At 44.4% G+C, this 72,089-nt stretch overlaps 1 protein-coding gene across 1 annotated transcript; it reads left to right on the top strand.

The window, feature by feature from the left end:
• The first annotated feature begins 8,083 nt into the window (after positions 1 to 8,083).
• LOC147895631 (trihelix transcription factor ASR3-like) lies at positions 8,084 to 51,929 on the top strand. Its single transcript, XM_087383934.1, has 2 exons — positions 8,084 to 8,990; positions 51,444 to 51,929. The coding sequence occupies exons 1-2, from the start codon at positions 8,354 to 8,356 to the stop codon at positions 51,704 to 51,706; spliced, it is 900 nt and encodes a 299-aa protein (XP_087240060.1). The 5' UTR covers positions 8,084 to 8,353; the 3' UTR covers positions 51,707 to 51,929.
• Positions 51,930 to 72,089: the final 20,160 nt, after the last annotated feature.

The raw sequence follows: 72,089 nt of genomic DNA on the forward strand, positions 1-72,089 counted from the left end.
CAGAGGATCAGGTAGCTAACATATTCACGAAGACATTGGGCGCAGAGAAGCTGCGCAAGTTCAAAGACGTGCTTGGTGTGCAGGAATTGGGATTGAGCTCAAGGAGGAGTGTTGAGATATCGATCTCCACTCGTGATATGCCAGGGTGACCATTGTGCATTTATGTCACCGACTTGTTAACTGCAGATGCTGTTGGTACACCGCCCATGAATAATAGCTGGATGGCAATTATCTTTATGTACTCTAGTTAGTGGCTCAGTTAGTATGCCACCTAGGTTAGCTGAGTTTGGTTTGAGACCCACATATAGGGTTCACCTATTCCTTTTGTACTTAGAGAGAGTTCTTTTGGCTTTCACAACTAAGAAGAGGAAAACTGTTTTCAACCTCCACCTTTGTGTGTATTCCCCCATTGTGTATGTGAGAAAGCTACAAGTGAGACTTCTTATTTCTCTCCCACTCTCTTCACAATATATATACATATATATGTGTATATACATATACATGTATACATATATATATGTATACATATATATATGTATACACATATACATGTATACATATATACATGTATACATGTATACATATATACATATATCTATATACATATATATCTGTATATATGTATACATATATATATGTATATATGTGTATATACATATATATATGTATATATGTGTATAAACATATATATATGTATATATATATATATACATATATGTATTTATGTACCTCTCTCTCTCTCTCTCTCTCTCTCTCTCTCTCTCTCTCTCTCTCTCTATCTATCTATCTATCTATCTATCTATCTATCTATATATGTGGAGTTGCTTCTCATAAGGAGTTGATTTATCTAGTAATTTATTGATTTGAAAGCTATGAGCTAACCTTTTGCATGACGTTGCTACCTATGATCGGTGGAACACTTACACTAGAAGCTCTACTTTACAATCAATTTCTAGCCTTTCCACTAACAAACTTGACTTCTAAATGGTTCCAACTAAAGTACCTAAAGCATATAAAATGATACTTCAAGTTTGTTTGACTAGCTCACTCACAATTCCCACTCCTCTCTTCACATTGATGTATTTGAGAATGAAGGCAATTCAGAGTGATAGTTGTTGTATGTAGAAAGCCTTTCACTTGCTTTTTCACAAATCCTTTCAAGAATAGAGGATAACATATACCTCTTCTCAAATGTATTCTCGCTCCTATTGATTCACGAATTCTACTTTAGGGCCTTCTTGGAGTAAAATTGGTTTGATAATCATGAATTTTGTTCCTTGCTTTTAATGTTATATCTAGTTCCTTGGATTGATAAAGGCACATGAGAAGTTGGGAAATTGAGGGCATTTTATGTTAGCATTGTCTAGATTATGAATTTTAGTTTCCTTTCATTTGATGGAAATTCTATGGTCTAGCATGGTACTTCTAGGTTCTAGTGACATGGATAATAACCATAGATCTTCATTGAAGCCTATCTTCTCCATGTATCACATGTTGTGCAAACACTCATGCTAGTGGGATGGTGATAGGTGAGTCAACCTACTTGAATAGAGGAGACATGCAAGAACCATGTGGAGATTATCATGATAGCCTTGTTGACACTCAAGGGCATACACACCTTTGAATAAATTTAGTCAAATTTATTATCACTTTATAATATAAGCCTACATTCTACCAAAATAAAAAATAAAAAATCTTTGAGACGTCTAAGTTGAAAAATGCAGCAACTAGAGTTAGTAAAAATTTTGATCAAAATTAAGAATTTTTAATAATATTGAGTTTGACAAACATAATATTGAAAAAAGATTTTGAATCCTTAGGCTGTTCAGGTTCCAAGGTCAGGGTCCACTTAGCTGCTACCATCCAAACAATCGAGGTGTTAGAACATCATAGTTACAATTAGATAGACAGGTAATGCCTGTTTTCTCTGGCTTGTTATTACTTTACCTAGGATCATAGACAACCATGAGGATGCTAAGATAATTAAAAAAATTTTAATCCACAAGTGAAGTTTAAGTCACAAGTGGAGTAAGGAGCGAATGAGTGCATGGGTTGAGAAGGGATTAGAGGAGGTATGGGATGATTAGTGGGCTTGGTGTGTGGGGTGGTTAAAAAGAGAGTGTAAAGGGGAGATTTGACGGCAGGTACATAAAAGAATAATTCATAGTTGGAAAAGTATATATGTGTGTGTAAAGAAATAAGTGTTTATGTGTGTGAGATACATTTACTAATCAATATTATTGTGTGTGTGGCCCATCCCCAACCAAGAGGGAGTAAGCCCACCACCATGTGGAACTTACTCCCGGGAAAAATCTTTTGGCGAGCTTTTTAATGTGAGCTTTTTTACCATTTCCTTTTTTTTTGCGAGCTTTTTTTAGAAATCCATATGTGTTTTTGTTATAAGAAAGATGGGGAGGTTAGAAAGAGGGGAGAGGATATAGGTTATGTTCATTTTCATAGCATCTGGGAGGGGTGGAAGAGTGTATACTGTGGAAGAGGGGGGGCGGATGTGAGTGGCAGTAGGAGGCAAAAAATTATGGAAGATATGTCCATATTCAAAGTAGAAGGGAGGAACTATGGGAGATATGTTCATTTTAAAAGTGTATAATTTGAAACTTTTGACCTCATATTTGGATTCCTCGTTGAATTCCGGTCATTTTGAGTACCAACATGACCATATTCCGATAAAAATTAAAAAAATGGTGTTTTTGTCATTTTGGCCTATTTTGGGCCTATTTTGAGTCTACGCTAGCGCAGATTCAAAATAGGCCCAAAACAGGCCAAAACTGAATTCATGACAAAAACACCATTTTTAAATTTTTTATCGGAATATGGTCATGTTGGTACTCAAAATGATCGGAAGTCGACGAGGAATCCAAATATGAGGTCAAACTTGTCAAATTATACACTTTGAAAATGAACAAATTTCCCACATGCTCCCCCTTCCCCTTTGCATTTAGTAGATGAACATAACTTTCACATTCCTCATCCTCTCTCCCCTCCTTGCACTCGTCTTTGCATACCTTATAAGTTCCCCCTCTACGTTCTCCACTATGATAACGAATATATGTTCCAACTCCCCTCCCCTCCCTTCTCCATGCCACCTTACCCATGTGCCCGTCCCTCCCCCTTTCCTTTATCTCCCCTCCCCCCCCTCTCTCCTCTTAACTGCAACCATAACCCAAACTTTCAACCCACCCCACTCCATGAACCCCCCCCCCCTCTCTCTCTCTTAGGTGAATGAAAAGCTCGCAATATTTATAAAAATCGAAAAAAAGCTCATGACAAAAAGCTCACAAAAAAATCACACCCCTTACTCCCCACCTACTGAAATAAAAATGGACTATATGATAAGTGCCAAAATGAAAAAATGATGCCATTTACTAATTGAGGAATAGGTGTGGTATATCCTCTTGGGCACTTCTGCATTGCTTATCCTCTTGGGCACTTCTACATCGCTTGCAAATGCCATCATCATTGTGTCCGATCTTGCGAGATCTTTGAGCAATCCAAACTCCCTTGTGTAGGATTAGCCAAATCAAGTAGAATTTCTTCTTAAATATATCTTTATCCGTACCTTTTCAAATCTCTTCACCCAAGTTCCCCGAGAGTCTCTCTTATGCCATTTCAGGTTGAGTGTCTTTAGTATTTCTTCGTGACACCCAGATTAGGATCGGAGTTAACTGGTTTTGTCCACCCCATCCGAATTCCCTCAGAGACGGTTTAAGGTGGCCTCCCATCCACAACAGAATTTCTCTTGACTAGAGCCCCTATCTCTCATGAATTAGCCTCAGGTCCTTAGGTCAAATCTATTGAGATGAAATTTAGCTATCAAGTTTTCATCTTCCAACCATTTACCCTACTCTTAGTTCCATAAGTCTCCCCAAGTTTGTATCCCCTTCTTATTGAGCCTGAGAGCTCCTTTCAAGTTCTTGTCACTTATCTACACATTCGGCCAAATTATCAGGAACCAAGCTGAATCTTGATTGTAGAAGGTGCTCGTTTTTCTTGAGTAGCCCTTCCACTTAATATATTGAAGCGTTGAGACTCCCAGGCTTGCCACATTCCCTTCCATAGTTCTAATCCCTTCGCTATACACGTTTCATTGCCCAGTAGTGCCACCTCAAAGGGAATCTGCTTCCAGTGTCTACATCTCTTGAGCCTGACTTTTTTTAAACTGCGTAAAATTAGTGTTGCCTAGATTGGATTAGGATCGGATCAGGATGATCGGATCAGGATCTAGCACTACCTTGGTTATCCACCACTGGTTCATAAATCTTACCGTCTCACTGATCTCTCAATGTTCACTATCCCCAGCCCTCCTGCATCCTTAGGCAGCATGCACACTTTCCATTTGACCTTAGTGTCCCCCCCCATAGGAAGGAGCAGAAGAGATTGTTAATTTTTCCCAAACTCTTCCAACAGGAGATGAAGTATAGATAGAGGGATAGATGTAATGGTTAAGCACAAACTTCCTTCTCGCCAGAGTTGGCTGAAGTCCTTGCCACTTGTTGAGTTTATCCTTAACTTTATCTATTACCCAGTCCCACTGTTCATTTATCAAGCATCTAGAGTGTGGGGGTTAAAGGCCACTGTAACTTAACCCCAGTTATGTACAATACTCAAACACATATATATATGGATGACATAGAAGAGTAGGGTGTCTTGCAGCCACCAAAACTTGTGTGGCTCTCTCTTCTCTCTCTCCCTCTCCCTCTCTCTCATTCTCTTCCATTCCACTTCTGTTGTTGAGATTCCCTCAGCTAGTATCAAAGTGCATGTGTCCTACGCTGAGCCTGGGTGTGAGCCTAGAGCCCAAAGTTTGCTCTGGTGTAGCTCTGTGGGAGGAAGGAGAAGCTCTGTTGGGTGACTTTACCTGCATCCTAGTGTGAAGAGACCTTGCAAAAACCTTTGGAAAGTTCTCTTAGTGGTTTTTTGCAAGCAAGCAGGTGGTTTTGGAGGAAAAATACACTTTTTGATGATTCCCCTGTTCCTTTCAACTATTGAGAGTCCGGAATGACCTGTAGAGGCAACCGTTGCCTGTTTTGGGTGTTCATTGCACTTCAGGAGTTCAAAAACGCCTTCATTCTTGAATTTGGCATCATTTTGTTGGATTTTTGACTCAATGTCTTTACTTCAACGTTTTTTTGCCAGTGTGTTGGAACTCAAGTTTGAAGCAACCATTTGCAGATCTATTAATTCCGGTGGACTTAGGAGGTCCTAAAACTTTTGTGTTGCTCATCATTCACACTCTGGTGGTGTTTACAAACAGGTCTATTTGTAAAAATGCTTTTTCATCCGTGTGTTGGACCTAGTGATTGGGACCACGATTTTCAAAACTATCTATTCCATTGCATTCTGGAGGCCCAAAAACCCCCATCTGCCAGCTCTTGTGTGATTCTATGGAGATTCGGAGAAGTTATGTCTCTTTGAGGTGCCAAATCATCTAGGGGGGGAAAGGTGGAGAAGGAAGGAGGTTTGTGGAATCCACAAGGAGGTGGAGCTGGAGGTCCTCAAAGGCTGGCCTCAATAGAAGGTTGGAATATCACCGAGTCCTTCTCGTCAAAGTCCTATCCCAACAATTCCTTCCTGTTTAGTCCACAGACCCATCGCAGATGCATTCTCCAAGTGAGCATGGAGCAAGAGGAGGAATCCCGAAAACAAAATCTTCAAATTTTGGCAATTTGAGAACTCCACATGAGAGAGTACCCCTCGGTAAGAACTTCATGGTTTAGAGCATTGAAACAGAGAGGATGGGTGAAGGACATTACATATGCAATACTAGGAAGCAATGCCCAGCTGCTTCGTGCATAGTTCGCTTGGTACCTCTCCATCATCTTACGCATTAATGTTTGAAAGCTCAAGGAGATAGCAAGAGAGTGATTCAAGAGAGATTGGATAGACTCAATAGGCTTGGTCTCCCATGTTAATTTGTTTACATGATTTGCTTACACATAGATTTATCACATGATTTTCTTATTGGTTGCTTATCATTGTATCTAAGCTTAGCCCGTGTTTGCCAATGCACCCTTGCTTCGTAAATAATCGTAATGCCATAGCTAGGCAATGGTGTGAGATCTGGCATCGATCATCAATCTGCCATCAATCATCGACAATATCTGCACTTCCGTAACGGTTTGAGCCATTGATTCTTTTAGTAGGTTGCCTATCGTTGTAATAATGACCTCAATAAATAATCACGGTGTGCGCACCATGTAATCATGCGATCCATGTCGCCCATGAAATTTCTATATACTCTCCAAGATTATGTGCTTGCATGTTTGCACGCGATCCTTGCTATTAATGTCAAGATTGGGCAAGAAGTCCATTGTTGTTCGCAACAGACAAAATAAGAGTCAAAGTTTCCTTCCATAGGACTCAAATTTCCTATTTGAGGGAGCAACTGCCAAAATGAGATCCGAGTTGAGGAGGGACCTCGGAGGGACTTGCATGTGAAAAGGTCCTTCGAGTCCTCGAAAGAGGATTCTACAAAGAGACTGGGCAAGGGGGACTTTGCTAAAGAGACGAGTGAAAATTTAGAGGCCGTAGTATGGCCAAAAGAAAGTGACATAGGTCTTAAGCAAAATCGGCTCATATGATCGCATTTGCTAACCTGCACATTGCTCAATTGGCCGCACAATATTGAGCAGTGGATATGACATAATGTTTAGATCCATGGTCATCATGTATAGGACGCTACCATGGTCATCACGTATAGGATGTTGCAGGTGAGTGTTTGCACCTTCTGGCAAAGAAGCAGCAAAATAACAAGCTGAAAGACTCTTTTGCAGAGGTGACCAAAAAAGAAAGGTTTAGCATTAATTATAGTTACTTTGGTTCTTATAGTACCTTTCACAAGGAACTTTTGAGTGACAAGCTACATCCTTATGGAATCAAAATCTAAAAGTTTTAAGGAACCATATTTTGAGGAACGTGAGGCGGTTGTTTAAGGGATACATGATATACCTTTGAAAGTGACGTACCTTTAAAATTTTGAACTTAGGCCTGGTGTGGATGTCACTTTCCACCAACATGATTGATCTCATTGTCTTTGTATTGTTTAGCTTGTTTTTTACAATATTTAATTTCAAGTCATGTGGCAATGGGAAAGCTATGCAAATTCGAAGAGCAACATATTAGATGGCAATCATAAGAAATCCCCTTCTATTGAAAGGTGCAATTATGATGGACTTAGCATGTGGAACATGCATATTAAGGTGTCAAATGTTTGGCTCTTTCATCTTTGGTACTTTGGACAAGTGAAGATTGGGAGAGCTAACCCTAAGCTGCTTTCTCACCTTGATGGTTCCCCGATGGTTCCAGTTTGTACGCAGCAATAAAAGCTGGAGCAAAGACAGTATTAGCAGTCGCTTGTGGTGATTTTTTTGGCATTTGACTATAATTATGATTATTGACATTCAGGTGATATGGTAGTATCTTATCCATTCGTGAAACTTATTCTCGGTGCTTATATTCTTTGTGTTTGTATTCTTAGTGTTAATATTCTCGACACCCAAGGAAGGGCCCGTTCCCTCTCAAATTATAACTCTTTGGGAAAGGAAGCACGCCGCCTCCTCGCCACACTATGTGTGGTTATAATAATTATATATTATATATTATTATACAAATATTTTCATGTGCTCGTCCATTCAAAATTGGTTATTTTCAATCTGAATTCTTACAACATTCCTCTCTTTCGATGCATGTTCTTGATGCGAGGGGAGAGCAAGGAAAGCCAAGGTGGATGCAAGATCAAAAGATATCGATACCTTTATTCATATGATTGTAGTCCATGTGACAATATTGTATAGATTGCAAGGCGAGGCAAGGCGAGTCTGTTATTGTATTGCCTTATTCATGTATTTGTTGGACTTCAACTTCCAAAATATCAACATCATAAAATCAATAATAAATGACCACCCCTGACATTTGCAGGGAGGATCGGGTTCTAAGGGACCCTCTGACATGTCTCATGCTTACTCATTTGCTTTTGCCTTTAAAAATTAGATAAAATGCTAGGATTCAAAAAGGCTGCCGCAATTCTAGTTCCTTTGTTAAATGCTAGGATTCAGAAAGGCTGCCGCAATTCTAGTTCCTTTGTTTGGTTCTTGCATGTAGAAATACAGAGTCTCAATCACAAGAGCCTCCAATTGCGAAGGGCACCCTTAGATGATGATAAGCCTCTCAGCAATAAGAAAAGGGGCTTGCCCCTTCCATCCCCACCATTCCGATCGCTTCTTCTTGCTCGTACTCGCCGCCTCAATCGATCCCTGTATCGGCCCCGTAGTCGAGTTTTCGAAAGGCAAACCATTGTAAACCATGCTGGTCATTCGGTAACGTGGAGGGGACTGAGATGAAGGGTAGTATCCTGGGTCTGGATGTGGATCCCGGCAGACATGAAAGCTATGCATGCCTCATGAATGCCGTTGTGGCTGAAAACCCTATTCACTGCAGAGGATTTGCCGTGTCAGAGCACATGGACGAAAATGGCGAGAGGAGTTCCCGACATCAGCGATGGTCTAAGGAAGAGACTGTAGTTCTTGTAGAGGCGAAGAGGAAGCAGGAAGAGGATACAAGGCAGTTGAGTATGACTGGCCGGGTCTTCACTGCTAATGAAAAATGGGAATTTGTACAGGCTTTCTGCAAGGTGAGAGGTGTGGACAGAGACGCACAACAATGTCGGAAGAGATGGAGCAATTTGTATGGCGAGTACAAGAAAATTAAGGATTGGCGGATGCAAAACCAGACTGAAAACTACTGGGCGTTGAGGCGCGACCGGAGAAGAGACGCTAAGCTTCCCGGGGCGTTTGAGTTTGAAGTTTTCGCAAATATGGACTCTTTCATTCTAAAGAGGACAGGAGGTACCCCATCCGAAACCTGGCCGACCAACGAGGACGACGAAGATGTGGATGCTGATGCCCAAGACGAATTTGCAGGAGATCCTGTTGGAGAGCCTAGGGGAGGAAATGAAACATGCGCTACTGGGACAGGTATTTTATGATGTACCTTAAACCCAGACATGAACAGGGTACATAGCTCTGCTCTACTTAGTTTTGGCCTTTTGAGAATAATGGTAACGAGGCTTCTGTGATTTGCCAAGTGTGTGATTGACACTGGCTTAGAGAACACTGGATTCCGAGTCCTTCCACGTCCTTTGCCAGCAAAAGCGTATTTCTGAAAGATTTGATGTAGATCTTATCCAAGGATCCGTGCACATAAAAGGGTTCATTGAACCCAAATCCTTTTATTTTGATCGACCCTAGTATGTCCCCCCATACATTGATAAATAACTGAAATTTTCACTAGCTATTCCTAATATTATTCTCAGGTGATGAAATTTTTGGCTTACTAGTCGAGCCTGGGGGCCGTCCTTCCCCCTCCCCTGCCTTCTCTCTCTCTCTCTCTCTCTCTCTCTCTCTCTCTCAACATACAGACACAATATTGACGGCAAGGCTTTTAGTGTTTTCTCTCTTCCCCCCCCCTTCCCCTTCTCTCTCTTTCTCTTTTCCTCTCAACACACACAAAATATTGAACGCAAGGCTTTTAGCATACAATTTCAGAGATCATGGGATCAAAATTGTTGAGGCAACAGCTAGGAGCCCTAACGGAACTGAAAAAGACTCATGCACGTGAGTAAAGGTGCAAGAGAGCAGCATAATTGTTATATTAATAATGCTAAAATTCGATGATTACAACTGAAGTGAGGGCTGAGACTGTCCTATAATGGTTGAGTGGAGAGGGGCTGAGTGCTATTTCCCACTCCCTACGCTGAACTAAGGGGCGTTGGGAACGCTTGCTGATCCTCCTGAAGAGAGTTGAAGGACAGATGAAGGCTCGATGGGTAGATTTAAGGGGACATATGTAGACTCTCTGTCTAGATCCCTTCCACCTTGCTGTCCGGAAGCCAGCCTAGGTGGGCTGCCACTCTAGCTCAGTCTGCAGCTTCTCCTAGGTCACCTTGTCCTCCTAAATGTAGGCCTAAGGCTCCCTCTTTGGTGCTCCTATCTGCTGTCCTGAGGGCTGCTCCAAGTGATGAGTGAATGACTGAATGGTCCTCTTTTATAGGCCCAGGGCCTGCATGGAAAAAACCGACCAGCAGGCTGAATCTGGCCGACCCAATCAGGCCGACCAGGCTGCTATAAAACCGCCCTAAAAGGGCTCACTTAACCAGGGCCCCTGGCCCACAAAACTAGGGCTTTGGCGACCAGTCTGCAGACTGACATGCCCCACACATTCATCTATGTCTGTGTGTGGAGTACTAGGTGTCAGCTCCTGCGAGCTCCCTTTTCCCCGTCGTGCCCTGTCTACCCCCCCTCGCTTTCTGCACGGCCCCTCCCTCTCCCTCCGCTAGCTGCTGCTGCGCAGCCAGCCGCCCCCTCTCCGCCACGCTTCTCCTCCTCTCCGCCACGCTCCCCCTCCCCCTCGCCTCATCGCTTCTCTGCTCGTCGCTCCCCCCCCTCTCCTCGCCACGCTCCTTCACCCCGCCCCGCCTCACTCCTCGCCACTCCACTCCACTCACCCACCCCACCCCGCCTTATCCCGCCCGCTCCTCGTGCCTCGCCACCCGCCCGCTCGCTCACCTCACCACCGCTCCGCTCACCTAACCCACCCGCCTCACCCGCTCCGCTCCACGCCCTCACCCTCTCCGCTCACCTCACCCCCGCCCCACTCACCTCACCCGATCTCCACTCCACTCACCTCACCCCACCCTCGCCTCACCTCACCTTCACCTCACCTCACCTCACCTCACCCGTTTAAAAAAAAAAAAAAAAAACTCACCTCACCCTACCCTCGCCTCACCTCGCCTCACCTCACCTCACATCCCCCGCTTCGCTTCCCATTCCTCCCCCCTTCCTTTTCCTTTTCCTTCCCCACCTTGGGAGTTCGTAGTTAGTCAAGCGATATGGCGGCTACGTGCCCGGAACCAGTGGCCCAGACGGACCCCCCCCTCCATCAGCCTATCGCATCACATTGTCCCCTTCACGAGTAGACATCAGGGACTAGTTGCAGTCCACCCTCTACCTCGAGGACAATCACATTGAGGAGGTTGCTCTCATGGGACGTGGCATTTTCTGGCTTAAGCTCTCCTCAGCACAGGCTGCGAGCGACATGGTCAGACGATCCCTTACTTCTGTGGGTGGGAAGATCATTCTCATGGTCCCTTGGTACAGGGGCTTCAGTGTAGCGGACTTCGACGTCCGCTTTCGTATTCCTCGACACCCAGTTACCCTTATCTTCCCCGGTCTCGCAACCGAGCTTCGCCCGATCATCAAGGACCTGGGGGCGCACTTTGGTTGGCCTATGCAGGACACCTACATTGATGCGGCGGCAGCCCAAGGGGTGCCACGTGTCAAAGTGGCAGTCCTTGATTCACAGAGCATCCCCTCGGAGTTCGAGATAGAGACAGACACAGGTGTGGTGACGCAGCGCATTCTGGTCACTGGTCGCCCAAACCAGTGTCTGAGATGCCACGGCTTCGGGCACCAGGCTCGCTCATGTCCTCGCTTCACGGGTACGGAACCTCAGAAGACCCCCAGTCAGGCAGCTCAGGATACTCCGCTCCAGTCAGCGACATCCCCTCCCGAAGGGGAAGGCTGGACGGAAGTCAAACGAAAACGGAAGGGCAACAAAGCAGCCCCCAAAAAACCTTCCCAGCCACAGCAAGAGCCCCCTCAGATGATCCCTACTCATCAGCAGCCCGGTAAGGGGAAGGAGAAAGGAAAGGAGAAGGTCAGCCAGCCTCCCCCTCAGCCCTCATCCCTGTTGGGTGGAGTGAATGACGGAAGCAACATGAGATGGAGGCAAGAAGCAAAGCGTGCTACTGAAGTTGTATTACCAAAGTTTTTAAAGAATACAAAAGATACACCTAATATAATGAAACCCTAACTGGGTGTACCATAGGTCCTAACTGATAATATCTAGGCCTACAAGGCACATACCAAGGAATGAGTAACATCTATGGATAGCCCATAGAGTGGCCTACAAACCCCCCTCGACGGTATGGGCTGAAGTATCTTGGAAATGGTACCTGAAAGACTAGGTCATGGTTGCACAAATTCATCCAATGTGGATATAGCAACCTATGACTATACAGAGAAGGCAGATCACGTAACAAAAGGGACCAAGTGTAAAGCTGGTCGAAAAGCTTCAAACTTAGGCCGCGGAAGAGCCTTAGTGAATAGATCTGCCAAGTTGTCCTCAGTGGGAACATAAGACAACTTGATGTCACCATCTGACCATCTCTCTCTGACATAATGATAATGAACCTCAATGTGCTTTGTGCGAGCATGAAACACTGGATTTCGTGCTATAGCCAAAGCACTCTGACTGTCAGTATGGATGACGGTAGGAGTTGTCTGACCAATCAGAAGATCTGCAAGTAATTTCCGTAGCCAAACACACTCTACTGTAGCTGTGAAAGCTGCACTGTACTCAGCTTCACAACTAGATGTGGCAACTGTAGCCTGCTTCTTGCTAAACCATGAGATGCATGAAGAACCAAGCATAAAACAATTGCCACTGTGGGATCTGCGTGTATCCTGGCAACCAGCCCAATCACTATCCGTGAACCCATGCATGATAAGTGAAGTATCAGCCCTGTAGAGAAGGCCCAAGTATTGCGTGCCTTTGATGTACCTGAAGACACGTTTCACTGCATGCCAATGGTGATGAGTGGGACTGTGCATGTATCTGCTCAACTGAGAAACCACATACTGCAAGTCTGGCCGAGTATGACATAGATAAAGCAAACAACCAACTGCCTGCTGATAGGAGGTAGCATCACATGGACCACCGCCATCTTCAGCAGAGAAATGAAAACCAGTCTCTAATGGGGTGGAGACAGGTTTACAATCTTCCATCTGAAATCTATGCAGAAGCTGCCCAATGTTCTTCGATTGTGACATCACAATTCCCCCCTCAGATCGAGCAAATTGAATGCCCAAATAGTAGTGCAACTGGCCAAGATCAGTCATTGAAAAAGACTGCTGTAATTCCTGCTTGAAATCTGCAATTTTCTCAGGATGTGGCCCAGTGAGAATCATATCATCCACATAGAGGATCAAAATCAGCAAATCTTCCCCCCTCTTGCGGATATATAAAGTAACTTCTGTAGGACTATTCTAAAAGCCAAGGCTGAGCAAATGAGCGTGTATCCTATCATACCAAGCCGTGGGTGCGTGCTTCAATCCATATAAGGCTTTCTTAAGCCAGCATACCTTGCGTTCAGACCCTTCAACCTCAAAGCCCGGAGGTTGAGCAACATAGACTTCCTCTGCCAAAAGACCATTGAGAAATGCTGTCTTTATATCCAACTGATGCACCTCCCAATTATTATGGGCAGCCAGGGCAATAACACATCTAATGGTGGTGATGCGTGAAGTAGGAGCAAAGGTCTCTTCATAATCAATGCCCTCTCTCTGAGCATAGCCTTTGGCCACAAGACGGGCTTTGTACCTGTCAACTGAACCATCAGCTTTTCTTTTTACCTTGTATACCCACTTAGTCCCTACTGCATGTTTGCCTGCAGGCAAGTCACATAACTCCCATGTTTTGTTTGCATGAATGGAGTCCAATTCATCTTGCATGGCTTTCATCCACAATTCATTTGAGAAAGCATCTTTGTGACAAACAGGCTCCTCATCAAATGCGATAGCAATCAATGCATGAGCAACCGAGTTTGCCAAATCTCTTTTGGCTGCAGCTCTCGTACGTGCCTGCAAAGGAGCATCAAGTTTGTTGTCCTTCAGAGTTTCAAAGAGCCAACGAGGAGCTCTTTTAGGCTGTCTAATATCAGCCAATTCTTGCTCTACTACCTCTTTCACAATGTCCTCAGAAGCACATGGCATCTGTGTCAAAACATGTGGCTGTCCGGACTGTGTAGTAGGCTGTAAATGAGCATTAGGTGGAGGAGCATAACCCTGTGGTGCATCATCTGAGTCATCAGATCCAAGCAATGGCACAAGACTATCAAAAATATCTGAGACACCAAGTGTAGACTGCACTTTGCAGTCCCGCAAGGGCATGGAAGATGTCTCATCAAAGATGACATCTCTACTGACAATTACCCTCCTGGTGGAAGGCTCATAAAGTCTATAACCCTTACTCTCTGCACTGTATCCCAAAAATATACATTTTATAGCCTTATCATCCAGCTTTGTCCGCCTCTGTGAAGGCACATGTGCATAGGCCAAACACCCAAAAGTACGCATGTGAGAAATGGTTGGCTTGTGTCCTTTCCAAGCCTCATAGGGTGTGACTGTTTTCAATGCTTTGGTGGGGCTCCTGTTGAGCACATAATTGGCACATGTGACTGCATCCAGCCAAAACATATTGGGCAAATTCTTGCCCTTAAGCATACATCTGGCCATTTCCATAACTGTCCTATTCTTTCTCTCAGCAACTCCATTCTGCTGAGGAGTGTAAGGCACTGTACACTCATGATGAATACCACGGGATTTCATGTAAGCATTAAATTCCTCTAACATATATTCACCACCTCTGTCTGATCTCAAGTGTGCAATCTTCAAGCCTGAATCATTTTCAGCCAAGGCAATGAAATGCTTGAAGCAGGTTGGACTTCAATGCAAAGATCCAAGTATACCTGGTAAAGTCATCAATGAATGTCACAAAATAATAGAAACCTCCTATGGAAGCAGCCCGCATAGGACCACACACATCACTGTGAATCAAGAATAGCTTGCGTGATGCCTCAACTCTACCATCGTTAGGTATGACAAAGCGGTGCATCTTGCCAAGCAAGCAAACTTCACAGACATGCTTATGAGGAATCTGCAGCTGTGGCATATCTTCAACCATTTTCGGTAACTTTACCATAGCATTAAAGTTAATATGCCCAAACCTCTCATGCCACAAATAAATATCAGGCAAAACATCTGCATCAACTGCATGAGCATCATGAGCTGAACTGTCACTGCATTTGTCATATGCATCCAAGCTGTACAAGCCCCCCTGAAGAGTACCAGTCAATACAATAGCATCGGCATGACTTAAGTCATAGACTGCACACCTATGCGCATCAAAGACAATCCGAAATCCACATGTAGCTATGGCTGAAATAGAAATCAGATTTTTCCGTATGCCTGGTACGTACAAGACATTCTCCAGAGTGACAATACTGCCTGTAACTGATGTAACAGCCACCTGCCCAATACCCTTAACCATATATGATGCATTGTTGGCACATGTCACGGAACCCCCCTTTGGGGCATTAGCAAGAGAAGTAAACAAAGTTTTACAGGAGGTGATGTGCTTAGAAGCACCACTGTCAAAGAACCATGTAGAGGCTGAAGCTGCCATACAAGCATGTGAATCTGTATCATGCACTGGAGGATTGTAATGGCATTGAACAATGAAGCCCCAATTCTGATCCCTGGCATAATTAGCTTGCTCATTAGCATGCCCATGTGTATTTGCATCAATGCCAGAGGTAGATGTGACTGAAAGTCCAGCTTCTTTCTTCTTCTTTTCAGAAGCTATCCTCTTCCTACATTCAGCAATTTCATGGCCCGGTTTCCTGCAATAATTGCACCTCTTTTTCTTCTTCTGATTACCCTGAGAGGATGAAGTAGAAGGCTGATTATTTGCTGTATTTTTAGGGACAGATTTTTGAAATCTTCCCTTATTCCGATCATTGGCTACAAAGGCCTGATCTGAGTGCATACTGGCATTCCGATTCACACGGCTCTGTTCCTCCTGCAGTAAAAGTGCAACCAATTGATCAAAGGAATAATAGTTGGCATTGCCCATGGCAACCAACCTCAAGGTAGTGGCAAAACCTTGGTAAGAGTCAGGCAACCCATCCAATGTGCCTGATACAAGTTGTGAGTCAGGGATGTCCTCATCAATATTAGCCAATTGCTCCTTTAAATCTTGGATAGCTGTAAGATATGCATCCATGTTATAACCCTCATTCAGACGAGTATCCTTCAGCTGCTTGCGAAGATAGGCAACACGGGCCTCATTGCGTACCTGATACAAGGAAGCAAGCTTATCCCAAGAGTCCTTAGCAGTAGTGCATGATCTGATATGAGGTATAAGACTCTTCTTAACAGAAAGAGCAATCAATGCCTGTGCCTTAGCATCACGGCCATCCCACTGAATCATCTCCTGAGTAGGAGGTACAAAGGCATCACGGGAAGAACCACTGGATGTGACATCACTAGTGGAAGATGTAGCCTGCCTGTGACAGGCCTAGGCTCATTGCCATTCACAATATTCCACAAATTTTTGGCCACCAAGACATGCCTCATCATAAATGACCACATAGGGTAGTTACCCCATCGAGTTTATCATCAGCACCAAAGACCCCAGAGAAATCATCTTTGCCACCAGCCATTATGCAGTCAAATGCACAAGAATGACAAAAACAAAGAGCAAGAGCCTCAAGCTCTCAACTGCAAGTTTCAGTGACTGAATGCGTAAGCCTCAAAGCTTTTCAAAGCATAACCTCAACTGAGCAAGATCACTGCCAAAGTGTACTGCTGTCCACTATCAAATGGTACCTGAAAAGCCAAGTCTAGAGGCACAAGGGCATTGCCAACTATGCAACAGAAAGAACAGAAGCTTACCAGATGAACCTGTGAAAGAAAGACAACAAATGTTCACCAAAGAATGACCAAATATCAGCCCAGAAGCTGAGAGAAGTCAATGACAAGCACGCAGCCTGTATGTAGCAGTCAAAAGTGACTGGAAATCAGTAAATGGTGACTGAATATCACTCCAAATGCCACCCAAATCAGTTCGCCCAGCAAAAGAGGGGATTTTGGTGCAAGATCTGAGTGTCACGGGCACAATGTCAAGTAGAAATGACCAAAAAACAGCAAAATACAATTGCTGTAGCAGTAAATCTTTGATTTGAAAGTGTATACCAGCTCCAGGAAGCAAACCAATCACTCAGAAAGTGACAATGGTGCTGTCCAAGTTGAAAAACAGCAGGAAAATGCCTGAAATGCAGTCGCCCCAGCCAGGAATGCAACCAGATCTAGTCGCCCAGCTGAAAACCACCAGGAATAGGTGTCGCCCAGCTAAATGGTGCCCAGTAGGAGAGGCGACCAGCAAAAACACAATAGATCTGGTGCAGATCTGAAGTTGCCCTGCTGAAAAACACTCAGAAAGAGTGTCGACCAGCAAATGGGAGTCCGGGAATGCAGTTGTCAAGCTCCAGGAGAGAGAGTCGATGCAGTTTCCAGCCAATTCAGCCTGTAGAAGCAGTCGCCCAGCAGAAGGAAGTAATCTGGAGAAACTTTTCACGACAGAAACCTTCGGGACAGAAGCAGGAAGCCAGAAAGAGAGGCGACTTGCTGAAAATCTGTCCTGAAAGAAGGTAGGCCGCAAAAGTGAGATCCAGACGAAGTTTTTTACGCGGGGGAAGGCTGGAAACCAAGGCAAAGCTGCTCTGATACCACTGTTGGGTGGAGTGAACGACGGAAGCAACAGGAGATGGAGGCAAGAAGCAAAGCGTGCTACTGAAGTTGTATTACCAAAGTTTTCAAAGAATACAAAAGATACACCTAATACAATGAAACCCTAACTGGGTGTACCATAGATCCTAACTGATAATATCTAGGCCTACAAGGCACATACCAAGGAATGAGTAACATCTATGGATAGCCCATAGAGTGGCCTACAATCCCACCCTCCCCCCCCTCCCCCCTCCTCCTCGATTCTCCGACCCCCACCCCCTCCAGGTTCCCCCCCCGCACCAGTGGTTTCCGCACCACTCTCTTCCGCGAGCATGATACAGAAGGAATCCCCCCCTCCTCCACCTGCACCACCTGCAGTCCTGAAGCCAGCACATACCTCACCCTCGTCCATCCCTCTTGGCCTGACGGCGGGGAGAGGCCCTTCCCCACAGGTGGCCAGCACCCCTCCCTCCGGTTCAGACTCCTCATCTTCGTCCCCAAGCCCAAGGGCTGCTCCTAGAGCTCTTCCATTGGAGTTCTACCGAGTAGGTCCTTGGGACTACTTGGATGCAGCGGGTATTGGCTCCTTTCCCGCATGCCTAGACATCAGCATCTTCTTCCTCCGCAAGGGGGCGGAGGGTAAGGTGTCCATTCTGGCTCCGCACGATGGTCCTAGCTATTCCTTAACTATCTTCAGTGAAGGGAGTGAGCAATGGACGAATGAAAATGTTTGGGAGACGATACGCGACCAGACCCAGGAGTAGGTGCAGGACTGGATTGGTAGCAGAGCAGCGGAGCTTCTTCAGCAGCAGTGGCAGGAGGGTGATGTTCGTCTGCGTCGGCGTCACAGCGCCAAACGTTTCTGACTCCTGGTCATTATTAGGCCACTGCTGGAGTGGGCCTACGCGGAAGGGCTTCGCTCCTGGAGGACTTCAGAGGTTGCGGGCTTCTACGGCATTTCCTTGGCAGAGGCGTCGAGCTGGTTAGAGAGAGCTTACCACCACGGGACGAAGGGCCTTTCCCCTCTGCTGAAGGTTTTAGAGGATGGGTCCGATGATCCGACCTCTCCTTTGAAACCTTCACAAAAGTGCCTTCGTCTCCACACAGGACATCCTCCGACCACTTCGACTTCGACCGCAAGCAGACAGCTGTTTGTGGCCCACCTTCCCTCCTCATGAGTTTACGCATTATCTCTTGGAACATTAACGGGTTCCACTCATCAGGCACCTGTGGCCCCAGAAAGATGGTGCTCAGACAGGAGCTCCAGCTAGCTTTGGTGGGAAAGGTAGATGTGCTCCTACTACAGGAACACAAGCTTTCGGCGTCACAGACCAGTATTTGTGGGAAGGTCCTCACAGGACGCTCCCACACCTACTGGGAACCTTCGATTGGCGAGCAGGGGAGAAGCGGGGGTGTCTGCACCTCCATCGACGCTTCTCTAGTTCAGCATGTGTTTGGTTTTGGCACTTTGATTCAGGACGTGCGCTTTGGGTGGGCCTGCATATTGAGGGATCCCGCATCGGTATCCTCAATATCTACGCACCGACTGATCTCAGACGTAGATCCGTTTTTTGGAGATCCTTGACAGACCTGTTGCCAGCGATGGACTCTTGGATTGTAGGAGGGGACTTCAACAACCTTGAGACCTTAGAGGATCAGCAGGGAAGGGGCCCAGAGTTCCTCGGTATAGCTCAGGCAGAGCAGGCAGATTGGGACTCCTTCCTCTTTGCAGTGGGAGGTCGGGACAGCTGGAGGGAGCCGTCCTTTCGCAGATGGCTTGGGAGTCTGGACTTCTCTTGGGGCTACAGGAGGGAGGGAGGCAGACTCCTAGAGCGGCTGGACCGTTTCTATGTTAGTGATTGGGCGCTTGGCAGAGGAGGAGAGTCAGGAGTGGTTCCAGGGACGACACTTTCAGACCATGCCCCAGTCATCCTAGTCTTGGACTCGGCCTCTCAGTCCTCACCTCCACGTTCATGCCGGATTCCAGATTCCATCTACACTAGAGCAGCGGTTCACAGCAGGATAGTGGACCTTTGGGAGCAGGTGTGGGACCCCGCCAGGGATATGGCAGCACAGGTAGCTCAGGCGCTTGCTGAGTCTAGCCGCATTTGCCAGCAGGAGGCGATTCAGGTCAGACAGCGGTGTTGGGCACGGGAGAGGGGTCTCAGACGTGATCTCGCCTTGATTCAGAGGATGCAACAGTCTTCTCCAGGCTTTGAGGAGCTCATACAGCAGGAGGTTCGGGCTCGAGCCATGCTAGAGGAGATTACCTAGCGTCACTCAGAGTTTTCATTTCATGCTTCCAAGTCCTTCTGGGCTAGGAAAGGCGACAGGATGTGCAGAGAGTTCTTCAGGACTCATGGACAGAGGTCAGCAGGGGAGCAGCTCCGTTCTCTTAGGACGCAGGATGGTAGTGTTAGGACAGATCCAGATGAGGTCCGGGACTTGGCGACAGACTTCTACAGATCATTATTCCAGCAGGAGCCCCCAGACCCTCGTGGCCGCATTTGTAGGGAGGAGGTGTGGAGATCTACACCGAGACTCGTGCAGCCCAGCATGAGCGACACCCTTCTCGCACCTTTCACTATTGCGGAGATGCAGGATGCGGTGAGTGCTATTGATGGGCAGAAATGCCCAGGTGAGGATGGCCTCTCTAGAGCTTTCTTCACCACCTTTTGGGAGCAGATCCACCGACCCTTGCTCGCAACCTTCCAACACATCTTCTCCAGTGGGCAGATGCCAGAGAGCCTTGCGACAGGTCTGATTTGCCTCATCCCCAAAGGGGGGGACCGCCAGGAGATCAGACAGTGGCGCCAAATCACCCTCCTCCTGACCGCCTACAAAATCCCCGCCAAGATGATCAGCAATCGCATCCGCCTCCTGCTACACGACTTGATTCATGACACCCAGACTGGTTTTGTCCAAGATCGCAGCATCTTGGACAACATCTTCACTTTCTCAGAGGCGACGGAATGGGCCCAGCACAGTGGTCAGCACCTTGCCATACTCCTCCTCGACTTTGAGAAGGCGTACGACAGGGTAGACTGGTCCTTCTTGGAAGGTACACTCGCTCGGTTCGGTTTCTCGGACGAGTGGATCAGAGGTATTGCTAGCCTTTATAGATTGGCCTTCAGTCGGGTTATCATTAGCTGCAGGATGGGGGAGAGATTCACACTCGAGCGCTTGGTGCGTCAGGGCTGTCCATTAGCGCCTTACCTCTTTCTATTTTTTGCGAAGGCCATGACACACTTCCTTCAATCTTGTACCACTGGTCTTCGCGGGATGCGTCTCCCTATTCGAGAGGATGCCGAGCTGTTGGACTCCAAGTATGCAGACGACACAGCCCTATATGTGCAGGATGATGTCGAGTCACTAGAGCGAGTGAGACTATCCCTAGAGATTTTTTGCCTTGCGGCTGGGGCGAAAATCAACTGGCATAAGTCAGTTGGTTTTCTTACAGATCCGGGAGCCAGCTCACAGTGGGGTATTTTCCTGGGGTTTCGCTGGATCCCCAGAGGACAGACGACATGTTACCTGGGATTCTAGGTAGGCCTGGACATCACACCGGCTCAGTAGTTCTTGCCGGTCCTTGCCTCCATACGACGGAAGCTTGCTTTCTGGAGCACGGCTCGGCTTTCCTTGGTAGGCAGGGCCCTTGTGGTCAACCAGGTCCTTGCCACAACTTGGTATGTGGCCTCTTGTTGGTGTTTTTCGAGGTCTTGTGTAGCTCAGCTGAGGAGACTGGTGCGGAACTTCCTATGGTCTGGTTCAGACGGTTCCGGCACCACCAGAGCTAGGGTCGCCTGGCAGACGGTCATTCTCCCCCAGGCAAAGGGCGGCCTTGGCATCATAGATCCAGAGCTGCAGAGTCAGGGACTTCTTGGCAAACTAGTCATCCGCGGTCTGACCCCAGGAGGATAGACGTGGAAGCTCTTGCTACAGCATGGTCTCAGTGGGTGTACTCCCCAGAGAGGGGGTGTTTGGCAGCCTTCTATTTGATGGATCTTCACTTCAGCTCCTTTGACTCAGCCCCGTTCCCCCTTCCTCCGTAGCCTCATTTCGCTCTGGAGGAAGTTGCGACACAGCCTTTTCCAGGTTCCCCCTAGTTGCCGAGAGGAGACAGACAGACAGCCCTTGATCTGGAGCAGCCAGGTGACAGATGATACAGGTCGTCAGCTTGGAGAGAGACCCCATATCCCTTGGGCGCTCTCGCGCGCTAATTTCGGGTTTGGAGGGACGTCTACAGTCGGATGAGCCCAGGCGAGCTGGCAGCAGTAGTAGGTACGGCACATGGGATCGAGGCTCGACGAGCGGAGATTGATGCTGCCATCCCTGCAGGTTGGAGGATTCCCGTAGGCACCGGACAGCTCTTCCCGAGAGATGAGAGGTGGCTAGGACAGTCCACTCCACGAGGCATTCCTTTGGTGGTGGCAGGCCTCTTCTCGGATTCTTCGGTACATTTTTTCTCCATCACTGATGACAGTCGCCTCAGAGCAGAGAGGCCATGATCGACCCCCAGCTTCCCTGGCAGCGCCTTCGCATTGTAGGGCTGCAAGGGAAGACTTGGCATATAGACCCCCTGATTATGCAGGACCAGGATTGGAGACTCTGGATATGGGAGGGCCGTTCCTTGTCAGAGGTGGAGTGGGACCCAGGGGAGTGGCTTTGGCCACCGTCGGAGACCTCAGAGAACCCTACCCCCTTCTTTTCTTACAGTGCACGCACGGGTCGGCGTGCTCTTGGGGCTCTCCAGCGTGGGCTACCCACACAGGCACATAGGTGGTATGCCCAGGGGATATCCTTGGTCTTTCTTCGCACTTTCTGGAAGACTCTTTGGGCTAGTTGGCGTCCGAGGAAGATCTCCTACTTCCTTTGGATGGTGGCACACAAGGGGCTTCCAGTTGGTAGCTGGCTGAGACAGATGGGGCAGGAGGGGCATTGCCAGATGTGTCTTCAGGAGGAGTCGTCCCTGAAGCATTGCCTTTGGAGTTGCTCGCACGCGCAGACGGTTTGGAAGGGACTCATGGGGATCTTAGCTAGGGCTACACCTGAGCTAGGACCGATCACTTGGGGAGCCGTTTGTTGGTGCAGCATTGAGCCGGGACATCACTTGGCCTATGAGTTCTCTAGACAGGATCCCGTCTTTTTCATCACGCAGGCCACTTGGGCATACATGGATAGCTTCCCTTGGCATTTGATAGAGACAGATGCAGGAGCGATGCCTCGGCACCCAGTTTGGGAGATCATAGGGAGCATCACAGGCTGGCATATCTGGACTTCCAGATGCGCGCAGACTGTAGGAGCTCATACTTCTTCTACTACCTAGACCCTCGCAGATATCTGGAGCACGATCATTCACACGCTCAAGGGTCAGTGGGATCAGATTCAGGGAGAGTCCCGGGCAGGGAAGGAAAAGAGACGACGTTTCCTTCGCGACTGGGACCACCGGGAGTTATTCTTCCAGCACTCCACTCAGAGTCTTCAGTGGCATTACGCCCCTCCACCGTGGCTGTTTGTCCACTCTCCGATGATTATGCCCTAGGAGGCTTGTATTTAGCATTTTGACTTCTCGGGCTGAATCCGTTTTGTGATTACAGCCCGCTGGCCTTCAGGCCTTCTTGTACTCTCGCTTTCAAGTAATATAACTAGCACTAGGGCTTTGGCCCTCACTTCAAGGGCTGATGCCCTCTTATATATGCAGGGTCCATCCCCCTTACCGGATGGGCATTATACCTTGCACTCGTGTCAATTTAACCCTTTTTGAGTCCTGTGCCAAGTATCTTCATCGTATATGCTTTGGATGGTCAAACTCGCCACAAATCGCATTTTTCACTAAGTGTCATACACAACTGCCAAAAGACACGCTCTGGGTGTGTTATTTAAACGTGCACACACCTGATGGGCATGATACTTTGCATGTGTGTCAATAGCCTATTTTTATATGTGTGCAAAGTATCATGCCCATCAGATATGCTTTGGATGGTTGAAGTCGCTAGAAACCCCATTTTTCACCAAGTGTTATCTACAACCGCCATAAAATGTTTATGAGTTGCAGGGTTATTTTGGTGGAGGATCAGATTTTCAGGCTATGGTCAGCCCTTAAGCACAATTTGTTGGTATGCCTGCAAGTCAGATGGTGGGCTTTCAGTCTGTATTCGCAGGCAATATGGTTATGCCAAATATGCAAAAATCAGGAGCTGGTCTGAATAATACAGCTTTGCCTCATTTCTTTGAAAAAAAAAATACAGCGTTGCCTCATGGTGTTGGTGCTGGAGATAGTGTGAGTGCTGTTGTTTCTTTTGCTCAGGCTCTTGTATATGTTAACTTGGCACGGAAGGGGAAAGTGAAAGACTATGAAGAAGCTGGAGCTGCGGTCAAATTTGAGATATTTAGTGGTACTCAGGATAAGCTCAAGGCTTTGACATTTCTCCACTAGTTTGATGCAGCGTATACTGGGGGAAATTTTTCTGAGTTATCTAACATACGTTGGGCTGCAAGTTTTCTGAAGGGTAATGCTCTCTAGTGGTGGACCACTCTGCTTATGCAGAACACTACACCTACTACTTGGATAGCAAGTGTTCTCAGTGCGTGGCTTACTACAACTTTTGAGGTTGATGTTATGACTGCTTGGCATGAGTTGAATTCAAACAACTGCCGAGACCTTGAGGAGTACAATAGCAAGGTGTGGGCGGCTTTATTGCCTGTAAGCTTCCATCGGCATGTTCCTTTCTGTGTGGCTTACCAAAGGAGCTTAGAGACTACTCTACGAAAACAAAGGTTTCTAACATGTCTCAATTGATTGAGAACGCTAGCACAGCATATGCATTGAAATAGGGAAATACTTCTGGATTCAAGGGTTGTTAGAAGCACAAAGTCAAGAAGGACATAATGAAGAAGAAGTTTGGATCTTGTCCCGAAGAAGGCCAATAGCCAGAAAGCTGCGTTTGTTGCAGGGCAGCGGCAAAAGAATAAGAAGGTGGTATCTTTGGTGGTATCTTTGGAAGAGCTGAAGTCTTTATATGAGGAGGAGAAGTACTTTAATGCATATCCAGGGATTGCCCAAAGTGGAAAGAGGAGAAGGTTGATGAAGGTAAGACTGATCAGAAGGGGAAAAAGTCGAAGACCATGGCTGGTTTGATGCTAGATGTAGTCAGTGAACAGCCCTAGGCTGAAGAAACAGAGTTATGCAGGGCTTGGGGTAAGATTTGGGATCAAACAGCCCTCATCTTCTCTGATCTTGGCCAATTTTTTCTCTCTCCAGATATGGTAAACAGATTGGGGATCCGTGCAGATGAGATGGGGCCGAGTTGTGAAGCCGGCATGGCAAATCCAGGGTTTAGCACTTCTGTCACTCCCATTACAAGGAAGCTTTGCTTGCATATTCAATCTTTGGTGGACAGCGAAGACTTCTATATAATGTCTCTCTCCGGTTGTGATGTTTTGTTGGGAATTCCATGGATGCACCACTTGGATGTAGTGATAGAAGCCAAAAAGAGAAAAATTACAGTTTGTCATAAAGGAAGACCCATGTAATTGATGCAAAATTGAAAGGGGAATCTGTCCTAGTTGTAACAGCTTCAGCCATTAATTTCATAATGAAAAGTCATATTTCAGAATACATGGTTTTTGCTAGGGAGGTTTCTCCAGTGAATGAAGAGCATACTGTTTATCATATGGACAGAGAAAGAGCTGTCTTTTTAAATCAGTTTTCAGATTGTTTTTCAAATGAATTGCCTAGTGAGCTTTCGCCAGAAAGGCGAGAGGATCATGGAATTGATATTGTGCCTGGTAGTAATCCGCCTAATAAACCACCCTACAGGGTCAGTGCAGCGCAGTAAGAGGAGATCATTGTTAGAAACATGGTGAAGGGAGAGAGAGAGAGAGAAGGTTAGGGTGTGAGGAATTGATGTGTAGGCCATCTTCTCCCGGTCGTATTGATGCCCTCTGGGCCTTGGTATGTGCCATGTAGCATTAGTTATTGGCACTTAGGTCACCTAGTACTTATAGTATCTTATGACACCTAGTACTAGTAGTAGGTATTAGTAAGCAATCCCCAATTTACGGGGCAATCAAATAGCTCACAAGCCAGCCAAAAGGCCAGCCATCTCAGCCAAACAAATGGCCAGAAAGTCCAGCTGGTCTGGCCGACCAGAACTGGCCGACCAGTTGGCCGACCAGCTGGCAGGCCCACCGACCAGCTGGCCGACCAGCTGGCAGGCCCACCGACCAGCTGGCCGACCAGCTAGGTCTGGCCTATAAAAGGCTTCTGCCCTCACACTTCCTGTGACAGGACAGGACCTGCAGCTGCTCCTCCATCTTTTGCTGCAGGCCCGCCTGCTCCATCTACCTCTCCTCTTCTACCTCTCCTTCCTGCCTCCTGGCTGCCTCCTCTGCTGCCTCCTCTTCTGCCTCTCCTTCTGCTCCAGATCTGTCCCCTTCTGCTCCTCTGCTCCAGATCAGCTCCTTCTGCTCCAGATCTGTCCCATCCTACTCCAGATCTGTCCCCTTCTGCTCCTCTGCTCCAGATCAGCTCCTTCTGCTCCAGATCTGTCCCATCCTACTCCAGATCTGTCCCCTTCTGCTCCTCTACTCCAGATCAGCTCTTTCTGCTCCAGATCTGTCCCATCCTACTCCAGATCTGTCCCCTTTTGCTCCTCTGCTCCAGATCAGCTTCTTCTGCCTCAGATCAGCTCCTTTTCTTCATCATGTTGCTATTCCAGATAGCCTGAAGGTTCCTTCCTCAGAGCATGCTGGTTTTCAGCCATTTCCTAGGGCAGCTCCAACCCTTCATCATCCTCGTCATCATTGAGCTACACGGAGGACTGCGTTACGCTCCCTCTGCTGCTATCTTTTCTACTGTCTCTCTACATGGAATCATCTTTTTGATTCACCTCAGCCACGGTCCTTCAGACACGACGGCTTGAGGTTCTTGTATTCAGTTTTTCATATTACCGACAGGCACTATGTTTTCTGAGTTCCGTTCTTCAGTTGTATCTGAGTATTGTCTATTTTCTGATCGCTCCACTTCAAACCCTATCGTTTCTCTATAGTAGGTCCTAGGGTTCTCTTTTATAGTACTTTGTACTTTCATTTCATTCTAGTTGATGTGACGGCTTCCACTTCTTGCTCCACTCTTGTGCATCCTTTTGCTTCCGTGAGCCTACATAGCCTACATGATGCTCAAATGAAGACATGACAAAGGCTCTCATTCATTCATCAAGTATCATAAGACAAGTGAAGTACAAGCCTTATGTAGGCTACTCACATACACTCTAGCACCTAGTGCATATGGGATAAGTCCCATGATGACACGTGGCACTCACACAAGACTCACACATAAACTAGTACTAGATCACCTAGTACTACACACTAACACATCACATCACATCACCACACTCTTTGACTATGATTTCTAACATGGTGAAGGGGGAGAGAGAGAGAGAGAGAGAGAGAGAGAGAAGGTTAGGGTGTGAGGAAATGATGCTCAAATGAAGACATGACAAAGGCTATCATCCATTCATCAAGTATCACAAGACAAGTGAAGTACAAGCCTTATGTAGGCTACTCACACACACTCTAGTACCTAGTGCATATGGGATAAGTCCCATGATGACACGTGGCACTCACATAAGACTCACACATAAACTAGTACTAGATCACCTAGTACTACACACTAACACATCACATCACATCACCACACTCTTTGACTATGATATCTCCAACACCCTCTTTCAGGGCAAAGAGGTGTGAGACCTAACACGCAAGAGTAGACCGATCCCCCCTCCACCGCAATACTGCAAAGAGCAAGTCCAGCTATCCAACACCTCCCGTGTGATAGTGACTTCTCAGTCAGCTTGCGACCGACAAGGGCAAACCATCACTTGTCATCCCCCTTTACTCTGAACTGGGTGGTTGATACCATCAACCAAAGTAAAACACAATACAATCGTTTTTGGGGGACAACCCAGGGCAAAGTATCTCTTATTGACTCCAAATACATTCAATTTAGAGGGACAACTTAAGGTTGAGAACCTTTAACTCAAACATAAAAATATTTTCATTCATTTTATGCATAGCAAGGGTAGAGAACCCATGATCCCGAAGTAGCTACTGCACAAGAGTGTGCACATCCTGATGGGAAGAGGTATGTCGGTGAAGAACCAGGCGAAGATGCCCTCAAATGATGTGTCGATGAAGGCCATAGGAGCAGCTACCAAGGGACATCATGTCATGACTCTGAATGTGCCGGTCGGAGAGTCACCGAATGCAAAGAAGAACCGCAGAGGCTCCAAAATGTAAACCCTGATCAAAATGCAGCAAGAGGGTGTCTAGAAATGCAAACCCTAATGAAAAAGCACCAAGAATACCCTCGAAATGCAGCAAGACAGCTCCGAATGCTGTAGCAGATCACGAGGTGAGGGAGATCTTCACAAGTCGGTGCTGTAGGTGCCTTGAACAGATGCCAAATGCCAAAGTCGGCTGAAATATCCTCCAAACAGCAAGAAAATTTCTGAAATATTGAGGCGGTTCTGCAGCAGCAACCCTAAAACGACTTGAAAGTGCAATAGAAGCTCCAAAACAGGTCGAAAAAGCCTTCAAAAACCTCAAAATTCTGCAACCAATGTCCACAGGTGGTCGACTTCTGCTGCAGCAGCCTGGAAACCCTGATTTTTGGCAACAGAATGCTCTGAAATGAACTCTAGGGGCCACACGTGTGAAAAAGCGCCTTGAAAACTGAGCCGACCAGCAGATAAAAGGCTATGGAGGTGCAAAGGCAGTCGAATATGCAGCAGCAGCAAGGCGGCAGGCAGCAGGGGCTAAAAGCAGATGCAAATGGCAGGAGGAAGGAGGCGAAATGAGGCAGAAACCCTAGGAGGCAGCAAAGGAGAGGCTGGAGTAGAGGAAACTCTAGGCGGTGAACTGTGGAGAGGCTACGCAGAGGCTGGAGCAGAACTTAGGCGGCAGCAAGGAGAAGCTTGAGAGCTTGAGTAGAATTAGGGTTAGGGTAGAACAGAATAGGGCAGGGCTGACCTGCTCTGATACCATGTTAGAAACATGGTGAAGGGAGAGAGAGAGAGAAGGTTAGGGTGTGAGGAAATGACGCTCAAATGAAGACATGACAAAGGCTCTCATTCATTCATCAAGTATCACAAGACAAGTGAAGTACAAGCCTTATGTAGGCTACTCACACACACTCTAGCACACACTCTAGCACCTAGTGCATATGGGATAAGTCCCATGATGACATGTGGCACTCACACAAGACACACACATAAACTAGACTAGATCACCTAGTACTACACACTAACACATCACATCGCCACACTCTTTGACTATGATATCTCCAACAATCATGAGTCAGGTTAATGAACTCTTGGAGTTCGTTACCTTATTGCTCTCTAGTCCTGTTAGTGCAGAAGGATGGTTCCTGGTGTATGTGTATTGACTACTTGCTTTGAACAAGATTACTATTAAGAATCGCTTCCCGATACCCAGGGTAGATGATATTTTGGATAGGTTGACGAGGGGACCTGTATTCTCCCGCATTGATTTACATAGTGGTTACCACCAGGTTCGCATCTACCCAGAAGATGTACATAAGATAGCGTTTAGGACTTCTTTTGGACTGTATGAGTTCTTGGTCATGCCTTTTGGACTCACTAATGCTCTTGCGATATTCAATCGCATGATGGACAGGATCTTTGGGAATCAGAGAGCCTTTGTTGGTACGTTCTTTGATGACATGATTATGTTTTCGAAAGATGAAGAGGAGCATCGGGAGCATCTAGCAATTGTGTTTGCAGAGCTGAAGAAATAGAGGTTGTTTATTAATCCCAAAAAGAGTGAGTCTTTCGTGGCTGAAATTTATTTCTTTGTCCATATTGTTTCCAAGGAAGGGGTTTGGATGGATCTGGCTAAAGTGAAATCAATAAAGAATTGGCCACTACCGAAGAACTTACATGAAGTCCGCAGTTTCTTGGGCTTGTGCATAGTTGCACGTTGAGACGGAAATGGGGGAAACAGAAATGGAAAAAACGCCGGAAACGGAGTTTCCTGGCCGAGCCGAAAACGATGAAACGAGAAACGGAATATGGTACAACTTATATATAAAAATAAATTTATGAGGAGAAGGGGGATGGAGAGTACAAGGATGGAGAGGAGGAGGAGGAGGGGGGGGGGGAGAGCAAAGGGACTCGGGAGGATGAGGGAGAGTATGGGGAAAAGGAGGGACAGCAAGAGAATGAGGAGCAGGAGGATGGAGAGGCTAGGGTAGGAGCGTGGAGAGGCTAGAGCAGGAGATTGGAGAGGATAGGAGAGTGTAGGAGAGTGGGGAGGCTAGAGTAGTAGAGTGGAGAGGCTAGAGTAGGAGAGTGGAGAGGATAGAGGAGAATGGAGAGACTCGAGGGTGTTTTAGAAAAGCCCAACAAAAAGTATGATTTAAAAAAAAAATCAAATTAAAAAAAAAACAGGTAACCAAAAATGCCGTTTAGCCATTTCAGACGGTTGGCGTTTTCGTTTTTGTTTCAGCCGCAAGAAACGGAGTTTCATGCAACTATGGGCTTCTGTTCATACTACCACTGCTTTATCTGTCATTTTGCAGATATTGCAGCTCCTATGCATGCATGTCAAAGAAAGAAAGGGCGTTCCTGTGAACAAAGGAAGTAAATGACTCTTTTGAGGAGTTGAAACATAAGCTTATAATAGATCCGGTGCTGATTTTGCCTGATTTGCGGAAATCTTTTCATGTGCATGCAGATGCCTGTGGTTAGAATGGTATTGGAGCTGTTCTAACACAAGATGGGCACCCTGTACCCTATGAGAGTCACATATTACAGCTAGCTGAGAAGCATTTGCAGATTTATGAGAAGGAGATGTTGGCTGTACTTCATGCATTGTCCACTTGGAAACTTTATCTTCTGGGAGCTGATTTTATGGTCTAGACGGCATGTTGAAGGCAAGAAGAATGTGGTTGCAGATGCATTGTCTCGAAAGCTGCGAGTTTCAGCTGTAACTATTGCCTATCATAATAAGCTTGATGTAATGAAAGATTAGTATGCAAATGATGAGCAGTTCATTGAAATTTATGATCAACTTGTGAATGGACAGAGACATGAGCATTATGTGCTAAGGATGGTTATATGATGATGCATGGCAGGTTGTGTTTCACTAAGCAATTGAGGTAGAAGGTCATGAGTGAATGTTATGATCCACCGTATGCAGGACATCGTGGTATTGATGCTACAGTTAAGACAGTATTTCTTTTATTGGCCTACGTTGCGTCGTGATGTTAAAGAATATGTTCGTACATGCATGACCTGTCAGAAGGTGAAGTATGATCGTCAGAAGTCTCCAGGATTGTTACATCCTTTATTCATCCCAGATAGACCGTGGGAAAGCATAGCCATGGACTTCATTTTCGATTTGTCTAGGACCCCTACAGGTAATGATGGAATATGGCGATCATTGATTGATTTAGCAAGTAGGCACATTTCATTCCTGTACGAAAGAAGATTGGCATAGATCATATGGCGACATTATTTTCATAATATTTTTAAGTATCATGGCATGCCTAAGTCTATCGTGAGTGATACTTCATTTTCGATTTGTCTAGGATCCCTACAGGTAATGATGGAATATGGCGATCATTGATTGATTTAGCAAGTAGGCACATTTCATTCCTGTACGAAAGAAGATTGGCATAGATCATATGGCGACATTATTTTCATAATATTTTTTAGTATCATGGCATGCCTAGGTCTATCGTGAGTGATAGAGATCCTCGCATGACCAGCTTGTTTTGGCAAAGACTTTTTGAGAATATGGGCACTAGTCTTCAGTTTTCTTTTGCTTTTTATCCGTAGATAGATGGGCAATTAGAGGAGGCTAATTCGACAACGCGGGATCTGCTTAAATGCTATGCTTCGAAGCACCAGTCACAGTGGGAGAAATTTCTCTACCGTTGGTTGAGTTGTCTACCTTTTCAGACTTGGTTGCTCTGTTGGTAACATTGTCGGCTATCCTTTCAAATTTGGTATTTTATCTTTGCTATTTTCTTTTTCTTTTGCTGTTGTTTTTGTTTTAGGCAATCTTGGACGTTTGCCTTTTTTCAAGAGGGGGGTATGTCACGAGGACATGAATTTTATGGGAATTTTGATTTGCGACTGCTGTAATTTATGTGTGACTGCCTTGGGCCTTTGGGACGTGGAAGTTTGGCCACCTGTGCGGGACTCGGGGAATTAACTCGGTGAATTAAAATTCCTAGCAGGCCTTGGAAATTGTGAATGTGCAGGGCAATTACTAGGCAATTAATTCCTAGGACCATTGTGTGCAACAGAGTGGTGCAATTAAAAATTGCTATTTTTGGCACGGGACTCTAAAATCAGCACAGGACACCTGTTTGGCATGTAGGAGGCCAAAAAGCAAGCCGAAAAGTCAAAATTTTCTTTCAGGGCTATTTTATGGACCACTGAAGAACAAGGAGAGGCAAGTCACAGGGTGGGAAAGTGTCCCAGTGCTATTCTATCACATCGCCTTGCTGATTTTTTACTACTAGGGCAGTTTGTGGGCTGTTGGTGGTGGGCTGCCAGAAGCTCAAAAACGAAATTCGTTGTGGTGCCAAGAGCCTCCAGATCAGTTCGTTTTTGTTGCTTTCTGGAATGCAGGCAGGTTGCAGGAAGCAAGACGATTTGATTTTTGGCTGATTTCTGTCAGCTGCTGCTGATTTTGGGCCTTTTCCAGTGGAGCGACTTGTTCTGTGTTGCTTTCGGGATGTTCCAGGGTTGAAATCATCAGTTCCTTGTTGGATTCAGGGTTTTTCAGACCAGACGACTTGTTTTTCTGAGGATTCCTGGCCGAGGAAGGCTGTTTTTTGCCTGCTTTGCCATACCCGGATTGGTTGTGGGCTGGTTATTGCGTTTGGTATTGTTTCCAGGCAGGGAAAGGCTGATTTATGCTGTTAGGGCTACAGATTGGGACAAACTGTTTTGGAAGGGTTTCCTTGGTTGGTTGTGCTAGAGTTTGGCCGTCTTGGTCTTTTCTATAGCTGCTTAGCTGTGCTTGGCTGGTTGGGCACTTGGTTGTGCAGGTGCAGAGGACAAAGAGAGTTTATGCCTTTGGGATTTTTTGCACGCTTGGTTGGAAGGAAGGATGCATGATTGCCTAGTGATTGGATGCATATTCGCCATATAAAGCTGAGCAGGAACTGCAGGGTGTGCATGATATTGTAAGTCTGTGGGCAGTGGTTTGCCTGTGTGCAGCTTTTTGGAGACCTTGTAATCAGCCTCTTGGATTGATATGAATATTAAAGAAATACCGCAGTGAGCGCCAGTGTTTGGGGCCAATCGGTGTCTTTGTTTCTGAGTAGGAGCTCTCTAGCTCCCTGTGATTTAATTTGCGGTGATTACTAGTTTGATTTTTTACTATGTATGCTGTGGTTAAGGTGGAACCACCCTTTGATTAGTGAAGGCTGGTTTCAATCCCCTTCAAGCCCTCCCTCTATTTGAGGGCAGTCCAATGTGGATATCCAAGTAGTACACATCTGGCCACTTGCTGCTCATACGCAAGCTGAACATTTGTGATATCCCGGTTCTAGCAGCCCATGGCATCCATATCCAACCTCCCTTTCATTTGTGTTTTGCAATTTGGCTTCAGTCGAATTATTGTCACAATGGGCTATTTCTCTTTGCCTTCGACCTCCGTAGTTTCTTGGTCACAAGGTGTTCTTCATGGTGAACTACTACATGAGGCAGTTGGATCCATATAATTTCTGGTTTTTCTGGTATAGGTCTCAAATTGCTTCTTGACATCTTTTGTGTCTTTTCGAGCTAGTACTAAGCTTGTGCATACTTGGCAAGAGTGCTTTGTGCAATTGTATTACTTGCTTCCAAAGTATATCCAAGATGCAAGGCGAATGCGCCTTGCAATAAAGGAAGTTGCAGCGGATCTGTATAGTAATTAATGTTGTCACCTCTTGTCCATACTGTTGCAAGGCTCTACACGTGGGAGGAGTATAGCTACAGAAAAATTGACTCATCTGGAAGTTGGAAACAGAGAAAAATCTGCACCAATTGCAAATCTTCCAACAGCCCCCGACCATATTGAAGTAATCGTCCATGGAATATCTCTGATTTTTATCGGTTGTCTCCCTAGTTGATTATGCTTCCATTTCTGTGTGTGGGTGTGAATGTTATAATGAGGGTTGGGGTAGGTAAGTGGCTGGGTGTGGGTGGGTATGTGTGTGTGTGGGTGTGGGCGGGTTCGGGTGTGGATGTGTGTGGGTAGGGGTGGGAGCTTTGAGAGTACCTAGATTAGGTTGGTATGAGGTGGAGGCTAGAAGATGGGAATGATATTGGATACTACAAATTCCTAATTGTATCAGAGAAAACTTTCACTCCTACCTCCCTCTTACCTGAATGAAATGGCCAGTGAGCAAAAGAGCAAAAATAGACTCTAATGATAGCCAAGTATTAAGATGTGTATTGAGTCATCCGGATGAATACTCCAGGCAATGGTCTCTCTTATGAAGAAAGTGAAGAGTCACTCTTGGAAAGATGTTTGCATCAAAGGGTTGTGCATGTGTGCTGTCACCAAGTTGTAAATACTCCAAGTAAAATATAGAGTTGCCCTTTTATTTGACCATAGTTAAAGAGCTCCTTATTTATTTGAATAATGATCAAAGAGTTCTTTTAATTGGTCAAAGCATTGAGTTCAGTCAAAGACACTTGATTGCGGTCAAGAAGGCTTGACTTTGGTTAGGGAGACTTGTTCTAGGCCAAGAGGGTTGACTTTAGTCAACCAAGATATCCCAACCTCGGTTGGAGAGATTTGGCAATAATTAAAGCGCCTTGACCATTTGCTAAATCCCCTTAATTATAGTCAAAGAGGGTTGACCCTGGTGAACCGGAGAATTATTGTATGTGCTTGCGCATTGGTGTTTTTGGTGGGGACACCCACAGAGACTAGGATCAGTCTAGAGTTCATTTTTGCATGCAAAAGCTAAGAGTTAAGAGGTGCCATGGTGGTGTGCTTCATTAAATTGTTGCAGGTACCAAGAGGGGTAAAATGCGCTATTCTTATGGAGCTAAGGGAGAACCTCACCAAAGGGCTTTGACCATGGGGGTTGGAAGGCCCGAAAGAGAGAGAGAGACATCCGACCCATGGCATGGATCTAGAAAATAGCTAGTTCAAAGACACATGGCGTCTTGCCAAGTATGGAGAGCTGCTGTCCCCTCTATGTAAAATAAATTCACGTAACAATAAGAACATAGAGCTAAGTCTGTGAATTTGTACTCAGCAAGCATTCTGTTAATGAAGTACGTTTCGGGGGGCGGGGGAGGGAGTCCAGTCTGTTGGTTTTGGTCCTAATGCGCCTGCGAGTAGAGAGAGAGAGAGAGAGAGAGAGAGAGAGAGGGAGCATTCATGTAATTTGAGAGAGAGAACATGCGTGTAATTTTCATGAAGCGAGCATTGAGCGTGGATTGATTCGTTGGTTACTCCTTGAGCCAGTGTTAACAACATGCAAAGAATTTCAGAGAGTGGATTGCTTTGTGGATTGTATTGAATTTCAGAGTGGCATTAGCTCTTTGCCTATTCAAGTAGCGACGATCTTAGTTGAAGGATCGAGTTTAATGAGTTAGCAGCACTGTGCTATGTAACCCAGGACATGGATGTGTAACATGTTACGTGACGGTAATCTGGGCGTCCCAATGTGAATCGTTGGGAGAGCACAGCTTGTGGAGAGGGGAATGACGTGTGGCGCAAGTGCAAACAGTGAGCCTTCAGGCTCAAGGTCTTGCGACTGAAGCCCACGTTGGTAGAGCGAAGGTGCAAAGCCTGGTGAATTCAAGCTATGCCGAGATTGCATTGGGAGCATAGGCTACTTATGTGATGGCACCATGCTTAACGGCAATCTTGTGTTTGGTCACCGTACACCACGGTATATGCTCCCTTTTGATGACGCTATGGCTCTTGAGTGACTAGCAAATGCATGTTCGTCTTCACGATAGGCTTCATTGTGTTGCTTGGTTTCCAGCACCACAGAACGCGGTTCTCAGCATATCTTTGAAGAGTTTATATGCCACTAAAACGTCATTGAAATTGGCCTCGTTTGACCATGCCATCAGTAGTAGTTGTCACGGGGACGTGAATGCAACAGGACTGCTCCTAACTAACAGTAAACACTACTAAGTTTAGTAGAATTTGCAGGAAAGTTAAGTAGTGTAGTACCTTAAGAAAGGGGTAGGAGAGGAAGATCATGGGCTGGATCTTCAACAGAGACTTGTGAGGGGCTGCACAAGGACAAGAGGAAGTTGATCCTTTTTAGAATTCAGCTGAGTATTGAACTCTTGCTGTATATTCTATTTCAGTAATGAAGTACAAGTCATGAATGAATATGCCAAGTACAACTAGAGCCCTTATATAGGTATGGCCCAGGAAGTACAAAGCAGTATTGCTTATGGGATTACCTCCCAGGGTGCCACGTGGCAACTTATGGTATCCCCTAAAGAAAAGGGAAAAAACACTTACAAGCCAATAAAGGCCTTTCCACTAACTTTAGCCTAAGTAAAAAGTAACCCTCTGTTACAGTGAAGTTATGAACTGTGACTAACTTTGGCTTAGCCCAGGGGAAGAGACACTTCCGAGAAGTCCCTAGGTGCACACACTAGGCCTACTTCCTAGGGGCAAGGCAAGGTGTAGAGGGGTCTTACAGTTAGCCCCAAGGAAACCAATGTTTCATTGGTTAGAAGGGGTTAGGATTTTAATGTGAGGGGCAAACCAATGGTTTGCAAGGGTTAGAGCTTTAATGAGGGGGCCACAAGGCATTCCCTCATGCATACCTACCCTCTTCCTCTCGCAGGGTGCCACGTGGCAACTTATGGTATCCCCTAAAGAAAAGGGAAAAAACACTTACAAGCCAATAAAGGCCTTTCCACTAACTTTAGCCTAGGTTTAGCCTAAGTAAAAAGTAACCCTCTGTTACAGTGAAGTTATGAACTGTGACTAACTTTGGCTTAGCCCAGGGGAAGAGACACTTCCGAGAAGTCCCTAGGTGCACACACTAGGCCTACTTCCTAGGGGCAAGGCAAGGTGTAGAGGGGTCTTACAGTTAGCCCCAAGGAAATATATGTTTCATTGGTTAGAAGGGGTTAGGATTTTAATGTGAGGGGCAAACCAATGGTTTGCAAGGGTTAGAGCTTTAACGAGGGGGCCACGTGGCATTCCCTCATGCATACCTACCCTCTTCCTCTCCTTTCAAGGCTAAGGTACATTTTCTATTTTGGTTATTCATTCTTCATGCATCCCGAGGTGAAGGGACACGCCGTACAAATTCCAAGGAAGACTTGACTCGAATTTCTTGGCCTGCACACATCTCGAGGCAGTCTGTACGGCTGTACAGACTGCAGGAACTGCATTGAAGGAGTATGTACCTGCTGTGCGGTCCTTTCAACGCTGTTGTACGAGGTCTTTATTGCTGGCTGTACGAACAGATGCACGCTTTTCTGCCAGTCAGCTCGTATAGGATTGTATCACTGTCTGAACAGATGGAAAAGTATTGTTGTGGGTTGCCAAAGGAGCTTCGTGACTATTGCATCAAGACAAAGGTCTCCAACATCTCTCAGCTGATTGAGAATGCTACTACAACCTATGCTCTCATGCAAGGGATGACTCCAGGGTTCAAAGGGAAGCAGCATGATGACTCTTTCATGAAAAGGAAATTTGCCAAGATGACCAAAGTCAAGTTTGATGTGGACCCGCGACCTGATAGTAATCCCAATACGAGAGAGAGATTGTCTCTTGAGGAACGCAAGCCCTATATGAAGCTAGAAAGTGTTTCCTTTGCAAAGAGGAGGGCCATCAGGCCAAAGATTGTCCCAACCGTAAACGGAAACAACCTATGGGAGCACAAGAAGCGAAAAAGGACAGCCACACGTGCTAGGAGATTTGTTTTCCTTTGGTAAAAAGCAGTAATATTGGTATGAATAATTGTAACAGCCAGAAATTGGAGAGTCTTCTCTTTCTAGGCTTCTTTGTTATTTGCAAGATGTTTATTCCCTGCTAGTTTTGCATGGTAATTTGCAGGATGGTTATTCCCTGTGCTAGTTTTGTTGATTTTCGTATCAGCCAGAAGATGGAGAGTTTCCTCTTCTAGGCTGAATGGTAAATTGCAGAATAGGTATTCCTTCTTATTGTTGGATTGCTCTTGTTGCCTGGCATGGCTAGAGCAGCACATCCATGTATCACATGCTTGTTTTGGATGCTCTTGTTACCTGGCATGGCTCGAGCAGTAAATCCATTTAGTACATGCCTGTTGGTATTTGATTTGAACCATGATTGGCTGAACTGATTCAGCTTGCCGTGATGCAAGTCTGAAAGGATATCGAGTACCGAGATCTATGTTCCTAGGATCCATTATTGCCATGTGTGTGTGGTTCAAGTTATTGGAGGCGAGTGAACTAGCAGATTTCACTTAGAGTGGTGTACTCCACTCAGTTGTCATGCTTTGAGTTGACTTCGGTTGTAGCTCCTTTAGGCTCAGCTAAGCATACGTTTGGATCATTGTCTGATGCTCAAGAGGGGTGTAGTTCCTCCACCCCCTTGTCAACAACAGACAGGCTCACGGTATTTAAAAGTCGCATGGTGACACTGTATGTCTCACTTGAGGTATTGTTTGCTGACAATACATCTGCTATGGGACTTCTATGATGAGTGTACTAGTCACTCCACACGGATGATGCATTGATATATGGATGGACTCGCGCGCTCTCCAGACCATATCATCATTGCTAGTGGTTTATGTTTATAGCAGCAAACTTGATAGTTTGCTGTTTCAAGAGGAGGGTATGTCACGGGGACGTGAAGTTATGAACCGTGACTAACTTTGGCTTAGCGGGCTAGCCCAGGGGAAGAGACATTTCCCAGAAGTCCCTAGGTGCACACACTAGGCCTACTTGCTAGGGGCAAGGCAAGGTTTAGAGGGGTCTTAAAGTTAGGCCCAAGGAAACCAATGTTTCATTGGTTAGAAGGGGTTAGGTGAGGGGCAAACCAATGTTCCATTGGTTTGCAAGGGTTAGAGCTTTAATGAGGGGGCCACATGGCATTCCCTCATGCATACCTACCCTCTTCCTCTCCTTCCAAGGCTAAGGTACGTTTTCTATTTTGGTTATTCATTCTTCACGCATCTCGAGGTGAACGGGCACGCTGTATGAATTCCAAGGAAGACTTGACTCCTTGCATTTCTTGGCCTGCACACATCTCGAGGCAGTCCGTACGGCTGTACGGACTGCAGGAACTGCATTGAAGGAGTATGTACCTGCTGTACGGTCCTTTCAACGCTGTTGTATGAGGTCTTCATTGCTGGCTGTACGGACAGATGCACACTTTTCTAGGCTGATTGTATGGTCTTTTCACATGCTGTTGTACGGGATCCAAGGTGGACTGTACGGATGATTTTCCTGCTAGTACGAGTGATTTTGCTGGCTGTACGGACGTTTATTTGCTGGCTTTCCGGACGTCATCAATGCTGCTGCTGCTGCACGGATTCCAAAGGCTGCTGTACGGATTCCAAAGGCTGCTGTACGGACGCTTATTCACTGTTGTGCGGCCCCTTTCCATTGCTGTGCGGCCTGCTCAGCTTCCCTTTCTTGCCCGTGATTCTCTTGCTCTATTCTATCTCAGATTCCAGCCCATTATCCCTCTCTTCTTTCCCCTCTCCTAGCTGCTAGTTCCTCCTGCTAGCCTCAACACTGGATGTGTTGCTTTTGGAGGTGTTTTGGAGCTGGATTGAAGATAGTTGAAGCTGGTTTGAGTTCTCTTGTTGCTATCCCTTTCATGTGATTGCATTTGGTGGTTTTTGGAAGCTTGTTGTTGCTCCATTTGTTGTTTGGAGCTTCCTCTAGACCTTATAGGCTTAAGCAGACACTCAGTTACAGAGGGTGTGCCTGGGAGAGTGCCAGAGGGGTAGTGTATTGCATTTGGAATCCTTGAGGCTGCTTGAGCATTTCAGGAAGTGTCTGGAGGCCTTGCCACTAACAGTTGGTTACAGTCTTTGTGAAACGCTTGGATACCTTTACAATTGGTCATGGACAAATGGTGAATGCCTTAGCTTTGCCTTGGCACTTGGGTACTAGTGTGTGCACTAGGATGGAATGCAGGTTATGTTGGGGTAAAGGCACATTGCCACCCCTTTATTAAAGATATGACACCTATGACTGTCTTAAGACAGTCATAGGGTGAAAAACCTAATCCTAATAAAACTTAAGAGTTTGTGGTGTGGCTCATCACTTCACACCCGCATCTTGAGTGTCTCTCCTCTCTCTCACCCTCTCCCTCTTGTACTTCTCCCTCTTTCCTTCACCTTCAACTGGTATCAGAGCCTCACTTCCTCCCTTCCCCTGCCTACCTCTCCCTCTACCCCCTCGGGACTTGTGCCCTTTTGGCATTGTGCAAGCAGCTAGGGCTGCAGCACGGGACAGCAACGTGGGGTGGCGAGGGTGTATCGCGGGCAATAGCGCGGGCTGCAGCGGATTTGCGAGCAGGGCAAGGCGGCGCCGAACAGCAACAGCAGCTGCTAGCTGCTACAGCTGCGAGCAGGGCAAGGCGGCGCGCACGTACGCGCAAGCAGCGCGGGCAGACAGGCAGCGCATGCGTGGGCGCTGCGCGCAGGCAGCAGCTGGTGATCACGCCATTTCCGTACAGTCGTGTAGTACGGACGTACGGTCGTCCGTACAACTGTACAGACAGCAGTCGACCGTACCGTACGGATCTCCGTACGGACTGAGGCAAGGGCTGCGTTAGGAATTTCTGCGTCAGGGAGCTTCATCAGAGATTTGCATTTTGAAAATTTCTTTTTTTTCTCTTCTTGGATCTGTACCCTGCACAGGTACAACATGTACTTTGGTACCTTGCACTAGTACAAAGGTACAGAAAGTACAGCAGGTACATTTTTTTTTGGGAAGAGGAAAGGAGAGAGAGCACTCTGCTCTTCATTCAGGATCATTTTCAGTTCTCAAAACTGTGTTTTGAAAGTACAGCAAGTACCTTCGTGTCCCTCGTGCTTGAGGTGACTAGTACCACAGTGTGTGGTTGATTGCACAGTTATCTTGTTTCGGGAAGGTAATGCCTTGATTTTGCAGAGGGCTTTTATGCTTTTGTTGAGTGCAAATCTCAGCTTTTGGGTGACATTTTCAAAGGGCTTTTGCCTGGAAGCTTATGCAGTGTATGCCTTGAGGCAGTGTGGAGCCAGGGAGCCCACATTAGTCTTGTTTCCGCAGTGTACTCAGTGACATTTCTTGCAGGTCACATTTTGTGTACGACACTTTTTGAAAATCTCAGTTGAGCCACGCTTGGCCAGGGCGCATCGAGTTTACTCGGTCCCTAACTGTCCATCGTTGACAGTGCTCAAAAGATTTTCTCTTCAGTGTCTGTACGTTGGGATCTGTGTTGTTATTGTGTACACAGGGCTGTTTATGCATTGCATTGTCAGGTGAAAGTGCCAGGAGAGCGCTACATTTTGTATGCTACCTCAGTGTTGAGGTGTTCTTCACTTGGTACAGGTGTCAAATCAAGGGGCTTTTGCCCAGATTTTGCTTGAGAGCACTTGGGTTACTGTTTGAGACCTTCAGATGCCTTTTATCCCCTTGGCAGAAGGGTGATTGCTTGGGATTTGTCCCATTTTCTGTTGCAGGTTTGTGACAGGCTGAAGTGTCTGGAGCCTCTTTTACAGTGAACAACACAGTGTATGACAAGTGGTTTATGCATATAAAAGCAGTGCAATACCTCATCTGAGGTGGGAGAAGTGATCAGGACAGCAGCGCTTTATGCTTCATCAGATGATGATGCATTGTTAAAGCACTTGTGGAACAGCTGCAGCATTCTGAAATTACTGTTTTATGCCTATTTGAGCACGGTACAGTGTGTCAGAAGGTACAGTAACTGGAGGGAAATTTACTGTTTTGCTGCAGATTCTTTTGACAGTAAAAAACAGCACTATTGTGAGTGCTTCTGGCTCTTGATAGAGCAGGTTTTTTTTTTCTGAGAAATCAGAACTTTATTCAGTCATTTTTTGACTTACAGGGATTCAGGTACTTTCCTTATCTGATATGGCATCAGGGGGAAGTGATTCTTCAATTCTGAACATAAAGAAATTGGAAGGAGCACACAATTATGCATTATGGGCAGAACAGTGTTTGAATGTACTTCTGCTTAAGAAGATTTCTAAGCCCATAAGGGTGAAGGGTGTCAAGCCATCTGGGATGTCAGATGATGAGTGGGAGGAGCTAGATCTGTCCGCGAGGGCTGCTATCATGCTTACTCTCAGTGATTCTCTTGTGTACAATGTTCAGGCTGAAGAGACCTCTTATGGTGTATGGCAGAGGCTAGCAGAGTTGTATGCCCAAAAGAGTTCAGCCAGTAAGGTGTATTGGTTGAAGAAGCTGGTTGATCTTCGCATGAAGGAAGGTACAGCTATGACCTCACACTTGAGTGAGTTCAATGCCATCTTTACACAGCTGATTGCACAGGGGTTGAACCTTGATGAGGAGTTTAAGGCTACTTTCTTGTTGTGTACCCTTCTTGAGAGTTGGGACACTTTCAAGACCACCTTGTCTAATTCGAATGTCACTCTTATATATGCTGATGTAGAGAGCTCTCTCCTCATGGAGGAGATGAGCAGGAAAAATAATGCGGGCAGCAAGTCTTCAAATGCTTTGCAGGTACAGGAAAGAGGCAGGACTCAGCAGAAGGGGAGATCTGCTAGTAAGTCCAAATCCCGCAGTCAGTCCCGTGGTAAAAAGGATATTGAATGCTTTTATTGTGGCAAGAAGGGACATGTGAAGTCTAAGTGCTTCAAGTTTATACGAATCAGAAAGCCATGAAGGCTGAAGCAAAGGATGCAGGCAGTGGAAGCAAAGGCAAAGGCAAGGCCAAGGTAGATGACTTGGATGCAGTGAATGTTGCAGCAGAGGACAGTGACTGTGACAGACATGAGGTATTATGTTCTTCTGCTGTAATTGCACATACTTTGGTTATTGATGGCCATGACATGCAACGTGGCTCTTGGATTCAGGTGCTTCCTTTCATGTTACTCCTCATAGGGAGTGGTTTACTTTCTACACAGGTACTCATGGAGTTGTTCATCTTGGGAACAACTATGCATGTCAGATTGCAGGGATTGGCAGTATACAGATAGTATTCCCTGATGGACGCATATTTATGCTTGATGGTGTCCGCCATGTGCCGCAAATCAAGAAAAATCTGATTAGCACTGGCTTGTTGGATGACAGTGGTTACCACACCACATTTGGGGATTCCAAATGGGTGATTACTGATGGCCAGGTTGTAGTGGCTGAGGGTTATAAGAGTGATACCTTGTACCCTCTTTATGTTTCCAGTGTAGGTAATCATGTTGTTGCCATAACCGAGCTGCCAAAGATTTCATTGTGGCATAGCCGGTTGGGACACATGTCCGTTAAAGGAATGCAAGAACTATCACGTTTGGGTTATCTGCCGTCTCTTTCTTTTTCAGATTTGCCTACTTGTGATCATTGCATATTTGGCAAGCATTCTGTGACTCCTCATAAGAGGAGAACTCCCCAGAATAGAGCACCGCTTGATCTAGTGCACACTGATTTGTGTGAGATGCCACAGTTATCACTAGGGGGTGCAAAGTATTTTATTACTTTTATTGACGATGCCACACGTAAAGTGTGGGTCTATTTCTTGAAGCATAAAAGCGATGCCTTAGATGCTTTCAAGAAGTTTGTTGCTCAGGTTGAGAATCGGACAGGTCGCAGGCTGAAATGCCTCAGATCCGATAATGGGGGTGAGTATGTGTCACATGCTTTTGTGCAGTTTTGCGAAGCTAAGGGCATCAAACAGGAACTCACAGCCCCTCATAATGCATCTCAAAATGGTGTAAGTGAGCGGATGAATCGAACTATTCAGGAGAAGGTTCGATGTATGTTGTCTTATGCTGCATTACCCTATGGCTTTTTGGCAGAAGCTGTGCAAACAGCAGTTCACATTATTAACAGGTCGCCAAACAAGGCTTTGGAGTTGAAAGTGCCAGAGGAGGTGTGGTTTGGCAAGCCACCCTCATATAAGCACTTACGTGTGTTTGGCTGCGAGTGCTTTGCTCATGTACGCAAAGAACTGCGCACCAAACTGGAGCCAAAGTCTCTCAGATGCATCTTCATGGGTTATGGTGACGAAGGTGAAATGGGGTACAGGTTATGGGATCCTGTCAAACGGAAGATTATACGCAGCAATGACGTCATCTTTAAAGAGGATAGTGTACACAAGGAACCCGTGCAACCTGTGGAATACAGGAGGGTTATTTATGATGATGTTGGACAGCAAAGAATGCCCATTTATATGCAGCAGCAGGCTGCTGCAGATAACCCTGTTCAAGAGGGTATACAGGCTGGAAATCAGCCATATAATTTTGCCAATGATGCACCACTGGATATGCCAGCAAATGGAGCTGTAGAACAGCCAGATATGGTGGTACAGCCACCCGTCATGCATGACGAACAGGCTGGACAGCAGCCTAATCCGGAACATTTTGTTAGGAGGAGCACCCGTGTACAACGGCCTCCTGACAGGTTTGTTCCAGGAGCCAACAATGTGGCTGATTTTATTATGCTGACAGATTGTGGTGAGCCTTCCAGCTTCAAGGAAGCTATGGGAAGAACAGAGAAAAGGAAGTGGGAGAAAGCCATGCAGTCAGAAATGGGCTCCCTACTTCAAAATGATACATGGGACTTGGTGCAGCTACCTGCAGGCAGAAAGGTTTTGCCATGCAAGTGGGTTTACAAAGTCAAAGTGGATTCAAATGCTTTACCGAGGTATAAGGCCAGATTGGTTGCCAAGGGATTTAAGCAGGAGAAGGGCATTGACTTTGATGAGATCTTTTCCCCTGTAGTCAAGATGACTACTTTGAGAGCAGTGTTAGCTCTTGTTGCTCATGAGGACATGGATTTATGTCAGATGGATGTGAAGACTGCTTTTCTTCACGGAGATCTCCATGATGAGATCTATATGAGTCAGCCAGAGGGATATGCTGTTAAAAGGAAAGAGCAGCTTGTGTGTAAGCTCAAGAGGAGCTTGTATGGACTCAAGCAGGCGCCAAGAGAATGGTACAAGAAGTTTATGCCTTCATGCAGTCCCAAGGGTATCATAGGTGTGAGACCGATCATTGCTTGTACACCAAACGGGCAAAGGATGGCAGTTTGATGCTACTCATTCTATATGTGGATGACATGCTGATTGCCAGCAAATCTCAGCAGGAGATTAGTGCTTTAAAGAAACAACTGCATAAGTCTTTTGACATGAAAGACTTGGGTGATGCCAACCATATTCTTGGCATGCGGATTACTCGTGACAGGTCCAAGGGACTTTTGTTTCTGTCACAGAAAGAGTACATTGACAAAGTACTGCAGCGGTTTAAAATGGAGGGGGGGAAGTCTATTAGTACCCCGTTGCCTCCACATTTAAAACTCAGCAGTAAGGACAGCCCCAGATCAGATGATGATAAGGCTGAAATGGCCAAGGTTCCGTATGCATGTGCAGTTGGTTCTTTGATGTATGCCATGGTTGCCACTCGTCCGGATATTGCTTTTGCGGTGGGAGTCATCAGCAGGTATATGGCAAATCCAGGCAAGCGGCACTGGGAAGCAGTGAAAGGTGTCTTGAGGTATCTCAAGGGTACCAAAGACTTGTGCATATGCTATGGTAGGCAGGATGCATTGGTGCATGGTTTTACAGATTCAGACTATGCAGGGAATGCAGATAACCGGAAGTCTACTACCGATTATATTTTCACATTTGCAGGAGGTGATATATCATGGGTGTCTCGGTTGCAGAAATGCGTTGCACTGTCAACTACTGAAGCTGAATATGTTGCAGCCACTGAGGCTTGCAAGGAAGCAATATGGCTTACTCGGCTGGTGGGAGACTTGGGCATTACAGGAGATATGCCAGTTTTGCATTGTGATAGTCAGAGTGCTATCATGTTGACAAAGAATCCGGTCTTTCATCAGAAGACCAAGCACATAGATGTGAAATATCATTTCATCAGGGAGGTACTGGAAGACAAGCGACTTGAGCTTGTGAAAGTGCATACTGATGACAATCCTGCAGATTTGCTCACTAAGAGCTTGCCTACAGAGCGGTTTTCACATTGCCGCCACATCATGGGATTAGGATGAGACCACTCTTATTTTATGGTCTTGTATACAGTAACTGTATATTGCTGTAATTTTTATTCTTTTCCCCTTTTAGGCATATTGGCCTTTAGGTGGGAGGTTGTTGGGGTAAAGGCACATTGCCACCCCTTTATTAAAGATATGACACCTATGACTGTCTTAAGACAGTCATAGGGTGAAAAACCTAATCCTAATAAAACTTAAGAGTTTGTGGTGTGGCTCATCACTTCACACCCGCATCTTGAGTGTCTCTCCTCTCTCTCACCCTCTCCCTCTTGTACTTCTCCCTCTTTCCTTCACCTTCAGGTTATAGCCAAGGTTTGGCTTGGACAGTGGAATAGCCCGTGGGGCAGAGCACAAGGGTGAGCCCTTGTTGTATGTACCAATTTCATTCCTAAAGAAATAAATAAATACCGGAAGGGGCGCCAAGTGTTTAGGGCCAGTGTGGTGTCTTGTACTTGGTGCAGGGGCACTCTAGCCTCCATCCAGTTATTTCTCAAGTTGTTTCTAAGTGGTATTGTTTAAAGTTAAGTGGTTGGAAATGATGCAATGTGGCTGTGAATAATGAATATGCAATGCAAGTTATGGTCTACCGCCCTTTAGGAAATTGAAGGCCGGTTATAGTGGTTGCCAATTGCTAATTGGCATAGGCATAAGACCGGAACGGTGGGGCCCTATCCCTTGTGTTAATAGGGCCCAATAGGCTGGGTTGACCAGATGCAAACAAGCCTCAAAAGAGGTGTTCATGTTACCGAAGTGTGCCATCACGTAATGGACCATTGAAAGCCTTAGAGACAAAGTTGGGGGCTGAGTGTTGAGAGCACTAGGGCCTATCCCCAAAAGCTGTGGGCAAAAAAGAAAGAAAGAAAGAAATAAAGAAGACCTAAGTGGTTTGCTAAAACATTTTTGGCCTTGAGTAGACAGCAAGACACAAGGGGGAAAACTGAGAAAGCAAGCTCTAGATGCAATATACCTCTTGCTGAGGGATTTTCAAGCTGAACAGAAAAGACTGATCACTGTCTTGATTACTTAATCCTGTCATCTCCTTTGTGTGAGGGTTGACAAATCTCAAGCGAAGATTGCAGTGATGGCCTCACAGGAACTTGCTAACTTACCCCATTAGGGGATTTCAGGGCTTGTTGAGGGAGCATGATCTAGAGATGCAAATGCATACAGAGCATTGTTAGCACAGCTAGCAGAAGCAAGGAAGGACCTTCCTTTTAGCATGGTTGAGAACCTTGGTGGCGAGAAAGATGCATCATCTAAGGAAAGAGATAAGCAGAAAAAGATATCTAAATTTCAACCCCTTCTCTTTCCTTATATGATGCATCCAGGAAGAGTAAGAAGCCTTGCCATGAGGCAAAAAAAAGAGGAAAAGGGATGATCATGAAGAGAAGTCTCATTCCAGGAAGAAGAGAAGTAGGCATCATCACAAATCCCCAAGTTCCTCTTTCTCTTCTTCCAGCTCCCCCTCTCCATCTTCATCTGCTTCTTTTGGGTCACCTATGCTTAAGGCTAAAAAGAAAGGGGTGATTAAGCACAAGCGAGCTGCAAGCAAAGGTCTCTAAGCCTAAAGAATTCAAAGAAGGCTGTGAAATTTGCCACCTTTAATGGCCAATATGGTCACACAGAAAAAAAAGGCTATGCAGTTTTTTAGGCAGTTTGATGCTGCATTTGGTACATAAAAATTTTTGGAGTCTTCCAAATTGCACATGGTCAACTTGCATTTGACAGGGACAGCCAGTGCATGGTGGAGTGCCCAAACTACAGATGGCTCAATGCCAAAGATGGAAGGGCTTCAAGAAAGCCTTGTAAAACAGTTTGTGCCTAAGCAATTTAGAGACCACGTCTTCCTTGGTTGGGATAGCTGGCATATACAGTAGAGGTCTACAATTAGGAGTTTTGGGATGCCTATTTACAGGTTGCAAAAGATCTCTAAGAAAACCCAACTCAGGAAGTAGAGGGCTGGTTTGAATCCCAAGATACAGGCTGTGGTTAATACCCAACACATAAAAGGCATATAGGATATAATGCAGTCAGCCTCTGTAGCTAGTCTCATGCATATGTAGAATCCTGCCACCATGCCATTTTTACAGGTAGAGACTACTGAAAGAACGAAACATGATTTTCCCAGGTTTGAAAAGAAAGAGTTCGCTAAGGCTGAGAAAAAGGGATTTCAACCTCAGAAGCCGAGGGCACCAAATGCTAAGAGCATACAAGGGCAAGTCCTAGTTTACCCGTGAGCAGATTGTTTTTTTTTTTGCAAAGAGGGGAAGTGTTTTCGATGTGCAAACAAGGGGCATGTGGGTGCCTAGTGCCTTGAGAGGCCTTCGTTCTCAAGGGAGTAGAAGAAGCTACAAGTACTGTCGAGGCCAGTGGCGGGAGGAGTCCTGGATGTTTTGGGGCGAGTTAGTGATCTTGAAGCGAGAGAGTTATGCCTTGCTTAGGGAAACATTAGCAGACACCAGCAAGCACTCGTATTGTTTGACCCTGGGGCAACTATATTTGAGGACGTAGTTCTCAGATTGGGTATCAGGATTGATTAGTTGGGCAGGGCCCTGGATGCTAATCAAATGTTTCATGGGGATCCTGTGTGTGTTACTCCCTTGATTGGAAGCTTCGTTTGCATGTACAAAGTTATGTAGATTAGGAAGACTCCTTCATTTTCCCTCTCAAGCATCATGATGTAGTTCTTGCGATGCCTTCGTTTCAATGAAGTTATCTCTTCCCGAAAGAGTTTTGGATTTTGTATGTAGAGAAAAAATGCAACGGATTGTTGCTAGGAACTGAGGGGAGACCGTCCCATTGTTTCTGTTAGTAAAGCAATGAAATCTGCAGTTTCAGCATACATAGTTTTCATTAAAGAAAAAGATTGGGAAGTGCATGCTGAAATGAATGATGCTGATAAAGAAAAATTTCAGTTCTTGTAGGTTTTAAAGATTGCTTTTCAGATGCCTTGCCAAAGGAACTACCCTCTAAGAGACCAGAGGATCATCAGATAGAGCTTATTCCTGGCAATGAGTCACTCAATAGACCGCCTTACAAGGCTAGTGCCACGCAGAGAGGAGATTATGGCTTGGGTTCAGGACTTGCTATCCAAAGGGTTAATCCAGTCCAGCTCCCCTCCTTTTGTTTCCTTGTACTTTAAGTGCAGAAGAAGGATGGTTCCTTTCGTATGTACGTTGATTATCGCACACTAAACAAAATGACCATTAAGAAAAGACTATCTATTTCACGCATAGATGATGTGTTGGATTCACTTAGTGGAGCTTCTGTATTTAGTGGGATAGATATGAAAAGTGGCTATCTTCGAGTCCGCATACAACCACAAGATGTGCGCAAGACAGCATCCTGCACTACCTTGGGACTGTATGAGTATTTGGTAATGCCATTTTGGTTGACAAATGCCCCTGCTACCTTTAATAGAATGATGGATCGTATCTTCCGTCCTTATAGGCATTTCACTAGTACCTTCTTCGATGACATCATAGTCTTTTCAAAGTCCGAAGAAGAGCACAGGAACACCTTGTTATTGTCTTTCAAGTACTGCGTAATCATCAGCTCTATGCCAATAGCAAGAAGAGTGATTACTTTCTTCAAGAGATCCATTATTTGGGGCATATCATTTCCAGATGGATTGTGCTAAGATGCAAGCAATTCAAGAAAGGCTTGAGCTGAAAATTGTTCATCAAGTATGCAGCTTTTTGGGTCTTTGCTTGTACTACAGACGGTTTATCACTCATTTTGCTGACATAGCTGCTCCACGTCATGACTGGACAAAAAAGAATGCAGCCTTCAGATGACATGAGCCACAGAGGACTCCAAAGCAAGCTGACTACATAAATAATTTTTTGTAGTCCCCGATTTGTATAACTTTTTTGCTGTGGATTGTGATGCCTGCGTATGCAGCTTTTTGGGTCTTTGCTTGTACTACAGACAGTTTATCACGCATTTTGCTGACATAGCTGCTCCACGTCATGACTGGACAAAAAAGAATGCAGCCTTTAGATGACATGAGCCACAAAGGACTCCAAAGCAAGCTGACTACATGAATAATTTTTTGTAGTCCCCGATTTGTATAACTTTTTTGATGTGGATTGTGATGCCTGTGGAGAATGTGGGGGCTGCACTTTTTTAGAATGGCCATGTAGTGGCTTATGAAAGCCGGAGATTACAAGATGCTGAGAGGCACATGGGAATCTATGAAAAAGAGTTGTTAGTTGTGATACATGCCATTAATACATGGAAGCATTATCTCTTGGGTGGAGATTTTACTATTAAGACTGACCACCAAAGTCTACACAGACTCAGCTATCAAGGTATCATTTTCAGACTGTCCATACATTGGGAGCTCAGAATAGAGTGGCACATGCCTTGTAAGCAGATTGTGTATCATACGTTACGCAAGGGACCTTAGGGCAAGGTATTTTATAGGCACCTTGTCAAGTTCAAAAATTATTCGGCATTGAATGCCAAGTGGATGGATGAAGACATGCTGTCTGATTATCCACAAGTTTTGGATATTTACAAAGAAGATTTTCAATTGATTAGAAGCGGAGGGGATATCACTAAGTTGTAAATACTCCCAAGTAAAATATAGAGTTGAACTTTTATTTGACCATAGTTAAAGAGTTTGTTATTTAATTTAATTATGTTACATAGACTTCTTTTAATTGGTCAAAGCATTGACTTCGGTCAAAGACACTAGACTTCGGTCAGGGAGACTTGGTTTAGGTGAAAAGGGTTGACTTTGGTCAACCAAGATATCCCAACCTCTGTTAGAGAGATTTGGTTATAATTAAGGTACCTCAACCATTGGCCAAAGCCCCTTCATTATAGTAAAAGAGGGTTGACCTTGGTGAACCAGAGAAATTAATGTATGTGTGCTTGCGCATTGGTTTGTTTGGTGGGACCCCTTCAGAGACTAGGATTAGTCTAGAGTTCATTTTTTGCATGCAAAAGCTAACAGTTAATGGGTGCCATGGTGGTGTGCTTCTTTAAATTGTTGCAGGTACCAAGAGGGGTAAAAATACCCTATTCTTATGGAGCTAAGGGAGAACCTCACCAAAGGGTTTGACCATGGGGGTTGGAACGCCGCAGAGAGAGAGACCCAACCCAAGGCATGGATCTAGAAAGTAGTTAGTTTAGAGACACGTGGCAGCTTGCCAAATATGGAGAGCTTCTCTCTCCCTATGTAAAATGGATTCATGTAACAATAAGAACACAGAACTGAGTCTGTGAATTTGTACTCAGCAAGCATTCTGTTAATAAAATAACTTCAGGGGGGGGGGATTCCTAGCCTGTTGGCTCTGGGCCCTAATGTGCCTGTGAGTGAAGAGAGAGAGGACATTTGTGTAATTTTCATGAAGTGAGCGTTGAGCATGGATTGCTTCGTTGATTACTTCTTGAGCCAGTGTTAACGTAACAGTCATAGCGTGGATTGTATTCAAGAAGGTTGTGACTGTGTATGAGGGAGCACAAGGTAAAGCTATAATAGAAGTGTCCTATTTTGAAAGTTGGTGCCTCATGGAAAGTGTTCTATAGAAAGGGCATCCGAGTTTCTATCCATCTGAACTATCCATAAGGTAGAAAGGATCGAAGTCACAGATCATGACAAATCTATATTTGGAAGAGCATCCATGTCATTAGTGGTGCTGCGGACTTGGCTACTATTATTATTATTGGTTTGGAAGGTCTTTTGTTGTTCCGATCTACAATTGTTCTCTTTGTGAACTCGGATCATATATTTGCTCTCATGTATGTACACGAGTATCTTGTGGATTTTCATTTGTAAAGATGGTGTTCTATTTTTGTGCAGGTGTATTTGCTGAGGACCAGGCAGATGAAATGTATGGACGCAGGAAAAAGCGGCGTGCTGAAGACATGACTGTACTTTCTGCTGTGGAGACAACTGGCAGAGCCCTAGAAACCGTGCTGCTAAAAAGTGCTCAGGCACAGATTGATGCTTACAATAGAAATTGTGAATTGGACAGAATTCAAAAAAAATGTGTGAGTGATAATTTGGTTGGCGTCCTTGATAAGCTCGCTGAAGCTATTTCCAAAGTAGCCGACAGATTGTAGCAGTTGAGAGTCAAACTCGTACTCTACATGCAGCATGTCAGTAAATCTCCTGCAAAATCCCATGAGACATGTTGCTTGCTGAATTAGCAGACTGCTAATGAGTTAATTGTAAAGAAGATTTGTGTTAAGGAAGCACCTCCAAGGTATCCTCATTCTTGAGCCTTTTTCAAAGCAAGTAAAGCTTTTTTTTTGGCACTTAATAGATAAGACTAAACCATTTTTTCCCCCAGTTTCTGAAAGATTTTATTATTCCGTCTTTTTGTGGATTTACAATTCATCAGGATCTGTTGCCATGTATTTTACTAAGCTGCAATGACGGTAGGTTTAATTTGTTTCTAGAGATGAAAATCTTCGTTGCTTTTCATGTATTAGGATATCATCTTTGATGCTTTCGGTTCATTCCAAGTAGATCCCCACGTTAAGGTTGAAGGATAATGATACATTGGACTCAATGTGATCTGGAGTGCTACCCTTTGTATACCTCAGGACAAATGAACTAAGTGGGATATTTGTAGTTTTATAAACCATTAAAATCTATTGTGGATTGTTGTTTTAATTGCAATCTCATTGGCTTCTTGATGTCAGTGACAAAGATTGGGATGTTATAGGAGATGGCCTCTGCCCTGCATGAGGCAGCTTTGAAATGAGGGAGCTTTAAGGTTGGCGAGTAGACCTCTAAGAGTTAAGGCTGGAAAGATTCTTGAACAAAGGTTATGGGAGTAGGTTGAGATGTTTGGCTGTACGTCTATATCGATGCTTTTAATCAGATTGGCCCTTTCTGTGAGGTCTGATTCAATGCTTTTGTACTTTGTGCAAGTATTTTCCTTAGCATCTTTCGCAAGTGATAGTGCTCAGTTTGGAAGGGCTATATTCTAATAATAATAATGTAAAAAGTCACCTGCACTGTGCATGCTCGTTTATAGGGTTTGACTTGTGTAATGCTGGATGATCGGATGCAAGGTTAATAAAGAAATCTCTGACAGAGCCCTCTTTTGTTCTACCATTAGTGCTGTCTGGGAAAGGGAGGTTTGTCACATAGGGAGGAGGCGAGACTGGCACGTGGGCAGCTCTCCTCAACGATCTCCTATTTGTAACAGAGGCTAGTAGCTTAGTTTGCTATAGCTAGTGTCCTTTAGATAGGGGTTGATGAGTAGGTAAAGAGTGACGACTGGTTAAAATTTGGTGTAGTTACTTAGATCTTGCAATCTAAGCTTTGTTGGCTATGCCATGTGGCATATTGAGATTAATTCCATAAATAATATCACCCATTGTAATGGCATAATCCCATATAAATAGTAGCCTTAAAACTATTCGTACACACTTGTAAATGGATTTGGATTTCATATAGTTTAGTCTTTGCTCAAGCTGAACTTGACAAGTTTCCTACTCTGTCCATGTGGAGCCTATCACCTGCCATTCTTGTGAGTCCAGCCCATGACTCACTCTTTTCCATGTCAAAGGTACATCTTGTGAATTGTTTTGCATGAGTTGGTTTCCATTGGGTATTTCTACTCTAGTTCTAGGATTGCCTACTATACTAAGATTTTTATTACATCATTGCATTGGAGGTGATCCTATATCGGAAATGCCAGTAATTGTCATAAAATCAGCATGTGGAGCTGCTTTTGGTACATGTGGCTTGACCAGGAATATCTACGAAAGCTATGATAAGTAGGTGTATCCCATCAAATTTTGACTAAGTCTAATAAAGTGCATCACGTAAGCATCTCCAAGGGTTCATTTCAATTTGACGTGATTTCTATGCCAAAACTCCTTTCTTGTTGGGCGCTACTTCTATTTCAATGTGATACTAGCAAATTTTCAAAAATTTTCGGGATCACCTATCGTTCTGTTCTCACGCTCTATTGAATCATGTTCATGTTTTTACTTTATGGATTAGAAAACAACAGAAAGAGGAAATTCTATGAATTTTCAAAATTAGGATTTTGGGGGTAATTTCTTAGAATCATTTCCCACTTTAGTGGCGAGCCCGCTTAATGATAACATACACAATGCCTAACAAGAAATCAAGAAACCAATCCAGAAACCATAGGATACTTAAACATATCCTATAATTGAGGGGGGCTTAAATGAGGAGATTGTTAAGGCGAGGGCCATCATTCATTTAGTTTTGGGATCATTGGCAGAGGAGCAAGCTTGAGGTTCTAATTAGAGGGGAGTGCCTAAGGATAATACTTCGGTTATTATTAAGGCTATCATTCAAGAATAAATCATGTCAATAGGAATCAATTAAGAAATTTTCAGATCCTATGCTCTAAGTTTAAGGATTTCACATATGAAATCAAGCTTAATAGTCAGAGAATGGATCTAAAGTTACAAAATCTCTCACCATTTATATATAAAGGGTTTGATTATCTTAAGAGAAGTCAAATACATGAATAAAGGGTTTGAGATAATGCTTGAAAAACCAACCATGCAATTCAGCAATCCGAGAGGTGCTAATTATGGGAAAAGAGAAAAAAAAAAAACTAGTTGCCAAAAAAGCTAGCATGTTTCCAAAGAACACAACTCATTGGCTAGGGAATCTCTTGAATGGGAGCTAACAACTAGGGTGGAGGTCTATACATCTAGCAATTATTTGGCTCTAACAACTAGAGTGGAGGGTTTAGGGTAGGTGTATCCCATCAAATTTTGACTAAGTCTGATAAAGTGCATCACGTAAACATCTCCAAGGGGCTCTCAAGTTTGATGTGATTTCTATGCCAAAACTCCTTTCTTGTTGGGTGCTACTTCTAATTCAATGTGATACTAGCCAATTTTCAAAATTTTGGGGATTACCTATCGTGATCTGTTCTCACGCTCTATTGAATCATGTTCATGGTTTTAGTTTATGGATTAGAAAACAACAGAAAGAGGAAGTTCTATGAATTTTCAAAATTAGGATTTTGGGGGTAATTTCTTAAAATCCATTTCCCACTTTAGTGGCGAGCCTAGCTTAGTGATTACATACACAATGCCTAACAAGAAATCAAGAAACCAGTCCAGAAACCACAAGATACTTAAACATATCCTATAATTGAGGGGGGCTTAAATGAGGAGACTGTCAAGGCGAGGGCCATCATTCTTTTAGCTTTGGGATCATTGGTAGAGGAGCAAGCTGGAGGTTCTAATAAGAGGGGAGTGCCTGAGGATAATACTTCGGTTATTTTTAAGGCTATCATTCAAGTTAAGAATAAATCATGTGAATGACAACTGTAGAATTTTTGCTATTTTGACAAAGGTTTAGAAGGGGATCAGTCCATATCTGGGCAGTGATGCATTGAAGGTATGACATGCTCAATGCCTACCTTTAGGGCCTACTTCATTATGAAGGAGACCTCTATACTAAGTTGACTAGCACACTACTCTAATGGGGCCAGTGTGGAACTTGCTTGAGCTAAACCTCTAGCCCCCAGTAGGACGTAGCTATTGCAAGATCAAATCCTTGTATCTCTATCAAAAAACCCAATTGGAAGATAGCTGTGGCGCAATGGGAGTCCATAGTAGCTGCCTCCCTTGAGGTCCTAGCCATGAGAGACATCTAGTCCCTCATCATGAGTTAAAAAAGCACAGGGGTCTTCTTCTCATCTCCATAAAAGCAAATTTAAAAACCCAAAAAGGATGAGAGGGGGAACTAACTACTGCAATGGACCCCCCCATTTTAAGGGTCGTAAGATTAGAATCGTCATCTCCAAGGTGAGGGGGTGATCATCTAGGGTGTTGAGGTAATTCAATGGTCCAAGCATATAGAACTTGGACGGTAGAGGCTAACTATCCTAGATGAGGCCTCAAACCTAGAAATTGAGAAAAAGGGGCATTGCCTCAGCCTGTTTCGTGGGAGCTATGTCTTGTGTGGCCGGGAGAGGGTTGGGTTGGAACTAAGAGGAAGAGTTGTAGCCATGCTCTCGCCTAACTATCCTAGACGAGGCCTCAAACCTACAAAAGATTTGTGTCCCGCCCATGAAGGACGCCCACTCCATGGCACAATTGCTGCAAAATTGGCCCATTCCATCTCTTCCAATGCCAATCTTGTCCACTCTAGTCTCTGAGAAAAAGGGGCATTGTGTCAACCTATTCCGTGGGAACTGTGTCTTGTGTGGCCGGGAGAGGGTTGGGTTGGGACTAAAAGGAAGAGTTGTAGCCATGCTCTTGCCCCCACTGACTTGGGCAGCGAAGGGGGACTAGGACTTTGGTGGGGACAAAAGGAGGACAAAACAAGAGGGGGGTATTGCGACAAGGTGGAGGGGGGTAGAGAGGGCAGTTGGTGAGGTTGATAACTTGATTGTTAAGAGGAGGGTTGAGTGGAGGAGATGGTACGAAGGAAGGCAGGGGGGGAGATGAGGTGGGGTAGACAAAGGGGGTGGGGGATAGGTGCGACGAGCTCCCCTAGGACCTACCTCTGTGTGGGAGCCTGTGTACTCTAGGCCACTAACTCTAGGAGGTATTTTGGGAGATCTAAGAAGATCTCACCCTTAGGAGTCTGAGGCCAGTCTAAGGGGGATCCATTTGTCTTCTCCCAATGAGATCAGGAAACTACTACTCGATTTGCCATTGCTTGCTACTTAAGTCTAGATCGCATATGGTTCTTTTGTAGGCCTCTTACCAAGATTCTTTCTCTCCACCTAGTTTCAAGACACTTAAAATAGGCCCTTGCCCCCTGGGATAGGCCCATGCCAAGTGTCCAATCTACCTGTAATGACGGAATGGACCTAGCAAGCTAGAAAACTCAACCCTTTGTCATATCTCTCCCCTATTAAGAGTCTCCCTTGGCGACCCAATGTCCATCCGTCTTTGCCGTTTGGAGTCTTGTTGCTCTCCAAAAGAGTCTTAGGGAAATTGAAGATCAACTTGAGTCAAGGGACTTCATCATCTGCCACAACCAAGCTCTAGAGGTTGGTGGGGATTCTAACACTCTGTCAAAACAACCCCCAATGAAGGGAAGGATAGGTCAGTACTTTAGAAGCAAAGCATCACCGAGAAACATGACACATTATGCATTGACTTTGAGTCATCAACTATGAGCACATGGTACCAAGGGATGAAGTAAACAAGGTGTAGGACAAGGAAAATGGTACTCTTCTCCATTAAGGATAGGGTGCTCTTAAGTGGATAAAAGGACTCCTCTCCCATACGTGGTGACCTCTTGAATGCAGTCACTCTTTAGCATTAAAATTTCCTAGATCCAATCTTGCACTTGGCTCCTCGTGGTTGTGAGTCTAATAATCCTACGCACCAAGCCTCTATCCTAAAGTGTCTTCTTCACCTGTTGTTTGTCCTCTAGAGAAAGTAGAAGCTTAATGAGTAAGGGAGTTGAGGGAACCACCCATGAGAGCCATTCTTGCCAGAGCAAGGGTCACCACAAAGATTCTTTTCCCACAGCCTAGAAACAAAAACGTTGTGTTGCAAAAAGGAGAGGGTGTGGAAAAGAGGAAAGGAAAGGCTAAGAGATGATCTAGACCCTCACAAAGGAACCATCTAGAGGGATTGGGTAGAAGAGTCTTCTCGACACTAAAAAAAGGGATGGCTAGCTTATTGGAAAAGGGACTAATAATGCAAAAAAGGCACATATCAAAGTACTGAGGCAAAAGACTCCAACTACCAAAATGGGCTTAAAAATCATTTTTGAAGCTCTCCCCTGGAAATGCGATGCCTATCCTTATAGTTCGGAGTCTCACTGTTGCTTGGTTGTTCATTGGGATAATGAGGGTACCTGGTTATCTACTACATGGGTCAAGTACCGGTTTATTAGGGGTCAACACATCACCTTAGCTCTTCTTCATTCATGTCCCCATGAATGCCCAAAACTTTAAGAGCTAGCATACATGAGCTTCTCCTCAAAGTTGGAAGATCCAGGAGGCCCATAATAACATCATCAATGTCATTTGTTTTTACAAGAAGAAGAAGCTTGCTAGGTTCCAATAGGTGGTAGACGAGGCAGAGGAGGTGAGGGTGGAGCTATAGTGTCTGATGCAGAAGATAGGCCCAAAGTGGTTCTTTAAGATCAAGTTCTAGTGGCGGAGGTCAAGGGTTTATGGTGTTAATGCTGATGGGAACCCTGTCATAGTGAAGGTGCCACTCCTCCTTCCATTGCTCAATCATCTGAGCTGTCTCTAGGATTGTGAGGCCCAAGTGTGTGAAATTGCACTTATAGCACCTCTATTCACCGATGACTCAAACCACTTAGTATTGGTGATTGTCATACTTGTAAAAAATGTTGCCACAGGCCAGTGTTCTTGATAGCGACAATCTCTAATAGATTCTTTGCAAGCCGGATTAAAGCACCAAATACTTTAGCAATGGGACTACGGGCGAGATAGGATTTTGATGCTGTCCAAAATGCATCATCTCTCAAACTTGTATCCTTTGCACTAGTTACATGCCTTTTTCTTTACTTGTAAATTAAATTCATGCACGATTGGATAGTATAGTGATACTTCAGCCTAGTAGATCTTCCAAGGGAATGACACAGGTTGGTGGTTGATACAAAGCTGGAGTAAGGCGAGCGCCATTTAAGGTTCTGAAAAGGCCACATCAGTTCCTCACGACTAGGGATAGTAGATCATAAAATATCTTTAGGGGTGAATAGGGCTATTAGCAAAACTTCCCTTGGTGGAGTCAATGGTTTGACAATAGGGAGGGGGGGTTAGACACACCTACAGATGAGGAAACTTTTAGGGACTCTTGGCATTTTGGACTGATCACCTACTCAGATGGACTACTCTCATCAAGCAACGGTAGGGCATGGCGGGTAATAGAGATGTTGGACATAGGTCTTACCTATTGAGCATATGCCTTGTGCAGCACCTATTGTTGGAGACGTGCTTCTTTGTCAATGAAGCAAAGGTGACCTTCAAGCATCATGCTCTACTTGCAGTTGGCTGTGTGCAGCCTATTATGCCTGGTCCGTGGTGGCAACCTCCTATTGGACCATCCGAGCAACTAGGGGGGCATGCAATCTTGAACAAACTGGTATAAGGTATGCATGGCATTGCTCCCCTCTGCCAAAAGGTGTCCCGCCAAATTTTAGAATACTAAACCATAGATACATCAGCCTCATAAAAAAACAAGACCTCATTAGCACCTTGGTGTTCTAGAATACCTAGAGGCAAGAATAGGGTTGGTCCAATAGTATGCACCTGGCAGCAATAGCAAGCCGAGCATTTGGTGGGAGTGAAAGTCCTGGAGTGGAGTTGAGTTGTTGTTGAGGTCTCCACACCTTTCAATGGGGTGGAGGTCACTAGCCAACTATCCATAGTACCTGTTTGGCTTCTCGAGTTTGGTCGAATAGAAAATGAAGGGTCAAGCCCAATGACAGTGATGTGTATAATGGGGTCTATAAAAATTGAAGTGCTCATCATCCCATTAGCCACATATGTTGATATAGTTGTTGCATCTAGTAGATCATTGTTTCCGCAAAAGCAAAAAAATAAAGGGACTGTTGGAAGGCTTGTGACGGGTGTCAGTGGAGCGAAAGTGCTAGCAATGTAGTAGCAAGAGAGGAAGCCATGGTGAGATAGCAATAGTGGTGGCAAGGGAAACAAGTGGAAGTAGTAGCAAGATGAGGATACTTGGGTGGACAAAGCTTGGGATTGGGGCTTTGGAAGTAAATGATGCAAAGAGGTCAGGGATGACTGAAGTGATAGCAACCAAGATGGAGGTAAAAGCCAAAACAGAAGTAGAGATAGAAGTCAAAACATGGGCGTTGGCAAGGATTTGAAGAGGCGACAAGGTGGCCAAGGTAGAGTTCCTAGCGATTCACTTGTCGGGTTATTGGGGCCAAGAAGACCTAGCCAGAAGCCATGTGATATCGGATCATACATAGATGGGGTCCAAACTTCCAATGATCTTTCCCTTGAAATCTTGCATGCTTTGCTTGGACCCAATAAACTATGATAGAAATATGAAAAAAGGATAAACCTAGGGATCAGGGGACTTATTGATCATGTATCCCTATGAAAAAGAATAGATGCCCTCTTGGAAATAGCTATCGTAGTGCTCATGGTCGGGAAAAGGTGCCACTATTGGCCCAGATGAAAGCATGAACATTGCTTGATAGAGCTTCTATGTGAGAAAAAACATAGTGTCCATCAAAGATGACACTGATGTTTTCTAGAAGGTGAGAGTTCATGAGTCCATCTACAACTATTGGGTCCCAAATCAGTGCAAAATGAAAAATGTTGTTGTGCTATAGCAATGATTGAAGAGGTTTCAAAAGGTAAGTGTTCATGCAACCATTGGGTCCCAAACTAGGGCCCATGGGAGCACTGCAAAATGTGAAATGTGGTTGCGCATGCACATCGTGGTCATAAACCTCGATCAAGGTATTCTATGCCTCATGCACTGAAATCACATGCATGTATAACTTACCATGCATGTTGATGATGTGGCTCACCATCATCATGATGTGTATACATGTGGCTGATGTGGCACCATGCATGGTGATGATGTGTCAATATGGTGTGGAATAGGGCAAGGACCTTGTACAAGAAAGGCCTTAGAACTTGCACCACATCACATTACACCACAACACCACCCACCACACACACACAGAGCAAACAGTTGCTCGAACCAGAGGATCCAGAGAACATGGGTACCAAATGACATGGATTTGGTGCACCATGTGCCATGCTTTCCAATTACCATCAGTCTCTCGGCCCTCAAAGGAGCAACACTCCATTTTTTCTTCTACGGAGGGTCAACAGTTAGGTTGGCCTTTTAATAAACGAGTCAATTCTAGAGAAGTTCCCAGTTGGAAGGCAAACTATATAGATAATATATTGGGGGATTGCCACCCACAAGAACTTGTAGAAAGCCACAGAAGCTCATCGGGTAACACACAACCACCAAGAGTGTTTGTCCAAACCCAAAGTTACAAACTATCATCAAAGGATTATGGTTTCTTATGGTGAGGAAGGACTACACTAGTGTATTGATATTTATAGTTTTCATAGTAAGATCTTGGGATAAGTAAGATCTATCCCATGTTTCTTCTCTTAGACTAAGCTTACCTACTTGTCTGTTTGACCCCGTGAAAGTTCCAAGGGTGCCTAGATCAACCAGATGTAAGGCATCTTTAAATGAGTCCTAATTCTGTAGTTTTGACCCTCTAAGAATTGTATGTTTACCCAACCACTTTTCCTTCTACTTTCAACCATGTTAAAGTCCCCTAGCACAATAACATTACCATCTAGCAATTCTAAAGACTACTAAGTCCTCTTTGTGTCCTGACTACAAATTGTGGCATATATAAAGCCACAGTGAGTTGAATGCCTTTGACTAATCACTACAGTGCAAGCCATTTGTTTTTAATATTTGAGAGTTCCTTGATAATACCTACTTGTAGTGTTATAGAATCCCAGGTGTAGTCCTCCTCTCACCTACCAAAAATGTATGTGGAGAGAGTTTTCTCTCAACCAACTAGCTAGAATCTCTCCACTGAAGGGCTCTAGAATTATACACCCATTAAGTGTGAGGAATGAGATATGCTTACTTACCATGCTTCTTTGGTCCCATTTGGCCTAGGGTTAGGGCTCTCCCCTCCACCTACCCTCGCCCTCTCTACACCTCTCCCTAGCTACCTCACTACATTTTGTGCTGCACCCTTTGCTATTTTTTCCTCTCTACACACCCTACCTTTGCCCTTTCTACCTCCCCTCATCATGCATTCTCCCTTATCGCCCTTTTTGTCATGCCTCCCTCCCCGCCTTCCTTCCTCATTGCTCTATTACACCTGCCCACCCTTTTCCTTGTCATTTCTCTTGCCCCCTTTCCCCCCCTTGGGCCTGGTTTGTATATAGCATGAGGGACCTTTTACCTCTAATTTAAGGCCCTAGCTTCTCTTAGAGCTACTATTTGTACCTTTCTCCAACTTGCTCTCTATTTTGCAAGCCTGTAGCAAAGGTTTAAGAGCCAAGCCATCAACCCTACTCCCTCAAACCTTCTTTTTACCTATCTTCTATTGTTTCTTGGCAACCGAGTAGCCTTATTGGGTGGTTGCATCCCACAATCTCTCCTCTTCTTTCCCTTTCCACCTCTTCATCTTCTTCCTTTTCCATCCCTCCCCTCATCTCTTCCTTTTGGCTAGTATACTTTCCCACTTTTTTTTTGGGGATTTAAACCTTGGTGGTGACCACTTGATTTGGCCAAAGGGGCTCTTGTGGTAGCTCCCTTGGCTCCCCAAGTCATTTGGATTTGCCTTCCCCTAGAGGACAAGTAGTTGGTTAGATAGTAGTTCAATCCTTGTAAGACAAAGATTTGATAGAATGCATCACAGGCCTCATACACACAAGGAGCCAATTTCATGATTTGGATCAAGCTTGGCATTGGAGGGTGGCTGCATCCAAGAGAGCCTAAGCCCTAAACCCTAGACTCTAAACCCTAAACCATCACCAAAAGATGTCATTCTCTTTACCTTTGATGTGGAATCTCTATATCCTAGTATTCCCACAAATGAAGGTCTCACAGCCTTGTGTTAGGTCACCATCAATGAAGTGAGTCTGGAATTCACCTCTCATGAATTCGGCCCGCCAAAAAATGCTGTGCACTTACCTCGCCATTGCTCCCGAGGGGCCTGTTGTGAGGTAGATGCTTGGGGTGGATCTTCTTCCATTGGCTCCGGTTTAATTCCAGAGTTCATGTAGAGAATGGGACCAAAGGAATTAACGAAGGCACGAAAGTGCACCTTGGTGCCAACCGCTAGAGAGTACAAGATCGTGCATTCACAAGTGCACTTGCCATTAGGAGAAGCATGGCTCCAAGAGCTAGATGCTTGCATGGTCCACTCGCCATTAGGAGAAGCATGGCTCCAAGAGCTAGATGCTTGGGAATAATATGTCTATCATGCCAAGATTTCCTTTGGTGTTGAATCACCTATTATGTCTAGGTTTCTTGGAGGCCAAAGCTCATCTAGCTCAGCAAGTTGGTGTTACCCATTTCTGTACAACATCTTGCTCCCCACTCAGATGATGTTCCATAGTAATCCTTAAATGTGGAACCAAAAACTCCAATGGTAGTATCGTCTTCCAAACCCAAATCCATGAGGAAAGGAGTAAGATTAGTTGTTACCTTATGGGTTGTACGATAGGCCCATAATGCTATGTGTAGCTTGGTGCCCCAATCACGCCTATGAGTAGTTGTTTTTGTAATTATTAGTTTGATAATCTTGTTCAATGATTTGGCTTGGCCATTGCACCTAGGGTGCATCTAAACGTAGTAATGCGTGGTGATGCCAACATGAGCATGAAAAATGACATCCCACTTTCATTGTCGTAGTAAAGGTGTTTGCATATCCTGTTTCTTAAGTCCAAGAAATGATTATGCCAATTCCTTGGTCCATTAGAACTTGTATCCCACTTTCATTATCGTAGTATAGGTGTTTCCATATCATGTTCCTTGGTCATTTCAGGATGCATTAATTTTACAAGAAAAAACTTATGAGTAGGTTTATCGGAGAGTATTTTTCAAGAGATTTAAAAAACTATATTTCTTTAGGAAACATGGTTTTAATACTTTTATTTTCACTAGAACTAATCCCTTTATCATAAAAATATACAGACTAGTCACTCATTCATTTTTACATAACATAAATTTTCTTATTCATGGACATCCCTTTGTACCCGTGTTATTACCTTAAAAAAGTGTTCAAAAATAATTCCTTTAAGAAACATCCCTCATAATCACTCTCAATGTAATAATACTATATATATAATTACTTATTAACACATTTATATCCTACGGCAATATCTTTCTAGTGTTTTTAAAACATAAATAACAAGATATTTATGGACATGTTTCTAAAGAAGTTTAAATTACTATAAATAAGTATTAACTTGGGCTTATATATCACTCTCATAAAATACATGGAATATTTAATACTATATATGCAAGATTTTCCAAAATATAACTTCATAGTTGTGCACAAAAGGGGTGTTTCAATCAATTTGAGTGATTGAATGAATATATTTGGACATTGGATGTGAAAGTTATGCCACTTTTAAAAGTGCTGTCCAAGGTAGTTTCACCAGCAAAACTACCTTGGAAGACCTACTTCAAAGGGTTTTCGCTAGCGAAACTACCTGGATGGCTTGCTTCAATGAGTTTTCTTTGAAGAAACCCTTTCATGAAGATAGGTTGATAGAGGTTTTTAAATGTTACCCCCTATTAAGTAAAAGTTGTAAGAAGGATCATAAGGGAATTTTCATAGAGAAGTCTACATGTGGGTTTCTTCAAAAGCCATCCCATTATGTTCTCACCATTCCTAAAGATTCATGTAAAGATTTGTGTATAAAATATGCATTGCTATAATACTTTGCATATTTCTAAGTGAAACTATGCTTTTTTTTGATCCATTTTTACCATATTTTTGCATAGTTGGAAGCTTTTTTTTCCCTTCGCTCAGAAGACTTCGATCGGAAAATGCTCATCCCCATCCAACGAGCTCTCATAGTGGGTGGCATTGAAGTTTCACTGTGAGATGGTTCCATCAAAGCAAAGGGTCCCTAAGGTCCATATATTTTCGAAGATATAGCCAGCATAGCGATAAGCAAGCTAACGATTGGCTCCACGGCTAACAATCTAAGTTGTCTGTTGGGCATTATTGAATATAGGCACCAAGCAGTGGTAAATGATGGAGGAGGAGAAGCTCTTGTAGCTTGTCTCTTTCATTCCACAAGCCTTCAAGTGGTGCGCCATGCTGGAAGAATTTCATAGCATCTAATCGTTTTGAGGCAGAGGGTAGAAGATATCATAGTGAAGTGGTATATAGAGGTCTCCCTTCATGCATGGGAGCTCTACAAAGGTTTTACCTTGGCATATCCTATGAGATTCATTCCAGCTTAAAATGCACACGAATTGAATCCGACTAGTCACGAGCTTTGGAAGCAAATGTTGACACAAACAAACATAGACTGTGGTTTTTGAATAAGAGCAAGGAATACAATTCCTGAGTCGTGGACACTACAGATTCAGAAGGCAGAGAATATATAAGAACCTTAATGCATATCTTCGTTATGCTCTTTCCTACCATGCTCGATAATCGCATGCTACATTCATTATTGCAAGAGTATGATCCGTGTGCCTTCCAATCCTTCTGCAAACATGTCTCCTAGAAAGGGGCATGCTTTTCGGAGTAGGCCATAGAGAAATGGGAGGGATAGGGCCAAGAGTTTTGGATTCCTGATTGTCTCAAGACTCCTCGAACTGAGCAAGAGGTAGGCGGTCCCCAAGGTCAGAAGAAAGGTGGAACATATATACTCCTTAGTGTAATAAGTGGTCCATTGGTTGTCCAACCCTTTCATAAAACCTCCATTTTCTCCACATACCCCAACACAGCAAGGGAGAGTATATGTATATCTCTCTCAGAAATGTGGTGGTCCAAAGGGTACCTTGGGACGGTCATTATAATTCCAATCTATGTATCTTCTCCATAATGGTAAAATTACATCACATGCAAGTGAATACTATAACTCCTCCTATAATTAATCATAATTAATCCAACAATTCCAAGCTTCTTTTTCCAAGGACTCTGAGGATTCCCGAGAATGTCCAATGGTCCAATGCAAAGGGTATCCAAGAGTACCGTGGCCCAATCGGTTACTAAAGTAATAGTATCCCTTCCTCAAAATGGATACTACACATTGTCCCTTGCACCACTCTTCAACTCATCATAATTATCCAATGTTATGTGGGCATGGTGGTCCAATGACAATATGTACCCACTAACAACATATTTTCCACCATTAGATGGTCCTAGTGGTCCATGTACAATCCCACGACTCCTAGTAGTCCATTAGAGTGGTCCTTGTACACCCTATGATCCTAGGGGGGTCACAAGGGTCCCCAAGGGGAGGAGTGCATGCGTGCGTGCATGCGTGCATGTGTGTGTGTGTGTGTGTGTGTGTGTGTGTGTGTGTGTTTCTTTTATACATGTGATTACATATAGAGCTATACATAACTCTCTCTCTCTCTCTCTCTCTCTCTCTGTGTGTGTATTTCTAATTCTATATATATATATATATATATATATATATATAGGTGTATAAAATTGCCTATAGATATTTCTTTTTGAGAGAATCGGATCTTCAATTGTTTAACTCCCACCACATTTTAGCGCGATGTTTTATGGAGTGCTGTATTTTAAAATAATATGTCAATGTTATGTGACGAGTCCTTTGTTTTTAATATTATATGACTATTTGGTATTGATGTAGATTTCTTGACAGATACATGTAATATTTGAGTTATCTTTTGGGCCATGCATTTTTTATGGCGCTTATCTCTCTGCACTAGGTCGTACCGCTTGGCTGTTGGTGCAGTTTGATAAGTAAGTTTGCATTTTGACACTTGGTCGTAATACTCGACTTTTTCTATTATTATAAGGACTCCTTCATCTTGTTTTGAAACTACTCAACACTTGATCGTACCATTCGATTGCATGTGTTGTTCACCAATCTTAGAAGGGTAATAGGATTCAATAGAGGCTTGGCATTTTGCGAGTAAGTTTTAGCGAGTTTTGTGAGTTTTATTTAAATTGTTTCTATAGCTGATTGCATGCCATTAAAGATCGTATGGTGTAGAACTCTTACAACCACCTTGATCTTCAGCTACAAGGATTGATTTGACTCAACCATAATTATTTTTTAAATGGGAAAATTTAAGCAAAAGTATGCATTTAGCATTGGTAGAAATTAAAAATATTGTTTTATGCACAACTTGTATTCTTATATGTAGAGGACCCAATACAAACAAACACATCTCCCACAAAACTAGAAATTATAGATGTTCAAATATTTGACCTATGGATGACCATCGTCACTCTGCTCCATTGGTACAAATTCCTTGGAACAAAACAAAACTTGAACTATGTTGCCAGAGGGGTACAAATTCCTTGGAAGAAACAAAACTTTTGATAGATGCACAACTTGACCTCTTTGACACCATAAATGAGCTTAGAAGGCTCAAAGACCTTGAAAATGACTACAAACATAGGTACCTTTAGATGAAACCCCAAAATACCATATGGGAAAAAATTCTTTGGCACCGTGTCTTTATTGCTCGCCGACGAGCTATTGTTTCAGCTATTTATGCTTGGCTCAACCACGAATGCAATGATGCTTGGCTACTGCTTGCTTGCCTTTATATCTTAATGGTGATCTATTGACCCAAAGTATTTATGATGAGATCTTGTCCTCTAATAGAACTAGCTCCATGGTTTCCATTGAGTGGTTCCTATGTTTATAAAATATATTGCCTGGTTTTATGATTATTTATATATATGTCAAAACTTGAGAACTATCAACCACAGGGTCCAATAAGGCAAGTGCATAAGGCAAATTATTAGGCCTAGTCACCCTCATGGACCAATTCTAGCACCTAATGGGTTGGGTTCAACAAACCTTACATTTTTTTGACATCTTAATTTTTGGAACCCTCCACTCAAACACCCCATGTATAGGGCAAGGTCATCCCAACTTTAAATCCTCATCTACATAGGCCATTCTCTCAGATGAGGCTATGAGGATCCTAGTGCAAGTACTAGGGACATGGGCCATGCCATCAACCTTTACTAGAAAGGAGACTAATACTTTGAGGAGTAAGCAAGTCATCATCTCCAAGATAATAACTAAATTCTTAGGTGAAGGAGATCCAGTATCCCATGATGAGAGATTTGAATAGATTTATGAAACATTTGGGGATATTGGAGGCCTAGATAAAGTCAATGCTTTTACATTGAGCCTCAATGGCAAGACTAGATAGTGGTTTAGGGCTATGAATGGAGAAGTGAAAATCAATTAGGATACATTACATAAATTTTTTATAGTGGGATTTGTCTCCAATGGACCAAGTGGAGCCCAATTAACCAATGACCATCTATACAAAGTTAAGCAAAACCAGACTCAATCCCTTTGTGACTAAGCACCTAGATAAAGCACTTAAACTCATTATGTGAACCTCATGAAAGGATGAGTGATGCACAACTAATACCATGCCCTCATAGAGTTAGGGGACTCTAAGCAGCACACCTCTAAATGACGATTCATTGCATGCTTGGCTCCTTACAAGTTGTTGCATGCTTGGCTCGTGATAGGTTGTACCAAGGTGGATATATGATCACCAAAAATAGTAAATCTGACCAAGGCCTATGAGGATCTACTAAACCGAGCGATAGCCTTGGAAAAGAGCAGTGAGACCAAGTCCAAGATTGAGAAAAAGAAGAGTACTAATGATGACAAAACAACATGGGTGAAGTAAGACAAGCTAAAATCCACACTTAAAAGGATTTGAAAGAAATGGGCTTTTGAGAGAAGCCTAGCTCAAATGAGAAATGGTGTAATAAATGTTCCAAGAAGGGACATCTAAAGATAAATGTAGGATAAAATATTGTGAAACTTGTACCAAGTATTGTCATGATAAGTTCGAGTGCTAATACACCGAGAAGTGGACTACTGATGTGAACCAAGTGTCAACTAATGACAAGACTAAAACCAAGAAACCCTTGAGGCTTGAGTACAGGTCATTCATCCAAGGGAGATCTAGAGTGGATATTCTAGACAAACCTGACATCCAAGTTGAGCAAGGAATTGAAAGGTAATGCACCCGCCATTGATTGGCCAGTTGATTCAAGTAAAACTCCATAGCTAGTTGAGCTAATTCAAGCTAACTAAGCTAGTTCAAGCTTCTACGAACAATGAAGCCCAGCATGAACCAAGCATAGTTGAGTCTTTTATGCTAGAATTCAATAAAGCTGGGGAAATTTTCAACAATATGAAGGTCAAACTAATATCACAGAACTATTGAAGGATTCTCCCTATTGTAGAGAGTTCTTCTTAAAATAGATCCAAGCCAAGGACAAATTGGCCAATGGTGTTGACTCCTTGGTGATGATCCTAGCCCTTGACACCTTGGTGCTGGATGATGAAGTACGGTAAATCATAAAAATGAAGATAAGCAAGCACAATATTTTTGGATTAATCATCGATGGTGGCTCACAAGTCACCATTATGTCAGTGTCCATAGCTCAATGGCTAGTTCAAACACTTTAAGCCATCCCCATTTTGGATGAAAATGTGAATTAAGATCCTATCTAACCCAAAGATATGCTCCAAGATGTTGTGATTGTTGATGGAACTCATACAATTAGATTATCGGCTACTCCCATGGAGGAAAATACCTATCCCATTCTATTTCCAAGTTCATGCATAATTGGTTGTTCGCAAGGAAGAAAACGCCTATCCTATTCTATTGGGTAGACCATGGCTCAAGAGTGCCAACTTCATTAGTTGTTCTTAGGGAAGAAAATGCCTATCCTATTCTATTGGGTAGACCATGGCTCAAGTGTACCAAGTTTATGCATTATTGGGGGTCTGATTTGATGACTATTAAGATGGGATACACTAAAGCTCAAATCCCCACTAATCCAAGCAAGGTTCCCAATAGTCGGAGACCAAAAGACTTGGAAATTAAGGGGATCAATTCCCACAAGATCTTGAAACCTAGTTAATGGCACTAGATATCTTATCTGTTAGAGAAATTTATGTATTCCAAGTTGCTCATGAGCTTAAGGAGAGAATGAAGGTGGAAAATTTGTCCAAGCAACAAAACTCTTAACCCCATTAATTTCACAAAAGATATAGTTGGTGAACGAGAACCGACAGAACCATGAATGACAATTACCTGGCTGAATTTCAGGCAACTGATACTAGAACCCATACAAGAACTAAACTTGGGAATTGAAGAGAAACCTTGCACTATTGTGTTTAATGCATGTTTTCTTGGTGAATAGCTCCAAGTAGTCAAAGAACTATTCCTACAATATAGAGACGTGTTCGCTTGGAGTTACATGGATCTACAAGGAGTACTTCTAAAAGTTTGTCAACATTAAATTCCCTTGATTCTAGATGCTAAGCTAGTCAGACAACAATGATGCCACATGAATTTTAAATATGCCAATGAAGGTAAAGCAAAACTTGACAAAATTAATGAAGCACCTTTCACTTATGCCATTGACAGAAGTGATTGGTTGTTTCTCATCATGGTGGTACCCAAAAAGCCCCCTCCATCCCCTCCTTCCCCTCCCTGGGGTCCTGGCGGCCGCGGCCGCCAGAACCCCACCCTTCCCTCCCTTGACCCTGCCCCCACTCCTCCCTCCCCTCCCCCCCTCCATCCCCTCCTTCCCTGCCCCCCCCCCTCCATCCCCTCCCTCCTTCGACCCCCCCCCTCCCGTCCTAGCGACCGCGGCCGCCAAGAACCCCCCCCCTCCATCCCCTCCCTCCCTCGACCCCCCCTGCCCCTCCATCCCCTCCTTCCCTCGACCCCCCCCCTCGGGCTCCTCTCTCCATCCTTGGCTCCTCCCTCTCATCCCCCTGCACTTCCCTCTTCCTCCTGGAGGCCGCGGCCTCCAAGGCTTCTCTCCTTCTCTATAAACTTTCTCTCTCTCTCTAGTTCCTCTCTCTCTTTCTTTCTTTCTCTCTCTTCAAATTAAAAAAAAAAAATCTAGATAAAGAATTAATCAAAAAAATTTGCAAGTACCTGGAAAGTTTGTAAGTTTGCTCTTTCTTGCTTTCTTGCTCTTCCTTGCTTTCTTGCTTGTCCTTGCTTTCTTGCTTCAATGAATGAAATGAGGGGAGAATGAATGAAGAAGGAAGACTATATATAAGAAAAATTAGGTTTTCCTCCTCCTCTCCTATTGGCTTTCCATTCCTCCCCTCTCTCCTATTGGCTTTTCATTTCTCCCCTCTCCCATTGGCTCCCATTACTCCCCCTCTCCCATTGGACCCCCATCCCTCATCCCAATCTTCCATTGGCCCTCCCCCCATCCATTTCTTCTTCCTCCCCCATTGCCACCACTCCCATCCCACATTTCCACCACGTCCCATACTCCTCCCATTTCCCAAAATCCCATATTTCCCCATCTCACCCTCCTCTTTTTCATCCCCCATTAACTCCCCTCACTCATTTCACTCCCTTATTATCCTACTCCCCTATTACCTCCTCCTCTCCCATTCCATTCTTCCCTCCCCACTCTCACTTCCACTTCCCATTACTCACTTGCCATTTGAAAACTATTAATATATTATTATACTATTTTTTATACTTATTATCATACACCCCTATTACTTCCCTCTCGCATTCCACTCCTCCCTCCTCACTCCCACTTCCACTTCCCATTACTCACTTGCTATACACATTTGCAAACTATTAATATATTATTATATGATTTTTTATACTATTTGCAAACTTACATGTGGGCAAAATCACAAGTGTCAAAGCGATCCTATTGTGGTCATACAACAACTGTGCTTTTATTCAAGGGCGTATTTATCCTCATCAACAAGCTTATTTCAGCTTGTATTTTGATACAATACTGAAGGTATGAAGTGCATAATTTGTGCACTAGGTGTTTACTTTCTTGTATCAAAATTGTTTGCCACACACACACACATATACACATACCGAGAATTTTCTAATATTATCGCATATACATTTCTCCGATGGGCACAAAACTTTGTACACGCTTCAACCTAGGTCATATTGACTCAAATACAAAGTGGTGCACCCATCCCATAAGTACTTGTTTGGATAACACACCTCCAAACGTATTTTATGATGGTTGTGCATAACACTAGGAACAAAATGGTGTATAATGTGCGATCGACTATGCAAAGCATATCCAATGGATACAAGACTTTGCAAGTTCCTCAACCTAGGTAGTATTGACTTGTGTGCAAAGTGGCATCCCCATCCGATAAGTACTTGTTTGAAAAATACACCTAGGATCGTGCTTTTTGATAGTTGTACATGACACCAAGGCAAATACGGTATTTAATACTCAATCTACCATGTAAAGCATATCCGATGGGCACAATACTTTGCACATGCCTCAAAAGCAGTGGTATGGTATTCCATGCAAAGTGGAATGCCCATTCAATAAGTACTTGGTATGATAATACACCTAAGAGCGTGTTCTTTGACGGATGTGCATAACACTAGGGGGAAAACGGTGTATAATGTGTCAATCTCCATGCAAAGCATAACCGATAGACACAATACTATGCACGCACATCAACCTAGTTGAAATTGACTTTCTTGCAAAGTGGCTCCCCCATCTGACAAGTACTTTTTAGAATATCACACCTAGAACCATGTTTTTTATTGGTTGTTGTCCATGACACTAAGGCAAAAACGCTGTTTTATGCTTAATCGACAATGCAACGCATATCCGATCATCACAATACTTTGCACACATCTCAACCTAGGTATTATTGACTTACATGCAAAGTGGCGTGCCCATCCCATAAGTACTTAGTCAAATAACACATCTAGGACCGCGTTTTTTGACGGTTGTGCATGACACTAAGGCCAAAACAGTGTTTAATGCTTGTTCGAC

This window comes from Dipteris shenzhenensis, chromosome 13 (genome assembly GCF_047967505.1).
Source record: "Dipteris shenzhenensis isolate YYH24624 ecotype China chromosome 13, Dip_SZ_1.0, whole genome shotgun sequence".
NCBI lineage: Eukaryota > Viridiplantae > Streptophyta > Polypodiopsida > Gleicheniales > Dipteridaceae > Dipteris > Dipteris shenzhenensis.

Bases quoted from the DNA above. Each gene is read 5' to 3' on its own strand.
- LOC147895631 (XM_087383934.1), top strand. From the start codon at position 8,354: ATGAAGGGTAGTATCCTGGGTCTGGATGTGGATCCCGGCAGACATGAA. The intron at 8,991-51,443 runs GTATTTTATGAT...ATTTTTGTGCAG, and splicing joins AACATGCGCTACTGGGACAG to GTGTATTTGCTGAGGACCAG.